At 33.7% G+C, this 70299-nt stretch overlaps 2 protein-coding genes and 1 pseudogene across 2 annotated transcripts; all 3 read right to left on the reverse strand.

The window, feature by feature from the left end:
* The window catches only part of LOC113503540, a 4532-nt pseudogene extending 4481 nt beyond the window's left edge, over positions 1 to 51 (reverse strand).
* Positions 52 to 7197: 7146 nt separating this feature from the next.
* On the reverse strand, positions 7198 to 11774 carry LOC113503366 (uncharacterized protein K02A2.6-like). Its single transcript, XM_026885263.1, has one exon. The coding sequence runs from the start codon at positions 11604 to 11606 to the stop codon at positions 7350 to 7352; it is 4257 nt and encodes a 1418-aa protein (XP_026741064.1). The 5' UTR covers positions 11607 to 11774; the 3' UTR covers positions 7198 to 7349.
* A 20974-nt stretch (positions 11775 to 32748) lies between these two features.
* LOC113503462 (gonadotropin-releasing hormone receptor) lies at positions 32749 to 58040 on the reverse strand. Its single transcript, XM_026885443.1, has 6 exons — positions 57685 to 58040; positions 53737 to 54444; positions 47257 to 47440; positions 45282 to 45481; positions 40762 to 40886; positions 32749 to 33209 (listed from the first exon to the last, which is right to left on the reverse strand). Exons 2-6 carry the CDS (start codon positions 54406 to 54408, stop codon positions 33074 to 33076), a joined length of 1317 nt encoding a protein of 438 aa, XP_026741244.1. The 5' UTR covers positions 54409 to 54444; positions 57685 to 58040; the 3' UTR covers positions 32749 to 33073.
* Between the last annotated feature and the right edge of the window lie 12259 nt (positions 58041 to 70299).

Raw genomic sequence — 70299 nt, forward strand, 5'->3', positions numbered from 1 at the left:
AGCACGTGCTACGTTGCCGCTCCGCTCGCACCGCGCTCGCGACGGGAACATAATAGTGGTAAAATATAATAAAATAATTAAAATAACATTATTACTTACTTAACTTATAGTTTAATGTAACTCAGTAAAATGGAGTGTCAAAAATGTAAAAAAGTATTGGCTAAGAAAGGATCCCACTTTCTATGTCAAGGTCAGTGCCAAGGAACATTTCATCGAAGCTGCGTTAAAGGGCTATCTGCGGATTTGAAAGCGGGCAAAAAAAGAATATACTGCAACAACTGCGAAGAGGATGAATCAGAATCTGAGGACCAGGAAGAGAATGGACGAGAACCTGACGAATCCTGAAAGATATCCAAAAAAATGTCCGGGCAATCCCTGGTCTTATGAAGCAGCTCGAGTCAATAAACAAGTATGTCTATGCTATCTGATAAGTATGATAGTCTTCTGAACGAACATGAAAAGTCAAAAGACAGAATACATAAATTAGAAAAAACGGTTGAACATATGAACAATAAGTGTACATATTTGGAAAAATGCAACGTGGCGCTAGAGCAACGTATGCACGATTATGAACAAACCGCACGTAAACATAACATTGAAATTGTGGGTGTGGAAACAGATGCCGGAGGAAAAAGTGAAGAAGTCGTAGAAAACATTGCAAAGATAATTGACGCCAGCTGTGAAGATATTGAGTGGGTAAGAAGAAATAAACCACGAAAACAAGGTGTTAAAGTGCTTCAATAATTGTTGGATTTAAAACCTCCGGAACCGACTCCCGAGACGGATGGTTGTCACAACGTCGAAAACTTCAAATGTTACGAGCGACCAAATAACGGCGGCACCAACAACAGCAAGATATATATAAATGAAGATCTGACTAAGGACACACGGACACTGCTATGGAAAAACAAAGAAAGAACTAAATAAATATTACAAATATATCTGGGTGTCTAAAGGCAAAATACTAGTCAAGAAACTGAAGATGATAACTCCAAGTGGGTGAGATGTGACAACGATATCTGCGAACTTCTCAAACTACATCCTAGGTATTTCACTACTTTCATTTCTTTATAAAATAAACGTTTTAAGTGTTTAAAATATTATTAAAATTCACACCATTAGACAATATCGAATTAATTACGGATAATACAATTGTAACAGTTGAAAACAGAAAACTTACACATGTGGCTGTCATCCATTAAATATAAAAATGATCTTTGTATATTACACTTAAATATTAGGTCCATTAAAAAGAATTTTCAAGAATTAACCGCTATATTACACAATAATTTAAAATACATAGACATACTCATAATTACGGAACCAAATATAAGCTTTCTATGATCAATCTCTTTAAGATAAAAGGGTATAACATTCACAGTGTAACCAGAACGGGGCGAACCGGGGGAGAGTGCTAGTTTATACGCGCGAAATATTGCGGGCCAGGCTGAACGAAACCGAGTACACACGAAAATGCAAACAGCGGAGTGCGTTTCCATTGCACTCGACAATTGTGGGAGTGAACCGATATATTTAGTATGTATTTACCGACCTCCAAAAATTAATAAGAGAGATAAAGCGAAACAATTTTTAGAAGAACTACGTGAAGTTTTAAGAGGAGTGCCCTTAAACAATAATTTAATAATATGTGGAGATATAAACATAAATTTGTTAAAAAATCAAGATTGCCGGGTCATGGAATATGAAACTTTACTAGCTGAATTCGGATTAATTAAATGCATAAATAAAATAACGCGTAAGGAAATTGTGAAAGGCGTTACCGTTGAATCATGTATAGACCACATTTACATTCGAGCACTAAGCGCAAATATTAATGCCGCGGTAATCCAGCAAAAAGTATCGGATCACTTTCTCGTGTCGGCTGCAGTGCAGTGGAAACGCGCTCCGTTTCCCGCGCTCGCGAATAGTGGTCGAGCTGGCAACGGAGCGGGCGCATCGCGCGCGGGCGAGCCACGCGCGCGCGGGCCCGCGCCGCGGTCAGCTGACCAACGGAGTGGGAGAACTATGCCTACCGCGCTTCGCCGCCGCGTCCTTGACAATCGATTGGTCCGTGAGCGATTATTGAACACTGATTTTAAAACATTGCTATCTATTGAATGTCCTGTTGGATTATATAATGCTTTAAAGCTACTTTTTAATAATATTTATAACGACTGCTATAAAATTGTACCTGTTAGTGTAAGCACTAGAAATAATAAAAGTTGGGTCACCGACTATTTAAAGAAAATAATAAAAGAGAGAGATAGACTGTTTAAAGTGTGGTGTAGTGATCCAAAGAACATGATTAAAAGACTAGAATATACTAAATATAGAAACAAATGTTATAAAACCATAAACAAATGTAGCAATGAATATGATAGACAGAGTATAATTAATTGTAATAAAAATATAAAAAAGATTTGGGATAGAATAAATATATTATTAGGAAATAGTAAACAATCACTAGATGCTACGATATTATCTAATATGAACTCGCTAGGAAATACGAAATGTATAACTGATAGATTTGCGACTACTTTTGACGAAGAGATACAACAAATTAAACATAGGTGTGACTGTAAGTGGCTAAGTAGAGATAGTTATGTGTATAAATCTGACAGAAATATGAGATGGCAACCAGTAAGTGATAACGATGTAAAGAAAATAATAAAAAATATGAACGCCAACAAATCACCTGGAAGCGATCTCATACGTATGTCAGACCTAAAAATGGTAGTTAACGAAGTAAGTCCTGTAATAGCAAAATTAATTAATTTGTCTGTCGAAAAACATAATTTTCCTAAAACCCTAAAAGAAGCCATAATACGGCCAATTTTTAAAAAAGGCGACCATAAGGTATGTTCTAACTACAGACCGATTGCAATTTTATCTAGCATTGATAAAATAATTGAAAAGTGTATTATATCGCAGCTTGGTGTCTATTTACGCAGTAACAACATAATAAACAAATCTCAGCACGGATTTCAAAAGGAAAGAGCACCAGTACGTTATTGTCTAATTTTACTAACGAGATAAACAGCCATCTAAATGAAAAGAAATTTGTAGTTGCTATGTTCTTCGATTATAAAAAAGCTTTTGATACGCTAGAAACTGACACGCTAATTACTTCTCTAGAAGAATGTGGTGTGGAGAAGCCTCTGAAAGACTGGTTCAGAGACTACCTCACAGCACGTTCCTACAGAGTCAAGATAGGCGACACATTGAGTGACGAAAAAATGGTTCGATGTGGGGTACCGCAGGGCTCGGGAACCGGTCCCGTATGTTACTTAATGCATGTAAATAGCCTCTGTAATGTGCTACAACATTGTTCAGCGCACATGTACGCGGACGACCTGTGTGCCTTGCCGAGCCGGTACGGACCTCGCCGAAACCTGCAGAGTTGTTCAGCAAGATGTGGACGCCGTAATTAAATGGTCCCATGACAACGGCATAATAATAAACGCAGATAAAACACAATACATCATAATACATTCACCATATTTACCAGTAAAAGAAAACCCGATAACCATTATATGCTCACACTTACGACTGCTTCCACGGTAACTTTGTCAATTGTAGCTGCAAACCTATTCAGAGAGTTAAATGTGTAACTTACCTAGGGGTAAAAGTAGACGAACATTTCTCATGGATAGAACATATAAACTTTTTGTGCAATAAGCTAAGAACTATTTTAAGTAAATTTTATCACCTAAGTTTTAGAGTTCCTAGTAGTACCCTAAAAATACTATACCACTGTATGGTGGAATCTGTAGTTGATTATGCCCTTGATTGCTATGGACTTACATTCAAATCCTACATCGAAAAAATAGAAAAATATCCAAATAAGATTCCTAAAGCTATTAGTAGATAAAAAAACTAAAAATAATTGTAAAGACGACTATTATAAACTATTCAAAATTTGTAAAGTATTACCGGCGAGATTAAAACATAAATTTATATTAGCAACAAACGACCATGGCGATCAGGAGCATAATTCATTATTAATAACTGTTAAAAATAATTATAACACCCGAGCGATGTCGTCTGGTAAATATACTGTACCAAAAGTTAACAATGTATATGGAGACCGAACATTAAAAAAGCGAGTTCCATATACATTGAACAATTTACCAGGCGATATCAGAGAAGAAAAGATAAAAATAAGTTCAGTAAAAAATTAAAAAAATATTTAACTAACACATTACCTTAATATTATATACTATACTTAATTTACATACCTAGATATCTATGTATAAGAAATGTTTAACGAGATCCAACAGACAAACTATGTCAATAGTTTTGTTGGACATTGCATCAGATTTAATGTTTTTTATCATGTACCTGTTTAATAAATAAATAAATAAAATAAATAATAAAAAAACTGTTATCTCAAACCTTATACGTATTAATGACTAATAAATTTTATAACCAGCTAATATCCCACTGCGAAGAGTTACGGGTGGTTTAATAATTTAATTTAATATTCTGCTAGTATTCGTAGACAACGGCACCTACGAAAATTTGCATTTAAAGGGTTCACTGACCCAGTTTCTGTGTCTCTAGGATGAAGGTAATATTGTATTGTACTAGTCTCGCAATATGAGAAACTTACTGGCACATATTATCCTATATGAATAGTCATTGACGGGAGATTCGAAAAAAATTTCAAAAGGTCCTTCCAGAGTAGAAAAATTATACCTAAACTTATAATCCCATCAAAAACAATACTTGTCAAAAAAACACAGTCTCGCAACTCAGTTGTTCTGCGGTAAAAAGTTGTGAGATCCATGTAATACCAAGTCGGTTATTAATTTATTCAGTCTCTACTTAAGTGACTTTCTGTCTTAATACGTCCAGTCTCTAAGACCACGATCGTGGTCCATAACAATTGAAAATCAATTTTATTGTGTCTGGAATCTCCGTACTCGAAGCATTAAGTTGTTACGTAATAATTAACAGCATCTTATAGTGACGTATATCAATATTAAAATTCTTGAACGTTTATATAAACATATCGACACTTGGCCATCGCCTGAAAACACGTGTAAATTCAATCGCCCGAAAACACATGTAAATTCAATTATTTAGTGCGATGAACCTTGGCAATAGTCTTTTGCAACTTTTTCAACGTTTAAAGCTCTAAGAAATATCACACTTTGGTGGTTTTAATACATTATAACACTCTGTGTCAGGACATAATAAACAACCGTTTATCACTTCAAGCAAGCTTACCAGAAGATAGAGAAAGTTTAATGTTTATTCATCCTATTCACAGCACGACTGCTTGAAGATGTTGTATATTGTGATCTGAATAATAATTGGACCTAGTCTAGTTGTTTGTGCATGTGAGATTTATGACTGAAAGAACTGGAGAAACAGGAATTCTAGTAGAGAGCGTGAAACACAACCTCTCGGAAGAATATTGTTGTAGTTGTGTGAAAGAGATTACGCTCCTTGCCGTGTATTCTGTCACGCTTACACATTGCAATGATTTTCGTGTGAGAGTTGTTGGTAGGCCCCAGTTCATGATGGATGTAAAAACTGTACATAGCCAATGAACTTCAGTTTTAATATCTCTGCATCAAAAATTGAGAATTTTTCTCTTGCGAATTTAAATAAAATTGTCTCAGATTTAGTGCGTGTACGTAAGTAAGAGAAGAGTGTATAAGTAAGGGCCGGTTAGTAAGAAGATTAGGAATTTTAATTAAAAAATAATTTTACATAATAACCACCATCGCATAAGTACATAATTATTTATTTTATCGCGTAAACCAGAAATGTCGTTGTTATGGTGTCACTTTTACCGAAAAATGACCCTACATACAAAAAATAAGCATACATCTTTGATGCGAAGCGCATCTTCGTATTTTTCCCAAACTTTTTTAGAAATCCACGGTCTAATTTTATTCCGTTAGACAAATACCCTATTTATATTTCACTACATTCTAAAACTAATTTGAAATGTAATTATAATGTTTAACATTTAAATGCATTCTGAGTGGTCATATTTTATTAGCAAGTAATAGTCTAGCACCGTGCTGGTTGCATTAATAACATAAGCACTAAGCAACAGTGGCATAAATAGAGAAAACAGCAATATTCAGTGCGAAGATAAATCATTATTATGACAGCACTGCAACAGGATCATATAAGTTTAAATACTGTTGTTATGGTGGTAAAAACACTATCACAACATAACAATGAGATTATTTTATAACTAGAGAATGACTACTCTGAATATGCTAATTTGTAGCTTGTATTATCCAATACTTAATGTTGTCGGATTCCTTATTGCTGAACTACACTTTTTGACTTGTAAAAGTGGGGCGTAATTCTCTAATACGTTGATCATTGACTTTCGTTACATTATAACAGCTCTGCAAGATGTAGGTATTGTGGAAATGAGATAGGCATTTGTTTCTTGTAAGCCACAGCATTCAGGTGAATTTGTTGTGATTGAAATACGATCAACATAACTTGGATAAAATAGAGACAGGAGGTTTACTGTGATTGAGTGTTGAATATGAATTTGTTTACTTTTTTACGTAGGTATATGGATTATTATGTGGAAAATGTATTTATTTACTGATGTAGGTACACACAAGTTTACAAAGGATACGACACGCCAGTAGAAATGTATAGAGGTACTGTTAATTTCTAAATGTGTTTTTGAATTCTGTGAATTTCTTCGAGTGCTAAGAAAATAATGTTATATTTAAACAACAAATCGAATGCGACCTTTTTTTTAAAAAAAAAAACATTAGGTAGCAAAACAATAAGAGTAAGAAAATTCGTTTATGATTTCACATATTTACAAAACTTAATGTGAGATTCACAAATATTCGAGTTGGTAGGAAACATAATCAAGGGGTACAAATAGAAACGACCATCAATAATATATCCCCGAAAATAAACCCTGAGGAGATGAAATGGGGTGTAAATATTGGTACGGAAGATTGCATTCTCAGTGTAAATCAAGTTGAAAATCGGCATAAATATTCCGTTCACAACAAATAAGGTATTTTTTACTTTACAAATAAAAAACTTGCAGATCTACTTTCAACTTTATTTCTATTGAACTAGAGCTCACTTTTGAAAATATTCGTATATATGTTACTACATAGTAGGTAAATATTCTTATTTTATTATGTTATTTGGTTATGTATAAAGGTCGTAGGTACAAGTTAAACAATCGCAGGTTAGCAACGCACTCGTTTATTCACATACGGTTTGACAGATGACAGTTCGTATGACAGTTCAGAGGGCGGGAAAGGACGCGGTCACAGATACTTAACATCCCTCCCTCTATTACAAAAAGTACTTAAACTCTAAACTTAAATTAAGCAATACTAAAAATACTTCCTATAACTAATCACGGGGCGTTTTCGTAGCGATCTATTTGTCGTAATTACTTGGCTATCATGTTGTGTCTCCTGGGTGTCGGTTTCCGCTTCGTGGAACTCATCCTCGGAGTCTACAGGTCTTTCTCTTGTTTCAACATCTGCATCATTCGCTACAATTCGCTGCTCGTTCTCTGCAATCTGAGGGGAGCAATTCTCGGACTCGTCTTCCCTCACTAACAAAGAGGTACCTCCTTCGTACAATTCTGCTCTCCTCCCTCTGGCTGAGCTACCCGGAGAGAAGTTTGGTAAGTCGAGCTCGGGCTGCGGTACAGCTGTTCCTGAAGAAGCTGACGAAGGCGACGGCGGCGGCAGCGGTGTTGGAGGCGGCGACGGCGGCGGAGATGAAGATAGCCCAGACGACCCAGGTAAGTTCAACAACGCTTCTTGTTCATTATTGTTACGTGTTCCTTTATAAAGCCTCAGCTGATTTATGTGTCTTTTGTAACTTTCTGAGTTTTTAAGGTCTTTTACTAAATACAAAACTTTACCTATTCTTTTCAATATGATGCCCTTACACCATGTATAACTTGCTTTGTTAACGAATCTTTTATATAATACAATATCACTTATTTCAAAATTCTTTTCTTTATTTTTCCCTTGTTGTTTAGTTTGCATACACTGTTGATTTTTTACGTGATCGGATACAGGCGGTGACGAGGGAGCCGATGACTTCGGATTGATTAAGTCTAAACGCGACCTTAACTTGTGACCAAAAACCAACTGAGCAGGGGATAACCCAGTAGTAGTGTGAACTGAATTACGGTAATCCATCAGATATTTTAGCAATCTTACCGATGAGTCTTTCGCGTTATGGCTCGACATAAGACATGATTTTATTCCTTTTTTTACTACTTTGACAAAACTTTCGGCTTGGCCGTTACTCGGTGGGTGATACACCGGTGAAGTCATGTGAGAAATTCCATTAGTCGCGCAAAATAGTTCAAATTCACGTGAACAGAAAGCTGTGCCATTATCACTCACTATTGTTTTCGGAACTCCAAATCGTGACATAAACTCGCATAGCTTTACTATGACTGCAGCCGTAGACGTAGCCGTATTCATATTGAATACCTCCACCCACTTGGTATGCGCGTCAACCGCTACTAAATACACACAACCTTTTATCGGACCAAGAAAGTCTATATGAATTCTGTGAAAAGGACATGGTGGAAATTCCCAATGGACCAGCGGGGCTCGCGGTGGCGAAGGTCGCAGCTGAATACATACTTCGCATGAAGATATCATTGTTTCTACAGCTTGATCGATTCCCGGAAACCAAAATCTAGATCTAGCTTCGGCCTTTGTTTTAACTATCCCTAAATGTGAAGCATGTAACTCTTTAAGAATTATTTGATATAAGCTAGTAGGTATAACCACCTTGTGACCTCTCATTACGCACCCATTCTCAAAAGATAACTGTGTTCTACACATGTGATACGGCTTTAACCTTAAGTCGTTTACTTTCGGCGGCCATCCATTCGAAATAAAGTCTATCACTTGCCTTAACACTACATCACCCCTTGTTTCCTCGCGCAATTTCTCTAATGTCACGGGCATGCTTCCATCTACAACAAAACATACATAAGTCGCGCGGTCATATGCAACCTCGCAGTCGCAACACTTACATTCCTCGGTGCACGCACACGCATGCATCGCTCGCGGCAGGCTCGCGCGGGACAAATAGTCCGCACTATTATCAGCGCTGCGCACGTATTCTATTTTATAGTTATAACTACTTAAGAACAACGCGTAACGTTGCAATCTATTTGCTGACATCTCTGGAATTCCCCTATCAGCCCCAAAAATAGATAAAAGGGGCTTGTGATCCGTTCGTAAAATGAATGGTTCAGATCTGCCATACAAATATTGATGAAATCGTCGCACTCCGTAAATAATGGCGGTTGCTTCCTTTTGTATTTGCGCGTAACGCTTTTCCGCCGAATTTAAGGTACGCGACACAAATGAAATCGGTCTTTCGACACCGTCTAAGCCTACTTGTGAGAGGACTGCTCCCAACCCACTCGGAGAAGCGTCAACCGTTAATATTATCCGGGCGTTCGGGTCGAAATGAGCGAGGACTTGCTCTGATGTCATTACTTGTTTTATTGTTTTAAACGCCTTATCATGATTATCAGTCCATCCCCACTTAGAGCCCTTTTTTAATAAATCGTATAAAGGACTGAGAATAGTGGACGCATTTGGTACAAAGTTCCTGTAGTAGTTGATCAGTCCCAAGAAAGATTGTAACTGATTAATATTTGAGGGGACTGGTGCTTCTAACATGGCCTTAATTTTTTCAGGAGCTTTTTTTAACCCGTCCTTAGTAATAATATAACCTAAATAACTGACTTTGTCCTGGAAAAAACTACATTTTTCTTTTTGTAATGTCAATCCCGCGTCCTCTAAACGCTTTAAAACGGAGTTCAATTTTTGTACATGTTCCTGCTTGTCACGACCCGTTATCAAAATATCATCAAGTAGACACAACACTCCATCCAACCCAGATAGCAAGCTCTCGATCGCGCGTTGGAAAATGGACGGCGCGCTGGCTAACCCGAATACTAGACGCGTAAATCTATATAATCCACGGTTCGTATTTATACACGTCAAGTTTTTAGAATCGTTATGTAAAACGAATTGGTTATAAGCCATTGATAAATCGAGCTTACTAAACTGCTGGCCTCCATGGATTTTTGAAAATAACTCGCTAGTCGTGGGGAGTGGATATTGTTCTATTAATAATTGTTTATTTATACGTATAGAGTAATCTGCGCACAATCTGACTGTCCCATTCCGTTTTAAAACCGGAACTATCGGTGAAGCATATTCCGAATATTCTACAGGTTCAAGAATACCTAAATCGACCAATCTATTGATTTCTTTCTCGACCTTATCTCGTAAAGCAAATGCTACCGGGCGTGCCTTACAGAAAACCGGCTTAGCGTCTTTTTTTAACAATAATTTGATTTCGTATTTATTAAAAGTTCCTAATTTATCTGAAAATAACCTCGGATATTGCATTTGTAAATCCTTGATGGGCACATCTGAATCGGTGCAGTAATTAACCGGAATCAAATGTAAGCTGAACAAAGATATAAAATCTCTACCAAGTAGCGGGGGGCCTCCGTCACGAATTACGTAAATAACCAAATAGTGTGTTTGGTCCGCGTAGCTTATCGGTAACCGCATTGTACCTACACACACTATTTTGCCCCCGTTGTACGTCCTCAGCTGTTTACCAGTATTTGATAATGGCACATCTTTGAAATAACTTTTGTAAAAGCATTCCGACACTACAGTTACTGTAGATCCACTATCAACTTCGAATTTAAATGGAACATTTTTAATAAAAACAGTTTCTACCATGGGTTCTCCCCTGAATGAACGGATATAATAGACCTTACCGTCATCGTCATCCTCACCCTCGTCACCGCCATCCACCTGTACGTAATTCACTTTAGTGCACATTTTACGCAAGTGGCCTTTTACGTGACACTTTTTACACAAATAATTTGCGAACCTACAGTCTGCCGATTTGTGATTCGTATAACCACACACGCCACATTTCACTTTCGCTACACTACCACTTTTTCCAACATTTGCAATCTTGAAAAGCTGGTCCGGCGTAGACGGCGCGACTGCGCTAGCCGCGGCGCCTGCGCTGGCCACGGCGGCAGCGCGCGCGCAGCTCAGGTTCTCTGCCATCTCCACGACCTTGGCCAAGGTGAGATCGGTGAGGTCCTTCGTGTACAGCTTCTCTTTTTCACGTCCTGGCTGCAACCCCATGATAAACTTGTCACGGAGCGCCTCTTCCACGTTGAGAAAGTTGCACTTTGCCGTAAGGCCTCGTAGTCTCGCTGCCCACTGCGAGTGAGTTTCGCCTGCTTGTTGAGTGGCCGCGTAAAAGTTGTGACGCTCGCCAAACCCCACGCTTTTCGGGGTAAAATGGTCGTCCAGTCGTGTTAACAAGTCTTCGTAGGGCACATCTACCACATCTTTTGGGAGTACCAAATCCGTTACCAATTTGTAGGTACCCTCTGTGAGTGCGCTGAGGAGGATGGCTTTCCTCTTATCGCCTGTCGGATCAGAATTCTTGTTGATATCATTGGCCAAAAAATATTGAGCAATGCGACCTTTGTACGTTTTCCACGTCTGCGTATTGTGGTCAAAACTATGTAAAATCCCGAATTGAACACTAGACATTTTGATTATTTGCAATTGTAGGTAATCTCGTCGCCACTGTTATGTATAAAGGTCGTAGGTACAAGTTAAACAATCGCAGGTTAGCAACGCACTCGTTTATTCACATACGGTTTGACAGATGACAGTTCGTATGACAGTTCAGAGGGCGGGAAAGGACGCGGTCACAGATACTTAACACACTAGTACCTTAAATGTTTTTTCGTTAACGAGGATTATTGCTGAAATAAATGTTGATGCTGATACTCGCCTAGCAAAACTGCTGCAAGTGGGTAAACTAACTCCGGTCCTTTTAACTTATCTGAATGGTATCTGAGATCAGGTTCATAAAAAAATGAAATGTGCTGTTGGTAGCTATTTCTAAAAAAATACAAACTTAGTGAACTGAAAATAAATCAGTTTAACCAAAAAAAGGTTAAGCTTTCTCAAGTCGCTGGAATTATGAAAATAAACGATAAAAAGATATAATAATTTAAGAAAGAATTCTATGATTTTCGAGAAGAAAAATCTCCCTACTATTTTTTACCAGCCAAAAGCCCAAGGCAAAGTTGTTGAACACGAGCGAATATTTACAATTGGGTAAACACCGATTGAGTGTTACAAGTGAATAAACACGAAAACTGATACTTTTAAAGCTTTATAACGGTTCTTTCATACCAGGAATTGTTCTATACTAACTACTAAAGTTCGGGGCTTTTGATTAATTACTCTCTCAAAGATTCGCTTCTGTGTTATAAGTTCGTTCGTGATTTAAATTGTAATTATCCGTGATTGGTTCAGCTCCAAACTGATTGTGAATCGCAGACGTTACTTGGAGTTCTTTAGTGCTTCAATTTAAAAATAAAATCGACCTCTTTGATTGCAGCGATCACTAAAGCCGTATAAATCAAATGAAATGGTAGTTTCGCAGGAACGAACGCATAGAGTTTCAGTTTGTCTATGAAATATTTTCATTGCGATAAAATCTGAGCGTTTGCTTGCTATATAGAGCTATGGTGTGTGAAAATGTTTTTGTTCTTACCTGTATACGATATTTCGACGTAAAGTTGCAGCTGCCTGGAAAAAATGCTTTTTGAAATATGCGTTTTGGACTTTCTGCTTCGGTTACGTTTTAAACGTTTAAAATTTTGACTTAAGTAAAAAATCAAGGTATTCTAGTTATGGAATTTCACACAAATTCGAAAAATGGCGTATTGCTTTAATAAATTAGGACACAAAATTTGTCACATAGTATTAAGCGCAGATACTTCATACTAATACCCGATAGGCCTGATAGTTAATATGATAATACAGTATAATATAAATTAATTAGTAAGGGAAGAGATCTATATAATACAATATTATTTTACATAATTCATTTAGTATTAAGTAATCATATTATTATAACTGCACGGCATTAGGTACTTGACTGTTATAATAGTGGTTTGTTGTTATTTAATAAAGGAATATTTTTTTCATTAACTTAAAACAATTGATTTTATCTGAAGTATGTTTGTGATTAAAATCGTTAGTGTAATTTGCAGTAAAAAACAATATTATCTGTCTATTTTAATGACGGCTACGTTGGAATGTTGCCTGACATAGGAACATTATTATAAATACATTTATTGATATAAATCATATCACACAATTGATATTTAAATTAAAAAAAAAATGACGTATAAAAAAAGTAATTTATGTCGTCCAATAAATTATTTTGAACCGACACTTAAAATGAACACATTAATTTAGGCAGTAGTACTGTTACACTCACATGTTTAATTAACAAGTTCTGTTGCCGGTCACTTGTAGAGTTATAACAACTTACTCTTGAACCAGAATTGATATCAGGTTTCATATTTTGTATACCACCAATATATAATCCAGCAACCGTCATATACTTATGTAACTGGTCTAAACGAGTCAACTTATATAATGATTTGCCTAAATAGCATAGAACATTTCTTCAACAGTCTTCATTACCTATACTGCATTTCTCAGTTTCAAAAATGTAGATACCTATAATAAATGTACATTTTAGATCATCGCTTTCCTATAAATCGTTCATGAATATGGCTGTATGTATTCATTACAAAAGATCACTATGGAATATCAGCAAACTGTACCATGACTGTCTGTGGACGATGTAATTTCCAATAAACGAATAACACGCGTGGGATTTCCATTCAACCTACTTCCTATCATCGGAGCTATATGCTATGTCTCTCTGCAAATGTATTCAATTGTTACTCATAGTAGGTTTGGACTGATTTTCCAGTAATTCCCCAAGCACTTAATTCTAATTCGGATATGGGATTGCGTTATTCCAATAATCATTAAGTGTATTATTTTTTTATATTACCTACATGACACTGTTGTTTCTCTAGTGAAAGTAGAGAGATAATTGATTGCTGGCAATAATTTTATCAAATATCGTTGAAATAATATTGATTTTGTATAACTAATACCTACAAAACAATCTTAATTAGTTAATTAGTTCAATTGATAAATTTTATTCAGAAAACATAGCAAGGGTTACGTACTCATGAAAATATGATAATTTGATTTATATAATTTGAGACTATTGTACTACAAATTTTATGGAACAAAATCAGCTAAGAACTAGTCAAGCTTGTAGAACTTGTCACTAGTCAAACTTGCGATTCCGAATGTTCCAGTAAATTGGCTAAATTAAAACTTTTGTAAAGAAAATGGTCACCTCTAACATTAATGCCAGTACCAACCGTCGCAGCAACAGAAATACCATCATTTTTGAACATTTTCAATGTCCAATCATTCATAAAATACAGTCAGTTGTCTGTCGGACAGACAAAGGGACAAACAGCAGAGCCTTATAACAGCTTTCTGTTTTTATCCTTTAGGTACATACAGAACTCTAAAAATCTGGTGTCACCGTATATCCATTTGCGACTACTTTTACAAACTTTAAAAGTATATATATCTTCTCATTTGATACGGAGAAACTGCAGTACGTGCTGTCTTTATGTACTCAGTGCTTCGTCGGTATTCACGATGCTTTTCACACATGTGCTCAGGTTGCAGTTTCGTACGTGACCGGTTTGTATGACGTCACTAATAAGGTTTGGCAGAGAATTAGATTCGTTTTAGTCACCTACTTAAAGGAATCGATAAAAAATAAAGATTCCGTATACGAGATTTTTATTTAAATTGTAGAGTTAACTGCAAGGCAGATTTTAAGTTAAGGTAATTTAAACTAGAACTAAAATCTGATTGCAGTTATCGCTTTTTTATTTATTCAAGTTATAATTTAAACTGTATCACAAAATAATAAGAGGAAAGTTTCTCGTCCCATTAAAGACACTAAATTTCGTATGGTGTACCATGGTCAAAAAACTTCCTTTAAAAAAAACACCTGTGTGTAATCGTACAGGGGGAATCACACTATCCATCCACATTTGAGGAAAAATACTCCATATACGTACGACGGTTGACCAAAACTTCACAGCTAATGATATGGTTAAAAGAAAAATAAACTACACAATGCCAGTATTTCCCAAAGGTGTCGAGACACTTACCCACATTCCCCAAAAACAGACTCTCTTATTATACCCTAATAAGCGAAACTCTCAAACCTGAGGTTTTTTTTTTCATAATTTATTGGGTCATATACCGTTATCACTTCTTTTGACCCAATCCAACCACGTGACTAAACTACCAATGCCATCTTTGTTATATCTATCAAAGAAATGACTCTTAAGGGAATATAAATATATCATCCGTCCGTGTGAGAGTGAGAACATGTAAAATTTAACACTTGGGAAATATAGGGGGAAATAAAAAACGTGAGTTCATCATATATGACAGGCTGACAAAGTTTTGATTTAGACTCACCCCCAATGAAATAAAGCATGTTTGCATGCTAGCATGAAATGCTCGACATTTCATACTTTCTTTTAAATGGCAAGGATGGTAAAACTTGTAATTATACTAACGAGAAAAAAGAGGGACAAGTCTCATAGTAGAATAAAACTCCGTTTCAGCAACCTCTTTCGGATTACAGGGGAAGTTTCAAGGGAAGATGAGATTCGAAGTGGTTCGAAAATGTTTTGAGACAGTGCCTTTGGCATTTAGTTTTAAATGTACAACATAGATGGCTCTGTTCTTTGTCAACTTGTTTTGTATTACAGCCATCTATACAAAATGTATCTGAGGGTCTAAAACGGCAATGAGGTTCAGCGCGTTATCCCTTGTTGTATTGTCAGTAGTAGTATTGTGCTATCAGTAACTGCCAATAGATGGCGTTGTTTTGAGTAGGTCAAATGTTATAAGTTAGTTGAAGTATATTTAACTAGATGTGTGTTCATGGCATCGTAAATTTAAAACAATGAACTGATTCACAATTCTCATTAAACATGTTTTAAAAACATCAGTATTATTTATAGTTATTGCACCGAAGGAGAGTGGTGATGATATTCAATGTTTTCATATAATTAAATACACAAGTGGGGTATGAATAACAATTATTATTTTTTTAGTTATAAAAACGATCCGGCACTTAGAGATTTAATCCATGCGTCGCGAGGATTTTCACAAATATTCAAGTCATATGCACGAAGACGAGTAGACTCAGGACATGCATTCTTGGATCACACAAATGATTGTACTACGTGGGGATCGACGTCACGTCATCACGTCTCAAAATAAAATAATTATAGCCGTGGAAGCTTGACAGCGCAATACACGGGCAAGAGCGGCTTCTCTGTTCCAATAATACTTTAAGACATGGCAGTATTCCTATTGTGCGGTATAGTCTAGTGACCTCAACCACAAGTGATTTGGTCGGGGTTTCTTACAAAAACATTTTAATTAATCGTTTGTAGTGCAAAATCGTTACAGTAATTTATTAAGATTTATAAAATCTCCATGTAAAAGAGTTTAATATTTTACTTGGAATCGTACACAAAGAAAAATTAATAAAAATGCAAATGCCTAGACTTTTGACATTGAATAGGTATTCATTCAAGTCTATGAAAGAGGTCAAGTACTGGCTGTTAAATACAAAATAGTTTAAATATAAGGATTAAGTCGACAACCTCAAAACTCAAAGCTGTTGCTGATCTAAGAAGATAATCATAAGATAGCCATGTTATCGACGACTATAACACTGACTGAGAATATTGTTTCCATTTTGAGTGATCAATGCAAAAAGGTTATAAAAAATAGGAAAACTATAATTTTAATATTCAGTATTATAGCTTTTTGCTTCTGAGAATCGAGGGCTTTTTAGGACTCCACACCGAAAAGAAAAACGGAACAGTATTACTGAAGCTCAGCTGTCTGGCAGCCCTTCTATCTCACCGCCTGTCACCAGGATGTTTTCATGATTCATAGCAGCTAGAGAGTTGAAAAATCACGGATGAAGTATTTCTGTTGAAGCCGTTTAAAAACAGCAACTTCAAAAACAGTATCTAATTTATGTTCAGGTTGAATCGAAAGGCTTATAGTTTGTCAAGTAGTTAAAGCGACTATTTAGCACTGAATAATTGTTCAAGCACCGTAAGACCGACTTTCGGTACTGAAATAACAACATGGTAATTAGTTCAAAAATCTTTGAGACCTTGTTAAAGGGGTTTTCTAAACTTTTAACGACCGACTACAACTTTTAATATTGGTGTTGGGGCAATAGCAAAAAATAAGTGTTGAGATATTCTTATTAAAATTGTTATAAATTGTGAAGACATTTAACGATTCCAACCATTAAATATTCTGTATAAAAATTTAAACTTTTATTTTTTCATTTGGGACATTTTTTTTTTTTTTTATTCTTTTCTTGTACTTCAGCTTTCCTTATTAAATCGCATCCATTTTAAGCATTACAAGCAAGCCATCTTGCATTAGGATACATAGTATTAGTTAGGATTATACCTGAAGGCAGGCTAAAAATAGCATTCAACCATGAAGATCAACAAAAAATACCTGTGTTTCACCGTACCCCTGAACGTTATTGCTATAGGTCACGTAAACACTTAAAGGGATAATACCAGCTATCGGGTTAAATGAGGCCTATATCAAAAAGGTTATACAAATTAAGAGCCTTAAATTCCTTACTCTTTTCGAGTACCTCTACTTGATATACAGATACGACTCTTTGAGCAATATGATATCGTTAATAGTGTTAAATGATTGATGAGGAATTCGCGAAAGAGGTTGTAATACTCTATGATGGAGTAGAGTGAACATATGGTCCAGTTCTGCGACGTGAAATATCGCACCTGTTTAGCATTTCGAGAGCTCAATAGCACAATGCCAAATGCAAGTCAACAATCAAACAAAGTTATCGCTATGTGGTGGTAAAAATAATAAGAAAGCCTACTAGGACATCAAAGTTCGCCACAAACAGTTAATAGAAGCATGTAAATTAAACACGATGTTGGAGAAATGAAATATCGAGAATAATTAAACCACATTTTAATCAATTCGCAAAAGTAATGACGACGTTATGATGGCAAACTTTAGTTGAATGACTGTTTTTGCGAAAATGATGTAATTTGGAAAGTTTCGTAAATTACTCGTTGAGCGAGTATTAAAAGTTTCTGCCATAGGGATTATTGTGTTAATATTCTGTGAATTTAGGTGGCATATTTTGAAAACAGTGTAAGACAGCCCATTTCGAAAATATATTTCTGTTAAAATTAATCAAAGCGATTTTATTACATAGGTTCATTGGCTTGAAATTTCACTGTTTCTGTGTTAAATTAAACCGTTTTTTTACCAAACAAGATCGCCCTTCCTTTAAATAGAATTTCAAAGGAACCATAATGCGAAAAAAGGTTCCCTTCCTCAAGATTTAATCTCCCCAATACATTTCCTCTGTACAGAAAATTAATCAGGAATGATTTCCTGGACGGGGTTGCAAACCACTTCGCTGGCGTACTATTGAAGCATGCCAGTATATCGTGATACATTCGAGTATAATATATCTATGCTGAGGCATGTAGGTAATATGTCATCCCATAGACTTGCAGTGAAATATGATGGCGAACGCAATCAGGTTGCCATAATATTATATATCGTTGATAACATTGCGTGTATTGAGATATTGAATTGAAATTGAACTTTTATTTTTCATCCGATGCTAATGAGGGTCTAAAATTAAATTATCAATTTATTTTTTGGGCATTTTAGTGTTGATTTAACGACTTTTTGATAAGTATTCCCCGTACTTTTACTTTATATAATTATGCCAATCTAATGTATCGAGTGCTCATCCCAAACCCGTTAAAAAAAACCACTAAAATCGGTCCTGCATTTTTGGAACATTTTAGAGCAATACACGCGTACGTACAGTTGTTGATAATTAATTCGATAGAATGTGACGCATCTTCAGAAGCCGTCTACTGACGACATCTGAGAGAATTTTTGACTGCCGAAAAAATACACAAATTTAATCAGAAACTTTTAACTAGCTGGGTTAACGTGGCATTGCAACACAACAGGGAAAAGTTGCTTTTGTAATAAAAACCTTCATTACTTGGGGTCAAATACGAGACGGCTCTACTTTCTAAAATTTAGTCCAAGCCTTAGTTAAAAGTTGCCATGGAAACAGTGTGTTGACTTCCACGTACCTCTGTCAGTAAGCAGCTTAACATTTGCGAAACCACTTTGTTTATGGAAAGGATTTTGCCGACTCTATATTGGTCCTAACGATTTACTTGAATGGAAAATGAATGATCATATTGCCGTGTTTTCGTGTCATGTTCTTAAAGGAAAAAAGTCGGTATAAGTAACGTTTTTGCTTTTCATGCCTATTTCTGATAAAAGTTTGTGAATGGATAAAATGTAGTATATTATATTTGAAATACATTCAAATGTGTATCATAAACCAGGTTTTGAATAAAATTGGTTCCCAATTAATTCTAATAAAACACAATTAACAATAAATAAGGTATATAAAACACAACTTTATATTTTCCTCAAATAACAAAACAGGATTTCAAAAACATAAAGCAACAATCTTTTATTTAAAGCAATTATTTTGTTTAAAAATAGTCGTTTGTCACAGAAAATACCAGTGCAACGGTCTCAAGCACGTTCTCCGTTAATAACACTTATAAAATCAGTTTTATACTCTACAAGGAGAAACTACACAACGTAACGAGACAGCCAACTACTAAATGAAGAGTCATAGGAATACAAAATGGGACACGAACGTTGCAATGTACTGAAAACGGGAATGAACAATGTAACTAAGTAATGCTCTATGAATGTTGAAGGGTTCCGTGGCCCAAGGGACAAAAAAGTATAAAAAACAAGTATAAAGTGACCATTAGGTATTACTTCACTGAGGCTCCACTATCTATCTGTGTTTGTATCTGTATGTCAAGAAATGTGGTATCTAGATTAGTTTTAGTTTTTTTAACAATAAAAACAAGCGTCTTCAAATAAAAGCTACTGAGCCAAATTTTGCGAAAGCTTATGGGACTGAATGACAGCTATTTTAAGTAAATAAAAAAGAATCAACAAAATCGGTCTATTTCTGAGATCAGAATCTAAATAAAAACAAAATACACACGCAATAAATGCAATTTTGAATCATCAAATTTATTTATCACCGAAACCATTTGTTTTTCTACTTGTTATTACAAAAATACCAAAAGTGGACATTATGCAAACGATGCAACAAACAACCTGTTTGACCTGACCCACACATATACACGCTGTTACTATAGGTACCTAAATTTTATTCCATAGCTAACGCTCAACGTAATTTAATACTCTTCTAAGAGGGAAGCTATGATAAGCTTTTGTGGAATACCATTCACTCCCATTATGATCGATGACAAAGCATGTTCTTTGTCCAGCTGTCAAAAAGTATAAGGAAGGTTAGAAAATTGCCGATGAATATTGGGTAAATAAAATCCAGTCAAGTGTCAGCCGAAACGGATAAAGAAAAAAAAAGAAAATGTCTCCCAACATTTTTTCTTTGTACCACAAAATAAAACCAGTGCATTCTTAGTAACGGCTTCCGTTTTTACCAATTTTTTTATTTAAAAAAAAAATCTAATTGGTAAAATAATTGATTGATTTAAAAAATCTAAAGACCCACATTTTTAAATGTCTCCATTAAATAATTAAAATCGTTTCAGCCGTTTTTTTAGTTGTAAATTGCATTGTTTGAAGCTACCAGCTGAAAATTTCAGCCTGCTAGCTAATCGGGAAGTATCTCAAAATTGAGTTGTAAAAATCCAACTGGAACGACAAACAAACAAGAAAGTGGGAAAAAGGTAAAAAGCTGAAGAACAATAAAAGTATAAATTTAATATCAGTAATACTTTATTAAATTGAATATGTCACACTCAATATCGCGAAGAAGATAATGCTTATTACACCACACAGAAGGGTTACCTTTAAGACTTCATACATAATACATTATTCCTCGAATATATTAATATTTTTTCCCCGCAAATCGACGCATCGACCAAAAAAAGTACTTTTCATCAAAAGAATCCTCTTTGTTCTTTGTGACGTCAACTCATATACATGGTGTTATTCATTTGTTCGGTGAATAATGGAACGAATGGTTCCCACTTTTGATCTGATTTTAAAAACGCAGCAAAATTTCTCGCAATCCCCATGTAAATTTATGAAGATGAAATTTAAGACGGAATCCATTTTTGGTTGAAAGGCTAAGGACATTAAGATCAGGTGCACGGGTTTTCTTATAGCCTTTGGTATGTTTTTTGCACAAAGAATTGGTATTGCCATTTGTCATGGCAATGCTGCCAGCCTTCTGGGTACGTTTTTTGTCTGTGACAGGGATGAATATTATGTTTTTTGACGTTTGTCGATGGCATATTATTACGTTTATACATTTTTTATACGCATATATACGTAAGCTTAAATAACTATAATTGAAAGCAAGATCTGAGTTATTATTCTGTATCTAAGTAGTTTATCTAAGGAGATTGCCATAAAAATTCAAAGTGTACAAAAACTGATTTAATGCTCTTATGAAGGTTTTTCAAAGCGACCAGCGTCAGTTAATTTTCAAGTTAGCCAAGTGTAATCTCATATTATGAAGTAACATGTATAAAAATAAATTATAACCTAAGTTAGGCTTTCTATGTAGTAGCTGAATTACGGACAGTGTAATAAACATACTAAGTACCGTTGCGGAGAACCCATATAACTTTTTATGCTTTTTTTCCTTTTCTGTCTAGCTTTTTATGTTATGTTAGATCCTAAAATAACATAAATAGACGCCAGTTTTATTTGAATAGCTGAGATATTTTACAAGGAGAGTTAGGTTACAATTTATTTCAATAAACAGTTGTCATAAGATTTGTTGTATATTCTGGGATGTGATCACCAAACTAAGGACCAACAGTGCCGAGCGAGGTCTGGAATTTATGATTCATCTTATTGGCTCACACATAGGCATAATCGCCTTATGTGAAAAATTAGGACCATAAAAAGTCAACGCGGCGTAAAGTGCCGTCTTCAAGAAAGTTCCTATGAAAAACAACTATAAAAAATTACATGGTTACTTAATCATGCTGCAAAATTAGACTATATTCGTCTTTATAAATAATATTTCTTTTCACTTTTACCTTTCATATTTATTTACAGTCCATTCCATCGTTAACCTATATTTATAGTAGACGTTAAAATCAATATTGTGGGTCGCTTTTAGTTCTCTAATGGTATAATCAATCATAATATTATGAAAGAAACTGAATTTGCTTACGCCAGCTTCACCCAGATTTACTTACCTATGTCGGGAATATTTATAAAGTTCCTATTCGAGAAATGACTAAGCATTTCATAGATAGTTATACAACTCTTTTCTACTCTATTTCTTTTTGGACTTCATATTAGACAAGGTTCTGTGAATAAAAGGTAAAAATGGGACGCTAATTTAATACTTATCATCTCATGAACCGTAGTGACGAGGCAACTTAAATGTTCATACCTGAAGTGATTTTGCTATCTAACAATTAACAATCTGAGTGAAGTTGGGCTTGATAAGTCATAAATTTGATTGGTGTCGGTTTAATTTCCTTAAGCCTGTGTGTGGACCCCTCAGTGTTGTAAGTCCGATTTAAACTGAACCGAAGCGGTAATACACTGATGACATTTTCTTAGATAAGACGTGTTTTAGAGGTGATAAATTGTGGATAAAGTGACCAGAGTTACTAAGTAAGTTAATGTAAAAGTCTGCCAAACTAAAGTTAAGCGTTGAACTCGGAACGTGTTTAGTGACCTTTTCTCTGTTCGTCTTGTTTTTTTTATTCCTAATAATAATTCATCGTCCTTTCTCATGTTTCTAACTTCTACTACTTCAGTAACGGGAATTAGTCGATGAGTAGCATATAGATTCAAAATTCTTCATCCATAGTTCAGATTACCTATAGACATGACCCTCGGTTAAATTTCGTCCACAGCTCAGACATTATGTTAATATCTTATAATAATTGTCGGTACCGCTTTCATTTCTGAACTAGAAACATTGCCGATATTCATTCAAATCAATATGTTGTGTACCTGACATTAAATCGTGTCTGCGTTTGTCTCATTTTCAATAAGTTAATGTTCATGATAAAAACTTTATTTCTTTTGTATCTATAAAATATTAGTAAGACATTCCAATTTATATCTTAGGCGAAGTCGCGCGCACTAGTTACAAGACTACTTTTAAGCTAAGGCCTTCTTAATTGTTTTGCCATTTACATACCGCGGTATTTTCAGTGCACGTTTGTTTCGTATTTTGATCCTAAGTTTATTTCTGAGATACGTCACATTATCTCAGAAACTAGTGCAAACACGTTCGAGCTAATGGGGCATGTAATTATTTATAGTTGCTTGTTTTGTTTCGCTTTCTCTGTAAGTGAATGTAGTGTAACAATGTTCTCAGAATTTCGAGCCTGAAAGACAAAAATGCCTGAAACAAGAAAACATCTTCGTATTATTAGGTTCGAGGGAAGTAAAGGAGTAATTTCATTTAACATGATCTAAGGCTGTCTGTTCTTTAATGTTATAAAGAGTGTCAAATATAAAATGGAAGAGAATCTCGGAAGAAAGATTTAAGCTCTGTTTACGAAGGCTTTTTGCTTATCCTTCATCCATTGTTAAATGCACGCGCCTTTTCTTATAATAATCTCGCATTATTATTATCGGTAAAGGTTCAAAGAGGATATTACTTTTTTGGAATAACTGAATCTTTACATACAATTATCCAAAACATAATATATTCATATGAAGTTAAGGTTTTTTTTTAAATATCAAGAGAAATACCTCGTTGGAAAATGTTTGATTGTTGAAATAGTTTAATTCGACTATTTTTGGTTCAATACTCATTAGGCTGTTACTGAATAATAATTGTTTGAAATGGATAATCGAAAAATAACAGACCCTTTAGCAAATAAAGTATCATCAGGGCATATAGGTCTATAATTTGGTTTGAAATCCTAATGAAAACAAACTCAATTAATTTGGCAGAAAATAATTTACTCTAAATGATAATAAAATTAAGTCCATTTAGATTTCAAATGTAACATATTTAGATAGCAAATGAACAAACACTGAAAATCTGTTATTCATCTTCTAACGTACTGGTTTAATATTATTAAATATTTCTGAAGCTGGCTAATCAATTTTGAGCTTTATCTCTGTGATAATAAGGTACGAAGCTATACTGTTTCGATTTAGCAGCGATTTATAGAATTATACTAATAAGGGAATCATATCACGCAAAAATAAATGACTGAGCCATTTCTCACGTCACTTTCTTTTTCTTTTACACTAACGATTTTTTTTTTGTTTTAAACGTTAAGTGTATAGGTGATGTTGGAGAAAGTGTTATAGGTGTTAGTTTTGAAGTAAGCAAATGAGTAGAGAATAGTAAAAAATAAAACCGCTTCCATGTCGGTCTACCGATTTAGCAGCTACGGTGCCATAGACAGAGACACCCAGAGACAAGACAAGACGGGAACACTTATGACGTCTCTCTTTTCTTATCCGGAGTTAAATAATCAATATACATTATATTCATGGATATTAGAGTTGGCCTAATTTTAAAAGTGCACACTTTTTATATTTATTCAACAGTTAGGGTTAACAATAGGCAGAAAAACCCCGATCCGCAAAGAAAATATATCGATCGATTTTCGACCCTGGCGATTTTTGCATAAACTCGAATTTATTTTTAAAAGATTTTATTGCGTCAAAAGAAATACGGTATTTATGCAATTCTCGACTATCTAGCTACCGCGGCATACAGGCTGGTTAAAGAAGAATAGACAGACGGACCGATGACGGTTTTTACACTTTGGATAAGTAACTCCAAAAATTGGAAACCTAGATAAATTTTTCTTTTAAAATCTATCATCATGTTTGTTATGGTACTAAAATGCACAAAAACACATCCTATTTGGATTGCTCATTTAAACTATACGATGCTGTACGTAACACTAGCGTTCAAACTAATGTCATCCCCGTTTTGCGTCGGGAGAAAACATTATGTTAATGCGTGTCAACCTGATTATTAAATGTAATTTTAGGTATTCCATACCAGTCACAACGCCGCCTAGTCTTAAACTTAGCACAGCCAGTTATTAAGGACTAGACCTTTGATAAACATACTCAAATAAATGGATAAATCAAATCCAAATATAGATCAAAATTATCTTGGAGGGAATCGCACCTTCATGTAGTTTCTTGCCGGTTTTTCCATGAAAATGACAATTTTGAACTGCTCACTTAGACTCACTAGTTTTGTAATCTAACATTTCTAAAGCGCTTTTTAGGCCTTGTAAAAAAAAACCTTATTTATTTTGATTTTTGATTTCGGTAGAGCAATCACAGATATTTACCACTAAACTAAGTTGATAAAGGATAAATAACATTTATAAATCTTTATAATCTAGGAACATTAGATAGGTGTATAATATGACTCCTTTACGTTATCTAATCATGTCTGTCTCGCTCTGGGAGCTCTACCTCGCCATCAGCATGTCTGACTGAACATGTAGCAATTAGCTATGTGATGAAATAATGATAACTTAATGTCTTGATACTAATGATTCATGAAGTTCGAAAATTCTTAATGAAATTTTAAACATTTTTTCACATTTGTTGTTTTTTTCATTATTCTGTCTTATATTTAACTTTAAAAACTTCCGTACATAAGGCGATGAAAGAAATACAAATAGGTTACCCACAAATTTTAATTTAAACATAACTATGTAGCTGGTGATAGATCAATGGGCAAACGAATGATTCGATGGAGGAGGGACAGAGAGACCAACGAGAAATTTAAGCATCGTCCTTTCTTTCATGGCTTTCAGACTGAGGATGCTAAGATGTGCCACCGTTTTGATTGATAAGTATCTATATGGGCTCATTTCATGGATCGATCACATTTATATAGTAAATTTTGGAAGCACTGGAGTCATTTTTCGTTCTTCCAAACACATGGACTAATTTCTCTGCAAATTTCGTCTCAGTATTTTCATTAATACAAATGCTTTTAATTCATTTGTAACATATTTTATTACATTCTTTTAAACATGGAACAATTCGATAAGCCTTACCCACGTACTCTATTGAAATTGAATACTCTAAGAAGCTTCGTTCAGTCTTTCACGGTATTTAGTTTTACCAAGCTTCTTGTTTATTATGCCTAAGCCTCTTACAACATATAATTTTGCGTTCAATATTTGGTTGTAAGCTTAGAGAAAAACTATTTAATAATGTTTCTTAGTTTCGTTACACCATTACTAAAGTGCATTGTTATGAAATAGGTAGGCAGTTTAACATTATCCCCAACAACCCCAAGATTCGAAATTTGTTATAGTTTTTGACTAGTCTAGCTTTCTAATGATTTTTCTAATTTTTTTGTCATTTTATGGACTACTACTTTGCACAAGATGGAGCTGAAAAAAAAATGAAATTGATAATCGGTTTATCTTTTTGAGAGCTACGATGCCAAAGGTACAGACATATAAATACGTCAAACTACGTCAAACAAACAAACCATGTCGATGGAATGGCATAAAAAAGAGTCAGGTATTTTATAGTTGTACGTTTGCATTCATTGCTATCTGAGATTCTATATGAGATCAATAAATAAAAATCAATTTGCCGTCGGAAGACGGTAGTAATAATGGTAGCAAAGCTTTCGTCTGCCGAAGTCTTCTTCAAATACGTTTATTTTTTCTACTAAAAGGGTCAGAAGAGCGCTAACCCATCTCTTTCAATGTTTGTTCCGTGACGTCGTTCTAACGTTTATTGTCATTAGTGGCCAATAATAAAATTATATTTTCGTCGTCCAAAATATAATGTTAGTCAACGTACTTTAGCTTTCAACTTTTTTTTCAGTTTGTATCGTACAAACATGACTTCCATTAGACTCACATTTATCATTCATTTTCCAATAAAGACTTTGACCTTTTGGCTTCTTATCCTGGGCGAGTAAATTAGCTATATAATTAATTAATCAGAAAGGATTTCCTTTTCTAAATGATATTTTTTCGTTCGTGGCACGTTCGTGGCAACATTGAAATCTATCGATGTTGCTACGAACGTCTACGCCGTAGCCAATATGTTTCCAGTTGCAGTCTATTTTTTTTTAATTAATGCTACCTATGAAAAAATGATAAAATATTTATTGCACCCTAGAAATAAACTAATGAGTGATTAGAATAAAATAAAAGCAGTCCTACTTTAACGGAATATAATCAATACGAGCTGAGTTCGATTTGAAATAGACTGGAAAAACTTCCAGCTTTACGAGTTCTACAACAACTGTTAATGCAAAAGCTCTTTAACTTGGAAAACACTGATATATTTTCATTAGACTTGAAGGGAATTTTCCCGGAAGTCTGATACTTCATACGTTTTATTTTTGCTCTCATTAAATGAACGTCGAGAATTCATGATTTGAGGTCGCGTTTTTTAATTCCTCTATAGACACAAAGAGTTCAATTAATGGGTTAATTAATTGAATATTCAGCTAAATTGGACGAAAAGGACTTAAGAGGTTTTTGATCAAACAACTTTTATTTCCTTGTTACTATCCGAAAATATCGTACGCCGAAACAAGACCAAGACATAGCTTGCAAAAGTCATTTGCCAGATGGACTTTTTACTATCCAAACAAAGAGGTTACACATCAGTACTGACTAATTACCCTGGAAAGGCTATTGTGTAAATAACACACGAAATAAGCTAAGACTGCGCAAAGCATAGTCAGCACATTATAAGTAGTTCTCGACTTGTCATTTAGAAAATGATCCTATTATTCCCATTTTACGACATCCGGACGAAAGATGGAGTTTCTCTTCTCTTTACGTTTTATTAACATTGAACAATATTTTGTATATAAATTGATGGATAATGATGGTTTTTGTTGAAGATCAATATAAATATCAATTTTGAAAAGAGAAATTAATGTTAATAAAAAAAAAAAAGTGTCTCTGGTTTCAAGTACCTTTTCTAGTATTAAATCAGAACATAAGATAAAAGAACAGTGAAAACACATTTTTATTTCAGAATTTGTAAAGAAATAGTCCTGGTAATACGTTCCTATACACCACAACAATCTAGAAAAAAATAAATGTTATGTTGAGTGTACATAATATGTAATTTTAATATAAAAAATAAAAGTGTCACGTAGCCGTACTGTCAATTTGAAATTTGACGTCTTCATCGGATGACACGCAATTTTGTAACTGGATCACCAAAAAACCTTGACTGAATTTTCCTGCCATACTTCGCAATTCGTATCAAGAATGAATTTGAAAAATATGGGTCGAACTTTTACGTATGGGAATAAAAGCATACTTGCATGATGAACTCGTTTATTTCTTTATTGTCAATTAGGGAAATGGTTGAGTTTTCACCAAGACAAGATGTTCAATAAACTCTCCAGACGTATTACTACTTACTCTGATAATAATATGATATTTTTTATATTATGAATAAATTGCTGGTGTAAAAGTATTCCTTGCATAAAACACTTTTACTTGAAGCTGCAAGTACTGAAAGCATTTTGTTGTTAACGCTCTTTAACGCAAAGTAGCGTTTGTTATGTTAGGTGGCATTTGCATCTAATGTCCCAGAAAGCATAGGAGAATAATTAGTACCCTTATGTAAAAAGCTTTTAGGATCATTATTTTACATCACAATATTTACACGGTACGCACAACCAGCAGTAAACTTCAATCAAAGAGAATAATAAAAAATATTTACGCTTTTCAAATGGTATTTTTCATACATTCTAATGTATACAACCTTTTTTGAAGGTTTCTATTTACATATTGTGTTTATGACACATTTGGCATAAATATACAGGTTGCTTCACTTAAATTATAAATTAAATGTGAAGCATTAAAATTCAGGACATTTTTCAAGCACAAATCAAAGAGAAAATTGAATCACACTGTTTCTTGAGTATACAATTTGGTGAAACTCACATTTCAGAAGATTTGTCATAATCACAGAGTTTTATGTTACAAGACTCGGCTTTTCAGGAGGTTTATACTCGACGGTTTTCCGCGTATTTTAATGTAGATTAACCTTTATAATTATGGAAATGTTTACTAATAAATTATTCTCATATGCTTAAATATAAAATACTCAATCGTATTTGGTAGAGTCAGCAACAAAAGTTACATAACAACAAGAACTAAAAAGAAAAGAATATTTACAGCATGCCACGTATGCTGAATGAATAAATGTTGTCTTTATATACACGATAGTGCTTTTATAATTTGTCATACATTTAATTTTGTTAATTTTGGAACTATCATTAAATTGCCTTTGAATTTGTTCTGGTGTTTCACAAGAACTGTGTTCATGAAGTTTTGGTGCAGACCTTACTTAATCAGAACTAATAGCATCCCTGTTAAAATTTAATACGATCAATGTCGCAATAATATATTCTGATGTCACTGTATGATAATTACCCGAATAAGGCTATTTTCACTTATGTCACGAAAATGAGTTATTTGATACTTAAATATAATTCCAAAAAACTCATAATCTTTTATTCAACATGACACGTCGCTCACTATGGGTTTCACACATCCACATCTTTGACATTATATTTAGGTACAATAAAAATGATAATTATTATTCGACAGCAATAATATTCAATGTCTAAAAAGTTGTAGACCCAAAATAATCCCACGAAGTATGAATCCGTACTGTGGATGGAATATTTAATTTTATAGTCTGTTAAAATGTCCTCCACTTATCACACTCAGAGGTGTTTCGGTTATTAATAACACCAGACCGTTCTATTAAGAGGTAATCAGTCACTGCCGGATTAAAGGGCCCTAAACTCCGGTACCGTGTATTTCAAGTGATAAATTATTTTAATTTGTTAATGAGAGCCCATTTCGTTTAAGGTTAAAATGTTCTGGGGAAGTAAAATAATTTATGAACAAAGAAAATTTCTGGATTCCAAATATTTAAACGGTTGTATTACTTCAAGAATTCTGTTTGCCTTGCAATGTGATATTTTAAAGGTACCAATTTAAAGTCGAAAAAGACACTTACTTAAGTTTAATAAGAAACTTTTTTAAAGGAATGTACAATTTTATTTAACTTTTCCTCAATTTCCTTAAAAGTAGGTAACATTAAATTGGGACGGATTATTTGATTACGAAAACTTTTTTTTTGCGGTTGACGGGAGATTCCGTGACAAGTATCGGGAATTAAATTTATACTTCGAGCTCCGTCATTTATCAAGGGGTTGTCACTTACCGTTTATGGCCTCGTTTTTATAATGACATCAAACAATATTCTTTTAAAGCTGGTAAGTAAAACCTGCAATGAAGATAACTTGCAAAAATCTGTTCTAATCATAATAACGTTATTTGCTCAAATTTGGTATAAGATGACAGCATGCAAATTTGGTGCTTGCTAAAACAACCCAGATCAAAACCCAATCAAATATTATACCAAAGCATCCGGGACAAATTCATACTATCATTTTATACTATACAGTTGACGATCAATTGCTTAGCCTATGAGTTCCATGTTTAATTGTCAAGCTTTCGATGGCTTGAAGACGGTGATAGGTTTAACAAAATATATAAACCAGTATATTTACTTTTCGAGGTACGCCTGTTCAATATTCTGGCTAGCAAATATTTTGGCTTTAAGCTAATGAAACAACCATTTTTGGTCCTATCCGGGATCGCAACCTCGAGCTTGATCCTCGATCCCAATCCCATTTCTGATCACTTAACCAAAGCAATCAATCATATCATATGTAATGTTAAGTCAATAATAAACCCTTTGAAGAAAAATACATACCGAATGGAAAACTTGTATCCATCGGTGCGATTCTGTCAAAGTATCTACCTACCTAAGTAACTCGACCAGAATTGAACTGAAACTTTCATACAAAGGAGTTATTCATTCCTTTGTGAGTTTTTCTTTACCTGAATGTTGGTACCGAGGAAAAAATTCCATGGTACAATAGATAAAGTGAATGTGAGTTTGGAAGATTGGCTGTATGTATGGTACTGGTTGGCTGATTAACTGTTTTTTATAAGTGCTTGTTTTTCGAAAATATGTTCTTAACCATTTTGTCTTATGGACAGTTGTTTAACACGTCAGTGTCAGTGTAATATATCTTGCGGCTCCACTCTATTGATGTTGGTCCGGACGGCAAAAAAGACCCTCATCCGTTTTGTTTTTTTATTCACACTGATTTAAATACTATTTGTCCTTAGAATCTTTTATATTTTTCGTACAATTTATTTGTTTGTTCCATGTTTATCTTTTTGTCGATAGATAGTGTTACTATTTTTTGTTATAGCAATACTAAGTTTACGAATCATATAATGAATGTATGGTAAAGTAGAATATTTTGAGTGTGCTGAAGCCAGGGGGTAAATATTGAATCTGTTAGTAAGGCTCCGCTGTCTGTGTGCTTTTACTAGGCTGTACTTATGAACCGTGGTAATTTTTCAAATCATGTAATTTTGTTGCCCCTAACACATAACATATATAAATGGAAATCGAGCTCAGGGAACGGTTAGTACGATCATGAATGATAGGGGACCATGTTTTTTCATATTTTTTATTCCATAGCCTTTTTATTTGAAACCTTTGTTGTCACGAGTCCAACATCCTTTTTTTTTAATTTAGAATCCCTCTTTTATAAACAGCAATTTTCAAATTTAATTCTTCCACGTTTCTTTTATATTTGGCGTTGCATCATCATTGTTTTTAATGAACCACTGAATCAATTTCGTTAAAATTAAACCGAATTATAGGAAAGTTACTTCCGTTCCTTGCCTGATTGTTAATAAGAGCGGCTTTGAAAAGTTTTCTTTGAGACATTAATAAAGTAACTTCAATTTGAGTCCGGTTTTTCATATTTTAATTGATTTAAAGTGTAATTCAGTTATAATAATTATATTTGTAGAGTTTGCCTAGCAAGAACGAAGTACTTTATTTTTAGTCAATTGTATGCTATAAGGGTTGAAATAAGTTGAAATTGAAAACAAATAATGTGTATTGAGCCTAACATTAAAAAAACTATAAAAGTTTTAAAGTTCATAGCTCCTAATTTAGACTAACATTACTACAATGAAAGTACAAGATATCATTTTCTTCCAGGAATATAGCCTCATCCATCGAAGTTCTTTTTTGTACGATCATTTTCAAAGTCAGTTCAGTAGATTCTGAGATTACGCGCTACAGAATCACAAGCTTACAAACTTATACCTTTATAACAATTTATTTTATTTGGTAATATTAAGCCAAATTCCATTCAAAACACCCGATGACAGCAACTCAAGAATTTAGAAGCTCCTAAAAATGTATTATGTATTCCGTTGATGTTACTAAGGATAATATCATAGTCCCAGTAAATCAATATTTTAGCAAGATACTACTTATGCCGAACACGATTCCTAATAATCCTGTTTTTATGAGTCCCGCTGAATATACTCTCGGCAAAGCCTTTCCGGATTATTTCTTGTCTTTATTACTCATTCCAGATCCAAAATGAATTAGTGCCGTAGAAATTAATGAAAAAGTAATTATTTCTTCTGTTTTAGTGGTATTGTGTTGAGGCTTACTGCCTAGGATCACAAAAGACATTAATGCCAACTAATTTTACATCCTATTTTAATTGGAAGAAGGTAAGTGAAACGACGAAACGAAAGCTTCATAATAAACTTTAATAATTCTACTAATCTCAGATCACAACATCAAACGACATTACGTATTAAATACTACCTTAAATTAGTACAAAAAGTATCTATATTTACAAAATTTACACTTAACTTAAATTTACACTTATTTACAATCCACTTATTTACACTTCGCTTATATTTACACGTCATTTAAAAGTCGGTATAGTTGAAACGATTTCTCATTCTTTGTCTTTCAATGCACACTACACAAGTGATTTGTCTACTGGAGTCTATATGCACTGTCTCTTCGGGTATTGTTAAAGCCCGATTGTTAATAGTTTTACGCAATGGTTATAATAAACTGACGTTGTGTCCGTTGGAGTATTTGGTGGAGGATCTGATGGACCGGTTGTTCATGGTCAATCGGATCGATGATGTGTTGTTGTCACCGCGCCGGAGGAGCGATGCGTGGTGCCCACCGGATTCCCTGTAAAATAAAAAGAGATGTTAATTTTGAAATAACATTGTGATTTTTTCCGTTTTTGATACATACGTTCAGTAAAGGGAAAAAGAGTAGGCTGAATGAAGCTCCACTGTCTATTACTATACCCATCTGTTACTAAGCGGTGCCACAAGAACTGTTACAGCTAGACGGTAAAATTTTTCAAAGGTTATGTTTTTTTGCCGATTAAACATTAACTGAAATACTGAAAAAAAAACAACCGACCAATGTTTGGAACGATCAGGTTTTGTTGAAAATTTGTTTTTTTTAACCCCATTTGTTATTGACTCCCAGTGTCGCGAGTGCGATTCGTGTGAACCGTTTTACATTAGAGGCTTTCAAATATAATGAAAATACTGACTGCAAGAGATCTTCTTTAAGGCCAAGGTCGTTTGCCAAACAGAAATAGATCGTTTTTAGTCAACCGCAGTTACATTACTTGACACTTAATTAACTTGAGCTTGTCAACGGAAATAGGCAAGGATATTATTTAACTAGCGAAACGGTTGTGACAGCGGTTAAGTTCTCAGAAAGGACATTTGCGCGGAAACAAATGTACATTTTCGGAACGCGATGTTGCTTTACGAGAACGTATAATATTAATGCAGGAATACTTTCGTTACATACGAATAACGTAGCCTTCTTGTTAACCAATCGAATTTGTTCCACAAGGAGATTATTTACATAAACCTCTTAACGTAAAAACTTGGCACTTTCAGTAAGAGGGAATGCCAATAAACATTGAACAAAACTTTCCCAAAAAAAATCTTTATATAAAATGTCCACGTTCAAGATCCTACGTTCAATAAAAGTGTATTTAATAAGGGATCAACATTTATCACGTTCATATAATAAAAGAAAAAGTATGTGAGTGTGTTTGTATGAGTGCGTTTTTGTTTGTTACCTCCTAAAACGGCAAGACCGATTTCGATGGAATTTGGTATGGATGACATCTTGCTTATTCACATACGCTTCTTTTATTGGACTGTTTTAAAGGAGGATAAGGCTATTGCAGCTATAACCGACAGCCAGGGAGCAATAGCTAGTTTTCTAATAAAACAAAACAAATTTATACAAAACAATTCAACTAAAAAATATGTGTTGTATAAAATGTTAATGTTGAAGAAATATTTTTTCTATCTCATCATGTTTTCCATTCATTAAGAAACTTAGTTTAAAAATTAAAAATGCCTCTGCGGTGAATATCCGCATTGTTTCCAAAAGTTAAACAAACATTGATTTGTTATTCACAACAAAACATTTAATAAACATTGCAGGAAAGGATTAACATGATTTCCTTTTTGTTACAGAACCGCAAAAACCAAAAACAGGTCATATTTCGTTTGTTTCAAAGTTCACTTTTGAAATATGGTTTTATTTTTAAAAACTTCGGTAAACCAAAAACAAACAAACGTAATACTTTGTAAAAGTTAGAGCTTTGCCTTTTTGACATATGTTTGTATTTTATCAGTTAAAGTGTTTTTATCAGTAAATGTTTGTATGATCAGTCAGATCTTACTGATCATACAAACATTTGTCTTGGGTGGGAATCGAACCCACGACCTCCGTTACAACAGTCAGGTCCTCTTACCTAGAAACCAACATGTCAGTCAGCATTCTATTGTAACTCCTAAAAACATGGGGTTCACCGGTTTACTCAATCAGCTGTTGTAATTTCACGCTGAATAAAAAGCCTTCTATTGTATCATTATTTCATAAAGCTCTCAAATCTCTGTAAGAAACATTCAGTAAAAACGGTTTTAGCTTTATAAAATATATTATGATAACTTTTTTAATATTTACGCTCTACTTACAACGACATTTTAAGAATGGATTATTCCCTTGGTACAGATTACGGTACGAAAAAATGTGGAAAACATTTTCTTTTTTATAGTGGTACTTGGGATAAATTGTTTTCAATATTGAAAATTAAATCTTCTTCAGATTATTAGTGTTTAAGGTGTAGTATATTTTTGTGTAATGTGGCAAATGACAGCTTTACGCTATTTTTGGGTTGCGAGAGATGGAAATAGACGACAACATGCAACTTTGTGCGAAACTCAAAAGTTTTCAGGTACCATTAGATTTGAAGTATAAAATTTAGTACTTTTATGAAGTAAACACCGTTAAAATTTGTACGACATGCTGCAACAAGATCTTTGTAACAGATTTTAATCAACATTGTAACCGACTACCGTGCTTTAAGACCCTCATAACAACTGAAGCGCTTTGCACTTGTCGGCGTAAGGATTTCCATCTTTATTTATCCTATACCATCTCTTTTACTTTCTAACATCTTGCCATTTCTGCCTTTACCTTTTTGTGAAGAAATCTTTGTAGGTAAATTTGTCCATACATATGTCTCATATTCTCGTATATCCATTAAAATCTATTATACCTACTAAGAACATGCTTCTTACAAGTCAGAACGTTACGTAACATCAAAGAATCAAATTTGCACATCACGTCTTTGATCAATTACTCATACCACACATACATAGCATACGTATTTTAACTAACAACATGATTTTGGGAAACTTGTTTGATAAATTGAATATTATGTGACCGAATTTATAATAAACGCAATCAATTCAACTTAATTCTATAGCAAATAGCTTTTCCAGTTGCTAACGACCGGAAAACCTTATAAAAAAATATTATTTATCGTAGAATAACTGCAATATAATATTACTTAATTGACAATAAACACTATTAGATATATCTTTGTTCAAAACAATTTTTAAACTAAATTTTAAATACTATTTAAATCTATTTAATGAGTTTAACTTGCTAACGTATGTACATCAGATTTTTCCGAATCTCGCACTGAATATTATGCATTTTTTATAGTAATTACAAACTTACCCTACTTTTCGATCCCGGAAAATGCACTTACTTTCTCCTCTTTAAGCACAGAATGCTCGTAATGTATAATTTAACGCCAGCATTATCATTTAAATACCTACTTCAGCACAAATAATTTTCTCTTTTCCAAGCAAATTTCCCGAATGAAATAAGTGATTATAGATTATGCGAAAACTTATGATATCCAGCTGAAATGTCTTGAAGTATGTCCTTCTAGCAGAGACCAAAGCTGGCTTGCATTTTCAACTTATCTCTGTTTTAAATTATACTAAAATACCAAAATTGTCAGACCTCATTCCGTTTCCACGATCAATGTTTAAACCTTCCCTATACAGGAAGAGGCTTCTATCCAGTAAAATATTTTAAAGATTGCATTTGAATAACATTTGTATAAGTTACTTCAACTTAAAATCAAGGATTAGGTTCCAATGAATAGTCGGTCTTAAACAGCTTTAAAAATGTCTGGTAATAAACTGTTTCATTTGAGTAATAGGCACGCCGTCGCCGTCGAGTCCGCTCTTACTTCCAAGAAATAAAATTAGGATTACTGAATTAAGTGTCATGCCTAAAAGGACTATTCGAGGAAAAATACGACGCGATAACTGACTAGAATAGAACCTTATTACAAGTATTTTATTTATTACAATAAATTCTTCTGTTGAGGTGTTAACTTTATTACCTGTTACTTTTATAATAGCAAGTCATCAAATTGGTTTGACCTTTTAACTGTATATTACAGTGTTTTTTCACGAAACATTAAATTAGTATTCACTCCAAATATTAGTTCCTTTTGTGTAAATGATTGACAGAAATAGGTCAAAAATTAAGGGTCAGAGCAATTATAGCGTACCGTTTATTTATATATGGCACTTTACTAATTGAAGCTCGACTGTAGCTTTATTGAAGTTAGTTTCCGCACTTATATTTCAACGTAAAACAATTTACTGAACAAGTAATAGAAAGATAACAAAAACAAATCTTATCAAAAATGATTTCGGCTATGTCGCAACGTGATTTGAATTTTATCATTTTCCCATGACTACGAAATCAAAGGAGAGACATATAATCTTATATTCTACTCGCATGTGAAGGTAAAACAATGGCAGAGTGGTACCCCTCGAATCAATGCTGAATCATGGGTTTGAGATGGATTATTATTATTCAGCAAAACAAAGGAAAGTTGCATGAGGACGATATATTATAATAGCGATACACGAAATGCTTTTACAATTAAGTATGATTGGGAAATTTGTGGATCGAGCAATGTTGCTCGATAAAAACTAAAAACTAGTAAAGTACGAGTTGGACTGGACTGTTGGTGACTGAGCTTTCGTAAAAGTTTTGTATAGTTTCTATTAACTTGTGTGTGGCAAGACGAAGGAGGTTAGAAATTGTGCAAGATAGAAAAGTGTCAGGAAAATCGAGGAACCTTTGCCCAGCTGTGGGATCTAACGGAGGCTCCATACAAAACGTGGATGTAATGATTTTAATGTACCTACACAATTAATTAAATACTCCATTAAAGACTAACGATCCAATCACGCAAATATTAATTCAATGTCATTATTAAAACTGTTCCACAAATAATTTCGTAAATTCAAAGCAATATGTTTTCTTCTTAACCTGGAAATTCTTGTTGTATTAAAATGTTAATTAATGTGGCACTTTACCGCCTCAACAGAAGTGATTAATCATCAAGTAATTAAACAAAGTGCCAAGGTATTTGCTTACAAAATATTTACTGCGGACGTGTTACACATACACACATACACGTTGAACTGACATAAGTATAGTGACGTTCTAAAATTTTAGACTCTGAAATAGTAGATTGAGAGATAAAATGAAGAATTGTTCTTCAAAAATATATGTATTTATCCATCGGCAGAATCAAAAAAGCTAACTTTAGTGTAGTTTACTTCTTCTCTCTTTTCTATGTTATATATAAAATCCTTGTGTCACAGTGTATTTAATTGAAATACTCCCAAACGGTTGGACCGTAAAATTTTGTGTGCGTTTTGGGTAGGTCTGAGAATAGGACTTATCTATTTTTCAAGGCCCAATTTTGAATTCCCTACAACTCATTTGTATGGCAAAATAACGTTTGCCAGAACAGCTGATGTCACATAAAACACATACAAGAAACTACAAATTCATTGGGCACATTTTCTTCGTAAGTATCAATTTTTGGCTACTATTATAAACAAATTACCTACTAGTCAGACATGTCAGAACAAGGGTAGTGTAACCATATTTTAGACCTAAAATATGTTTGTTGACATAAAGCAAACATTGACAAATCGGCGGCGAAATACGTCGTTTATCATTTTTAGTTTATAAAAGTATAAGGTACCTAGATGAGACAGAAAAGGACGAACTCTAGAAATAGTATATTGCATCATTAAAAATCTTTCCTTGTAGTAAAGGATTTTAATGAGGAAAATGCAGTGCACAAAGGCTGCGATTCAATCCTCGCATAAGACAATCTTTTGTGTGATCCGGAAAGTATTTGTGTTAGTGAATTTAACGTTTGTAAAATTGTTGATAAGAAAGCAAAATCGACTTAATGTATCCGAAATTACACAATAACAAAAACTATTATTGATTACCGTCACATCTTATTTGTTTTGGTTTATTGGGTATTCAAAAATGCCATAAAACAATACTGAATAATGACACATCGTTTTTACATCAAAGAGACTTTGAAACTGCAATCGTTTGTCAAAAACCACTCGAAGATGAATAAAGCATTTGTTTTGTTTGTTATCTTCATGATCTTTCCTACCGATTCCGGCTACTTTATCGGTTCATTATACAAACAATGTCACAAAGAAAATAATTGTTTGCTTACACAAAAGATTTGTGGAACCCTATATTAATCATCTATTATAAATCGTTATTCATCTTGACAGCTACTTTATTCTTACAAAGAACGAACTATATGAATCTGGTGTTGAATGGGAAATTGATCACTTGTAGCTTTAGGTCAACAAATTATTAAAAAAGGTATAATCTTACTAATCCTTCTTCCATCCCACTAATATTGAAAACGTTACAATTTGTATGTATGGATTTTTCATTCTCTTTCGAACAAAAACCACTGAACGGATTTAGACGAAACTCGGTAAACAGATTGTTTATAACCAGCATTTACACAGAGGTTAGATTTTATCTCGATTTTATGTTCTATTGGGATCAATTTCGATTCGTAGCGGGCGGGAACGCAGGCAACAGCTAGTAAATTTAAATAAGATAGAAACAATCCTCATGGGTCACACCTAGATATATTTATACTACCACTTCTACTACTCTCTTATTCAATCCTTTATCGAATTTACTTTTTTAGTATTGTTGAGAACTCTATCTAAAAAGCACTGTAAGCCTTTTGGGTTTTTAGTACAAAACACATTCAAATGAGATTTTTTAAAAGCAATAGTATTCTAAACTTAGCTTACTTAACTATACAGATGAAAAAATAAGAGATGTCGTGATTGCCTCTCAGTTTAATGTTTATAAGTGCGCGAAAGCTAGCAAGTACCAATGTGTCTATACTAGTGTCAAAAAGTGAAGGATAAAATTTGGAAGAAAACTATAGCCCTAATATTGGAATCTAAAATCGCCTGCCTGCAGTGAGCCAGGATAGCGATCAATGCTCCAGATTTCTAATGTTAGTTGACTTTATATTTTAGTTAAATAAACTTTTATTATGAAGCGTGTATAACTTTTTGCAAGTTCCTGTATTTGCTTGCAACGCATACTTGTTTGTTTGACTTTGACAACTTTGCCTATAATATTCAAGGCACTTTGTAGGCGTAGTGCTTTTTCCTTCAATTTATTAATCACATGAAATTTTCAACTAGTAATAATGAACTTAAATAAGCAAGATAGTGCATTTTGGCTTTTATTAGAAAATGTCGAATACATTAATATCAAGATTAACTCTCAAATGTTTTCTTTAAGTAGTAAGTTCTAAAAAGAAATTGGCTTTAAAATATATTTTTTTTACATTCTGTGATATGTTATTAATATCACATATTTTTACTTTTTATCATCATAAAAGATTGTCTGAAATTCCATCGCACTAAAGATTTCATCAGCTCAGTTTATTTTATACTATCAGTTTTCTTTACGAGACAGTAAAATAAAACGTTAAATTAGAAAATACTACGTTCTTCCTCGGACCAATAACTTTTTATTAAAATGAAAACGAGTGTCTGATATATGGTCCTGTAATTCCATTACGCCATAACCTAAAAACGTGTACGGTTGTATTTTTGCAATTTCGTGTATTATGATGTTAAACAGAAAGTTTTATACTAAATAATGAACTAAACAATGAAATTTAAAAGTAGGTATAGTACTAATAGACCTTCTTTTTTGTTCACACCTACACCTGCACCTGTTTTGCCACCTGCTCCTTCAGGGGACTATTACTAAATCTGAACCACGTGCTACGTCATACGCGTGTTTGTGTCGATGCATAACAATGCATTACCTTCCTTCACATACTAGTATTAGTAGAGATTATGGGTACCTGGGTCATAATTAATTCCAGGGATGTTTGTATTTTCGAATGTTTGTGTAACCCTCCGGGACTCAAGGATTCTTAGATTCGCCTTTTCCTTCGAACAGAAGAACTTTACTAATAATAACACATTTAATTTGAATACCATACCTGTCACTATGTCTATGAGATCGATTCTTCTTCGGCCACAAGTGAAACGCTCCGTAAATAACAGGATTGACTAGACTGTTTGACATTCCAAAAAAGAATATCCCGTTCAGCAGCTCATCACTTTGCTGTAACAAACATGATTTAATTAGTATTTATAAAGGCAAAAATTAAATCTGCAATGATTAACAAATCTTCAACAATGTAATTTATGGTTCCGTACTGAAAAGGTAAAAACGGAACCTTATTACTTAGGTACCGCTTTTTGGTTGTCTATATTGTTCATTGGTACCAGTCAGGACGGTATCTCATGAACTGTGAAACACTGACTGTTCAATTTTTCACAAATTATGTATTCTTATTGCCGCTACAATAAAAAATGATAAGAATAAAGGCCTAACTTAAGCAACGGTTGAGGGTCATATATTTGATAATTTTTCGTCAGATATCGTGACGTCAAATGCTATTTTATTGATTGTCGAAATTATTTTTTTTGATCCTTGTTCAAGTTACTATCAAATGGTATTCTATTTACTTAGGACTCGGACTATTTGTATATCGTCAGCACATAATGAAATGAACATCCGAACTTTTTTATTACAACCTTTCCCATTTTCCAATAAACCAAAGCACTGAATAGACTCGTATTTCATTTTATTTTAATTCAGAGAAATTAATTTATTTTAGTGTTGAAAAATTTCTAATTTCTAATTCATAGTTATTTTACTAATTAATGTACACTTTATTGGCAATGAAAACGAAATTATCCAACTTGGTCTGTCCCATCATGTTAGGCTTATATTGCGTCGTCGTAAACTAGGAGAAAAGCACTTGGGCGAATAAAATTATGTAAGTAGTATACATCAGTGGTGACATTTGAAAGCTAATAGTCTTTATCTCAAAGTAGTAAGATCCATTTTTGATTTACTCGATCCCGTATGGTCCATTATCTCTATCAGGAAAAAATTGCTTGCTAAATAATTACTTGATCTGCTAGAATAGCAAAAATCATTCAAATCTTAGCCAATGCTCAATTTATTCTAAACTTTTCTCGATATTTCTGAAACAGGTTATATTTATTTGTAACAATATCATGAGCTTTGTTTCCTTATCTCGTATACCTATGTCCTTAATATTCGTTTCTTTTTCGTATCTACATCAACCATACACGGTGATTTTTTAGTCGTCTTACAAAAGTAGCCCAGTTCATGTATCCGACGTAAAATACCCCTAGTAAAGTAAAGTACGAAGAAAAATTAAACAAGAGAAATCTGAAATATGCTCTGAATATTTTTTTAAAAGGTATGAGTATGTGTATACATTATACATTTTGTGTGAAAAACATGCCTAAAAGATTTTATAGTCGCTTTCTTCATTCGTTTTAGTGGAGTCAAACTCCATAAAACGAATGTCTTAACTTAGCAGAATATTATCGTAGAACGTCGAACTTTACGATCCGATCGAAAGCTTTGTTTTAAATCAAGCAAGAAATCACTTGCAGGAAATTAGTAAAAAACTTACGCTCGTAAAGAACTGAGATTAACATTTATTAGTTTCATTGAAAGTTGTTATAGCAAAACATAAAGGACATTTAATCACTTTCTACTCAATTCATGAAAAACTGTATTAATTGAAAGAAAGGTTTTTCTCTGAAAAGAACATTTATTTGTTGGGTCGAAAATAATTGTCAAAAAGAGATTGATACTCTCAGACTTATAAGGCTTACCGTAAAGAGGGATAACGCGAATTAATTCCGTCTTTTTAATTGAATACTGTTAAGTCCTTGTTAATTCTGATCCATTGGGTGTGTATTTAGAAGTAAGTATTTATATATCGAATAAAGTATTAAAAGTATAAAAATAATGAATGAAATCCATTTACAATTTTTGGATTAATCGTGCATAAAATTATCTTGTAGTAGACTAAAAAAATCTAAATCCCACGTTTTGAAATGTCACTCCATTAAAATTTTACCAAAACTGGTCCAGCCGTTTTTATAGTAGTAAATTGCAAAGTCACCGGGTGAACCTTACAAACAAACAAGAAAAGTGAGTGTGTAAAACGTGGGAAAATACATTTGTATTGATCGCCTCCTCCATAGGAAATCCGCAAAAAAACATTCGTAATTTTACTTTTAATTTCTAGAATTGAACGATAAACTTAAACTATAGTACGCTATTAGTACATTCAAAAACGACCTTTGCAAAATAATTTCCTGTTTTAATTATCAGTCCAAACAACAATTTTCTTGATTAAACATCCACTATGGGAATTAATTTCCGGTGAACGAGTTGATACGCAATGCGCTTGTCAAGTAGTAAACCAACATGTTAGGGGTTTGAATTCAAATTAGTACAAATTGGATAAATTCTGTCCGTCTGTGTATAATGTTACAAAAGGTTCAATAACTTAAAGTTTTAGTTAAAGTTATTAAAGGTGATTATTGGAATAAAGGCTTTTTTTAATTTGTTTAAACACAATGACACTATTACTTTATTAAATGAAATAACCATGCTTTGATTTGGCCATTGCCAGAGTCACATTGAATTTCGAAAACATGATTTAAAAAACTAGATGAAGAGAATTTTCTTGCTGAAGAACATTAAAAGGTCCATAAAAAAATATTTACGAAATAAATTACTGACATCAAAATATAAAAAATAAAATAAAATAAACTACAAATAAACCAGTGTCTTTAGTTTATAGTCTTCGAACTTTTCTGTACGGAATCATTAAAATATGAAATTTCTTGCTCAATTTTTATATTATTCTGTTTTGTTTTATATTCTTCTGCTTTTTGAATCCAACGTTATATATGTCCAATAAATCAAATGTCATGAAAATCGAATCGCTCGTTCTTGATTTCTAAATGTTCAAGGTAACCTAACATTTTCATGATCACCCATTTAAAATTTTAAATGAATGTGCCGTTTCACTTTTATATTTCGGATTAATTTTGATAAACTATATAGGAAACTAACAGGTCTCATTTGTACGCAAATTCGATAGCAAGGAGTAAGTAATAATTCTAATATTCGAAGTACAGTATATATACCGGTAGGTACCAATATATGTACGTATATACTACTGGTAGGTACACAAAATGGTTGCTTCGAAAACACATAATATTATGTATGTTATACAGTATATTTCGTAACTAAAATTAATAGTTTGTAGACCCATATTACGCGTCTCCATTTACACCAATATTTACTTGATACTATTTCTAACTAAAGTTTAATTTTGAATGTAGGTTGTATGCCAGCTGTGTACACATAATATCTGCTAATGTTCAAGCAAACATCTTGGAGTAGATTTGTTTTGTGGTAACATAAGTAATAACTACAAATTAGTACGCAGAGATGAATAATAGATGGCGCTATTTTGTATGACTATGTACTTATACCTAATATTTAAAGGTGTACCGGCAGTAGGAGTAGTACGCAGACTCGATTTTTTTTTCCTTCACACTGAATACTTATACTTTAACACATTATCAAAGATTAACGAGGCAAACTAGTTGGAGCTTGTATTTTTATGGATGTCAGATATATTGACTGACATGCCTTAATACACCTTTAACAAAAATTAACAACAAAGTTTCAGTATTTAAAGAAACGTAAATTCAAAGCTATTTGTACATAAAATGCCACCTTTTTCATGACCAGTGGTATACACTATGTCAATAACAATAAAAATATGAACACAGAGTCCCAAATCTGTCAGTTTATTTATACGAACACATTATTTCAATAAAATACCTTTCCGATGTGTCATGGTTGTGAATAAACAGGTAGACAGTAGTGGTAAAACGAGGTCACAATTCATTGGAAAATAAAAGGTTTTTATAACAGACCGAATTCCAATAATTCCGATTTATTTACATTGTTTCGGTACCGATGAAGCCTTATCTTTACATCACTTGAGTTCTTCAAGGAAAATGTATAAAAGAAAACGAATCAATGTAGGATTAATTATGTTAAGATGAAAGTTTTTTTTTACTTTGAAGGACTACTAAATACAAAATCCATTGTCAATTCCCGTTTTGGGTACAAACTCACAATGTCATGTCCAAAGGTTACATGACTTTGTTAGTTTATACCTAGAACATGCTGACAATAGTCAAATTAGAACTGATAGAGGTCGGATTCGGATGGTAAAGGAAACGACATTCGTTTTGAGTTTTGACGAAATCTAAAAATATTAATAATTAGTAACTGCTCAAAATGGATTGAAAATGCAACAATGAATCTAAATTTGGTGCTTTGTAAAGCGAGGATTTTGTTCTACAGCGCCATGGGCAGAGTTAGGTGATAAATTGATTTCCAATTTTCAGGTTTTGCAAAATAAACCAAAAATTAATGAAAATAATATTAATCGTTTATACTTTTCCTTATTATATACCAATTTACTTCACTCTTGTCTTGTCACAATACAAAGAAACGACTCTCAAAACTAACCTACCTAAATACTACCAACTCACACATACAAAAATAGTTAAAACAAATGAATAAACTACTTACGTCTTTATTTGGGTTTAGGAATGTGAATATCACCATCATCACGTAGTAAGGTGTCCACCAGATGAGGAAAGCAGCTACTATGACGACCGACATCCTCAAAGATTTCATCTTCGCTCTGTCAATCAACCTTCTTCGATTCATGTCAGGAGTAAAGTATTTCTCTTGCTTCCTCACTTCTGGTTTGAATACTTTTTCGCTCTCTGAAAAAGAGAATTTATAAGTATCGTGTTGAGTTATAACGTAGAAACTTTTTCAAAGGTTTTTAGAAGTTTTAATTTTTTTGAAACTCTTGTCGTGGTATACTTTTGATGAATAATACATTTCTGTATCAGATAATGAGTGAATATTTGAAATGTGTATTTGAAAAATTGAATACACTTAGAAAAATTGCATTTTGTAGCTTCTTAGTATTCTATTTAATTAATACTATTGTGAATGAAGCACAACATTTGATAAACACGCACATTTTTCTCCTGGATTTCTTTAAATTCTTTAGTTAAATCGACAACTCATAGAAGTGAGTATAAAATTATTTTGTCATAATATCTTAAAACTTTTCTGTAATACTTAAATCATGAACTGGAAAGTAAAATAAACTACAACAAAAAAAAGTTAATTTTATTACCAAAGAAAGTACACCTAAATTGATAGCACAAAAATATTCTATCAATAAAATATTAAACATTTTACGAGTACCAAACAGCAAGGCGAGAAGGTAACGAAAATTAAATTTCCTGCTTCACACTCTCAAAGGAAGTCAAAATTCACAAGTCAAATATTTACCATACGACAATCTTTCTCCAAGTTCGCGACCCAAATCAAACAGTAATGTTTTGTTGACATAACCATAATTTATCAACCTTCCAGTTATTATTAATGGGTTTTGAACTTAACATTGTTTTATAACGTGAAGTGCGGTAAGACCATGAAAGTTTGTTGTGAAATTCACTTACTGCGGCGTAATTGATTCAAGTTGAATTTGGGTGACGTTTTATTTTTATTCGATCATATTTCATTATTTACTCTTGAACGAGCATTTTGTTAAAAATAAAATCAAATCTACACTCTATACAAATATATAAAGCTGAAGAGTTTGTTTGTTTGAACGCGCTAATTTCAGGAACTGCTGGTTCAAATTAAAAAATTATACATTATAACCAAATTATAAACCATCACGCTGCGACCAATAGGAGCGAAGATACGATGGGAAATGTGGAAAAATCAGGGCAGATATAAATCATAACTTATATCTACTAAACAAGCGGACAAAGTCGCGGGGAACAGCTAGTTGTAAATATAGTAAATTTGATATACATGAACATCTCTTTTTCAACGATGAGACCAAAACCCTTTTTATTCTAGAACAAACGTATGATATTCAAAGCTCATTTTTTTCGACGAAGTATTTATCCGTGCCTAAATAATGATTATTTATTATTTATTTTACCAATAACATTTATAGTCCTTGTAAGCATCAGAAATCTATATTCACCTTTACACAAAAGTTTCCAGACATTAGTCAGGGAATCTTAAAGTGACTTAGACCTTGAAGACGACATATCGATCTGAGTCCGCACTTATCCTTTCAGTTATTACTGCTTCAATAATATAATTGTTATTAATTTAATAATACATTTATTGTAATGTTTATTCTTGTATGTCAGAATAATTTATACCTCTAATACAAATATTTGTGAATAAATTATTATGGAATGAATTAATTGACGTCATAAAACAAACAAAAGACGAACGCAGGAATCACCTATAAATAAAAGTTTTTTTCATTATTATCCCATTGTTGGGCACGTATTCACCTTTTCACGCTCCATTATCTACGATTCCGGTACTGTCTCATCCAGATTCCACCCAAAACTTTTATAATACATATTGGTCAAGGAAAAAACAAAAGAAACGTCAATCGCTGTAGCAGCTTCAACAATATAACACAAAAATGTATAGAAAAATAAATACTTACTCGCAATAGTCCTAACAGTCGATACATACGTAGAAACCAATATAACTAGAGGTAATATAAACATGAAGATTAAAGAAAGCGTAGTATATGCTTGTTCTTGCCATCGCTCAGTATAAAATCCGTGAGTTACGCACTGATGGAACTCCTCAACAAATGGTCCTTTAGCCACTCTGAACACCACAGCCTGGAACAATGATAAAGTACATAAAGTTTATGACCTATAAAAGTTGTATACGGAAGATGAAGGTTTATCCGATGTGTAAACAACAATAATTTCTTGTCACACCAAAAGTTTGATTGCAGATGTTTTAGCGCTGTTCTTGATGACGTGACGTGACGTTTATTGTGTGTGAATATGGATGTTACATGGAACTGTTTTAAGTAAATTTGGCGAACAATAAAATATTCTGAATTTTAACTTATTTTTGAATAGTTTAGATGATTGTGTAATTTTAATATGCTTGCTTTTAAGATGGAAAAATATGACGACTGATGTGACACTAGAACACGGTTAAACTATCTATGAGTAGGTATATATATATAATTTTCTAAAGACAATTTGTATTAAGCGCAAGTAACCCAAGCACTGAAAACTTTCCCGACGAGGTATTCTGAAGATGACAAAACAAAACTTGAACTCCTTCGTTTGTCTGGGCATAATATCAACTATTTAAGGAGCCAGTAACCCAGCCCACCTGCGCCTAGTCTAGCAGCCCCAAATTCTATACAATAGGATCCCGCAAGCTGCCTTACATTCAAAGCAGTTAAGTTTACGCGAGATTTCTATTTCATCAATGTTGGACAAAGTTATATTCATGCTTTATAACTTTGAATGACGTAATCTATTTGGGTCTGAAGTTGGATTTATTAGAGCGCCGGAAATTTACCAATAGAGTCTGTGTTACAAAGGGAAGCATGATTTACGATAGAAGGTATTTATTCAATTAAATAAATGTCCGTTGACGTCCTCTTGTAGTCAAAGATCTATTGTTGATATAAAAATGTACTGAGATTGGAACGTCGTTTAGATTTATTCTCGGATTTTCGGACAAAAGAATATGAGAAACCAGCATTACGTAATGGACAATGTTATGATTGATTGATAACTATTACAATTGTGATTAAAAACAATGAGACAAATTTCATAGCCGAACCATGTAAAATGTGTAATTTATATACCTAAATATTTGCTCGAACTATCGACATCAACGAAAACTAAAGCTTACACTGTTCTGTCTCTTTTCGTTCTATAATTTGAATGAAAATAATGTCGATCGCACGAAAATATATTACAAATTGTTTTGGACCGCGAAAATTCGCTGTGACAGCAAAAACTTAATATTGAAACCCCCCAGATTAACATTCTCGGCATTCCAATCCCAAAGGGCACGGGGTCACCGCTCTGTGTAAATTTATTGTTCCATATCATGATTTATGAATTTATTTTTGGTTAAAGATTTTATCTTTACACTTTGATGTTACATTAAGCTTATCATAAACAGGAAACATTGGCAAATAGACTCTTATAATCGCAGCTTTGCCTTCGAGAAAGTTGGTTGTTGCCTTAAAACATTTCCGCAATGGGATAAAAGAATAAAAGCCCACTCAGAGTTGGAACTGACTTCTTACGAAATTTGAATGAGAATTGATCTGGCTTGATCAATTGAGGTCGAAAAGTCAATACACGGATTAACAAACATGTTATTTGATGTACGCGTTATAACGAATCAAATTGTATCACCTGACTACTATATCATGTTACAATACCAAATAGAATGTAGTAAGCAGTTTTAATACTACTGATTACAATAGCTGATCTCATCTGCGTGTGTACCAAATCGTAAGAAGGAAGAATGCTGCCGTTGTGTGAGCGAGATGCCGCTATGCGTAGTGTCTAGCACCTTCTCCCTTCCTCATTAACAAATCTGTTCCGGGGGGACATTTTCTGTACCGGAAAAACCCCAAAATAAAATAAGCTACAAAAAACCCTGTTGCAAGTCTTGACAGTAAAGGTTTATCTATGCTAATATATGTATAAAGCTGAAGAGTTGAGAGCTGAGAGTTGTTTGTTTGTTTGTTTGGCAGCGCTAATCTCAAGAACTACTGGTTCAAATCGAAAAATTCTTTATATCATCGCGCTGCGACTAATAGGAGCGAAGATACAATGGAAAATGTGAAAAAAATAGGGCAGGTATAAATCATAACTTATATCTTCTAACCACGCGAACGAAGCCGCGGGCAACAGCGAGTTACGAATAAAACCGGTACTATAAATAACCAAAGCAACAGAACTAGAACTAGTTAAAATAAAAGAGGTTTATTACAATGCTAAGCAACCTTCTTACATGTTTGTTTCCCCCTTTACTCAAGTCGAAATTTCATTTAAAAGGAGTCTGATCTATTATTATTTACATAAAGCTATTACGACTATTGTTCAAGTCAACCCCGATAAAACTTTTCTCATTTAGTTTTTAGACTCGAGAAGGCTAAGATAAGTTTCTTAGGAAAACAATGACTAGGCTTAAGCTAAGGCTTGGTAAAAAAACCTGACGCCACTGAGTTTGGTTTATTTTCTTGGAGATTATAAAGGATTTTAGAATAATAAAAGTTTACGTGCAAATCGACTTATAAAAATAAAAATCATACTATTAGATAAATATATTTTTGTACTCAATTAAATAATGGATTTTTTTACGTTCGCGATTGAGTGCTTTTTCCATTCATTATGGACATGTAATTATGTTTATTTGACGTAGTCTCGTCAATAAGTAAGTGTAAGCACTGACTTATTGACGAGAATTTAAAAGCCTCTAGCCAGAATTGTTATCCTTGGAATCAGATTTCTTGACACACAAATTCATTTAACGCGAATCATTAGAATTCCTCTCAAAATGAAAAGGATATTTTGTAATACGGAAAGCTTAATTTGTTCAAATGGAAATACAGAAAACAACCTACACCTTTTCATTGCTGCTTTGCATTGCTAAGATCATGTGACGTCACATATGTAATCTTGTGACGTCATTCGTATGTAATTTGAACATTGCAAAGATTCTTAAGGGATCTTGAAGCGAACGTATTTGTTGGAAGTTTGGAGTTCTTTCAAAACAACTCTTCAAGCAACCGACGAAATGTTGTACTTCTTCAATTTTTGAAATAACTCATTCAGTTTCTTCCTGTTTTTTTTTCATAATAATGATATTTAGAAAGAGCTTTTAAACTTGACATAAAAATAGTTTTGATATTGACTTGGAATTTTGTAATTGCAGAAAATGAAACATACAAAAAAAACAATTTCTCTTTGTTTATTTACCTTTACAGATAAACTACAGAATATCAAAATAATTTAATAGCATAACAACACAAGGGAAATAAAGTTTCCCTGTAATTGGCAAAATAATAAGTTGTCGTTTCATGTATCCTATTGAAGAACAAAAGTTGTTGTTACTTAATAAGGCCGGTAAAGAAGACGCATTGTTTACATTTAAGTAAATCATGAAAGTAATGGGTTTGTGTAATGCTTGTCAAATTGCCTTGTTCTATTGTTTTGTTATTGACTGTTTTTTTGCCTATTAGATATAAACGATTCCGATCACAGGTTTGCTGTTAAAGATTCCTTGTGAATACATAGCATCCTTACAATTAAGTCTTTTCTTCTTTGTCCTGCTTCGTTGGATCATGTTCCCGAGAGACCAAAGCAGTATATTAGTGAGGCAACGATGTCTGTTCACCTGTTACTGTTGTCGTTTTGCAGATGATGTAACTATATTGCCGCTATAATAGCAAATACTAAAACGCTCATAGTCATAAATTCGATGGATCCCTAATTTTGTTTGCAATTTTCTTTTTCCTAACTATTTAAACGCGTTGCATGTGTATATAAAATTACTCATACAGGTAGTCTGCGTGTGACAGCAGAAAGTGCAACCTGTTCAGAATATCAAGCGCTCAAAAGAAAATAAATATTCGCGTTCATTGCTCATTTACGTAAATCCTTTATTCTAATTGTACGGAACCTTTCGCAAGTTTGGTTCCCATTTTACTGGGTTTTCGTTGCTTTGATAGCATCTCACTTTGAATTATATATAAAATTTTCCTAAGCCAGAGGATACCTGAAAAATAATACTCTTTATGGTTACAAAAGATTCTATTAGGACCCATCTATCACATTACACTACTTTTTACAAGTATACATCATTTCAGCCTTTGTGCAAACAAATAAATCACAACTACAATAATACAACCAAAGAAACTTGTACATAAAATGCCTTCAAGTACGAAATTGTTCTGACTTGAGCTCTGTTGATCGCCCGAAGCTATTGAAAGACTGACTTTTCTTTACAAGTCAAGTAGGTAGATGATTTTCATTGTGTGAGTCGAGTTGACGAGTTGACAATTTGTCCCACAACTGTAAATCCATCAAAATACGAATTCACAATTCAAAGATTTTTGGCAAGTAGAGTAGAGTAGATGGTTAGAAACTTGGAATAGCTTAATGTAAAGCACTACCTACTAACGAACAAGGCACAGGATTTCAAGAAAATGTACACTCATTTACCGCTATATCACTCATTTAAAAGTCACTCCTTTGGGTCCCTATATAATTTTGTCTCTCTTGCTGTACAGTGGAAGAGACTGATACACATTTTAATAAAAAGCGTCATAGTAAAGTGTTGCTTGTAAATGCGAGTGTCAGTGTCCTTAATTATATCTTTACGTATTCTAGATTTTTGTATCAAAAACATAGCATTACTTATTTAATAAATAAATATATAAATTATCAGCAATTTCTTCTCAAGAAAGAAATGATAAACTACCCAATAATAAGAAAAGAGATCGTTACTCTTTAGATCAAACAAATAAAAGTAATGAGATTTTTACTCGTGTTGTTATTTTATTTCCTTGTACTCTTTCCCTATTGGACTATACAATCGTACTAATATTATAAAAAATATTAAATCTAATCGAATTTCGATATGAATTCGGAGCGAAGCTGGATAACAAAACGTCATAAGGTCGAATGTCATAAAACTATTTGGACAAGGATATTTGCCGAAATTACAGCTATACACACGGGAAAAGCCGCGGGCCAAAGTATATTAGTTTTTACGTGACGTAACAAAAATGAAAGTGGTTAGTGTGTTACATTGACAAATAACTGGCTGAAAATTCTAGCAATAGTGTCACATAAAAAAAAACAAAACAATCCGAGCTTCGTTCACATTATTTTAAAAAGGCGTATTCTTTTGTTTTTTTCTTATCCCAATTACACGCTACTTAGACACGATGTTACGTATCGACAAAAATATTTGCAAATCTTCACGCAACGTGTATTTCTCATGCCTATATAAAGAATCCGTTGTTCCAAGGTTATTTTTATTCTCGAAGCGCGTGTAAATTCCGTGGCTTAAATTGAACAAAATGCGTGCCGATTTGTTGTGGACATTGCTCAACGTCGAAAAACAATGTACCAACTGTGTGTACAAATTTCGAACACACACAGATGTTCGGTTGTTATTGTCAAATAATTTAATCTTGTTACTTAATGAGTGAGTCAACGATATACGTCATTAATTTGCGTCTTAAAAGTACCTTGTTTAATTTAATTGAAATCTAAACCAAATATTTATGAAAATCGTTGGTAATAAGTCAAAGGTAGATTTACCTCCGTGGTCGAGTGGCGTACGCACCGGTTTCAAGGCGTTGCTAGCTCTGAGGTCCCGGGTTCGATCCCCGGTCGGGTCAATGTACAAATTAACATTTCTACATAGTCTCGGGTCTGGGTGTTTGTGGTACCTTCGTTGTATCTGAATTCCATAACACAAGTGCTTTAAGCAACTTACTTTGGGTTCAGAACAATGTATGTGATGTTGTCCGCATTTATTATTTATTTTATTTATCATTATTATGAAGTGTCGTGTTGGCCTTGCGGTTCTATGCATAGATTTGTATGCAGGTGCAGGTTATATGTACTTCCTTTATTATTTTAAGACAGAACTAACTAAGCAAGCTAGCGTGGTGATAAATGCCGAAAACCTTCCTTGCTCGGGAAGAGGCATGTGCCCACCAGTGGGACGCATCATACGTAGTTACAATACGTATAGTTCATTGCCAGCAAAAATGTGTTTCCATGGGATCATGTTTATCTCTTCGATACATCAAAATTATTCCCCGACCGGCCTCAACACAAACTATATTTGGAACAATACCTACAAATTGCGTTCTATTGTATTAACTGATACACTCGTAAATTACATGTATACAATATAGCTTGATTTACGTAATATTAAGTCTCGTAGGTGACGCTTTAATCTTGTCTGCTACCGTAATTATGTGTCAGACAAGTTTTAATTGCACGCAACCAGCAAACGAACTACTTTCTTACTCCGCTCTGAATCTTACCTGAACTCTTTAACCGAACATTTACCTTATAAAATATGATAAAAGAAAAGAAACTTTATAAATGCTTTGGTTACTGACCTGTGGTAAACTCAGTACTCCGCTCAACACCCACGCGATAATTACGAGCCTTCCACTCCGGGTCGCCGTCGCCATACTTCGCATCGGATACTTTACTGCCAGCCATCTATCCACTCCAATAAGCACGAGAACAAAAGTGCTGAGATACAAAGCAAACATCTGTAGGAACTTGAATAATTTGCAAGCTATATTCCCGGCGTACCACTGCACTGTGAAGGACCACGCCGCTTCGCCGGCTATGCAAAACACGGTTACCAATAAATCAGCAATACTCAATTGGAATATCAAACTATAGATTGCCGTCCACGAAGGTCGCGCTCTCCCACGACCTCTTTTGCCTCTCTGGATACTTATAATCGTTGCCAAATTTCCGAAGAATGATAAAATGGCCATAGCTGAGAGTACGCTGGCTCGTATTAAAGTGCTTTTAGTTAAGACTGGGGCATGGTCGAGACACATGACTTGGGTGCCGTTGTACTGGAAAATGTTGTTCGTGATGTTTTCTATTTGAGTTGCGTTGTAGAGGAACGTGTCGAAACATTTTTCTATGGGCCAGATGACGCAGCTGCTAGGGGTGCTGTCAACTGGATTGAATTCCCTGTGAAGAGCCTGCTCGCTTGGATATAACGCTCCATCGTCATATAATGTGGTATTGTTGCCGGCGTTGTCCATGTTTCGTCATGCGTGTTTTACAGTTTCTGTGATTCTCTGTAACAAAAAAAAAACTTATTAGTCAAAAATAATAACAACACAAATTTAAATTATTTGACATTTGTAATATTAATGTTGCTTTATTAAATTGTTTTATACGAAACATGCCGCATCGTATAGAACTTCTGTTCCATTAAAGCAATAAAGATAGCTCAATTGGCACTGGTACAGAAACTGTCTCGACCAGAATACGTAAATTATGATACACTTGTATTTTAAAGAAAGCATTCAGCTAGAGTCTTTACAAAACTTAAGCTTCGTTTAGACAAGGCGGCAACTTTCAAGCCAGTTCAAACACACTGCTGGATATTGAACACTAATATCATTTCTGTTATCAGGCGTAGCTTCGTAATGTACTACAACTGGCTCGATATTACTCATCATCATCATCAGCCTTTAGTAGCCCACTGCTGGTCATAGACCTCCCCCAATGTGCGCCATAGCGGCCTGCCTTTATTTATATAAAGACAGGGACAGACTGTCTATATTACTCGCCTCATCTAAATGAGTCTTAAGACTTGCATTCACTTTACTAGAGTCCAGTAATAAATGATCAACGGACGTCTCCCTCCCATTTATAGCAAAGCTGCTGAAGTGGTCGTTTAATGCCTCAGTTAACTACAGCCCTAGGGGTAAGTGTATTTGTCTCGAGGTTCCACAAATTAAATCGGTGCTTAGGGTTTCGATGTATTGTTCAAGTCGAACTGGCTGATTTGTAATAGAGTTTACGCGTATACGCGTTTATTGAAAAAAGGCTTTGTTAAGTAGGCTGAGATTTAATAAGTGTCGTTTTGTAAGTGGTAGTGCATTGCGGCGCCGAGAAGCTTTGATAGCAAAAGTATCATATAATTGCCGGCAATGAAAAACAACTCTCACGATTTTCATCGCATTGCCTGTATACTGTGTAATGATAATCATGTTACGAGTAAAGTAACTTAAATGTATACAAAACCAACCAACCATAATTTTGTATGTAAAACAAGTTAGTTACAAGTACTTTAAAGCAAACATGTGCTTCAATTGTACTCTAAGTTAATTGTGTGGACCACAAAGTTTTAGCATAAGTGGTAACTTAATGGAATATGAAAACAAAGTTTAAATTATGGTTTTGTCGACCTTTTAGCTAGTAGTCAAAATAAGTTTTCGAGGACCCACTTCATATTAGCGTTTCTAAAATATGAATGATTATAGTACAGCCAGACACAAAAGTCCTTATAACTATTAAAATTTACAAAACAGAACGCAATTAAATGTCAAGTTGTTGTTTCGACTAAAATACTATACAGCTTCGATATCGAAATACTACAGAAAACTCGCTGAGAGTCAATAGTCAGATAACCTTTGAGCATTTTTGCATCGGTTTTTCTTTGTGACTGCACCACAGTCAACTACAGAGATAAAATAAATGCATTATTTTTAGATTTTTTTATTTATTTTCGCATATTTTGTCCTCAATAAAGGACCCAAAAAGTTCGTGCGATCGGTGACTTTTCATAAAAAATCAACGTGTTCGGATTCCATACACAAGTAGATTTAAATTTTATGCCGCGTTTTTCACGCTTCGGATTGTCGAGTATGCATTTCATTTGTATGGTAAATTGGCTTTTCATTCCTCTGGGTGTCACACAAAAAGTGCATTAAATTCTATAATGCGCTCACTTTAAATACGTTACCATGGCAACCTAAAAATAAAAGTAAGAAAACAGTTTTCTTTTTTTATTACTATTTTTTGATGATTTGGGGGTTCTGGATATGATACAAAAATATAATATTCAAGGACGAGTTGCAACACCAAGTATTTCGTAAAAATAACGAATCGGATAGGTGGCCAGTAAATTCGATTCAGTAAATTTATGACTGTGAAACCGTTGCCTTTTTTGTAATCGCAACAACCGACATCCTCTGTAAAAAAAATCAGCTGTCCAGCTATCGTGGTTTATGAGATAGAGCCTGGCGACAGATGTACGGATAAGCAAGCCCTGGTAATAGGGTTCCTCTCTTTTCCTTTATACGCGGTACCCAAAAGAGATTCCTTGTTTGAGACAAAGATTTCTTTACCTTTCATCCGAATCTAGTTAAGTGGATTATGGACAAAACCCATTTCGATGTCTCGTATTTATCTGAACCTTTTGATGGGTTTGATTTCATTGAAGGATGTGGTAGGATATTGTACCTACGTAATAAATTATGGACGGGACTGTTTTGAAGTAAGATTGAATGTACTCTTGAATATCTTTAATAACTACTTAAATAAGCCTATCAAGGCTTATTTGAGTAAAATCAATGTCGTAAGGTTAGTTTTGGAGAGAATAGCTGTTTTTGTCTTCGTGTCAAAAAAAATGGTAGTATATCGGACTATTGGTCTCTAGCAATTCACTGGTATAGACGTGATTCGGGATTTTGTACATTTTCTTTAACTAATTAGAAACTGTGGATACTATACTATGGCAAAAGGACCAACACTGAGCTGAAATAGCACAACTCCGCTTGTTAAAACAGCGTTTTAAATCGTCACACGCGTTATCGTGTAAAAAAATATTCTAAAATTAAAATTTTCTATATCAATGCTTTTTTAGCTCGTCAACCAACTATCGAACTGGGTTATTTGATAACATACCATGTAAAATTACACAATATTCTATCTAAAGGTGTAGTATATTTTTTGACCTTTGCTTTCATAATACGTTCACCAGAGACGTGTGACAATAAAGTGATTAAATTCAAAAACCTAGATTGATAGTTTGGTTGGTTCGTTGATATAGCAACAGCGAGTAAATATAGATGCTGCAGTTTCGAAGTTTGTCAAAAATTTGAATTATTTAATTGTAATCATGATAATTATCATCTTGATATATCGATTTCTTTGAAATGAGATGGCTTTGAGTTGCTTGATGCTAAACTAATCAGCGACATTGTTGTCAATTAATTGAATGGGCATAATTGACGGGCAATTATACGGTACTACGATTATATTATATAGGAGGAATAATGCGTGATTGGATCCAGTATAGCGTTATCGTGCTGGTAAAAAAAAAACATATTTTTCCTTCTCAAAAGACTATCAGAAAATAATAATCTTAGTGTCAATCATCATCGAAAGAGTTTTGGCCGGCAGCATAATTTATTGTAAACCTTTCAATCATGTGGATAGGATTGAAAATCATTTGCAATTTAAAATCCTAGCTGGCCACAGCTCCTTCAGGAACTTTACTATATAACTGTGAACTCTTTACTCACTTAGATAAGTTTCAATATTGTTTCGGCAATGTACTAAATAAACCGCATAGGTTTTAATCCAGAAAACGAATGCACAACATCTGTTCACTTCACTGCACCAACGACGTCGTAGCCACACGAAATCACTTATATTGATATTAATTTCAAATTCAAAACATAAATCCCGTAGTACATCTGGCTAAGTGCCAACACATTTATGACTTCACTCACTCTTGAAACGCTACCCACGTCACATTCACTTTACAAATCCCTGTAATCCTTTAATCATGTCTATAGTAAATGTATCAATGTTTACAAGTAACTTTACTTGAGAGCCTACTGCCACGTCTTAAAGTAATATTATTGCATATGTAAAAGCGTGACAGCGCATTACACGGTGTAGAGCGTCATCTCTTTTTAACAACTGCAACTATATTTCTTTAAAACGTTGTTGTAGGCCTTCGTAATATTGAAACAAAACTGATCTTAAAGAAGTTTTGTAACTCTTATCTGCATACTTTACAATGTTTTCTAACTGAATGACTACTTATGACTACTCATACAACGTGTATCTATAGTACCTATACTTTGATCTCGCTCTAACAATCAATTATCTCTCTTTCCAACGGCCAGGTTCGTCGGCCGCATTGTTCTTGGACATTATTAATTGTCTTACACACTCTTAATACAATAGTGACTTATATTCCTTTTCAGTGACTTTATGAGAAGACTTTTTAACCTTACCAACATACTAAGGCCTACTTTTGATGCATCTATTTACTGTCTGACAGACTACTAAAAACAGCATCAACAACAAAGACACCACAATTTTAATTCATGACTCAGGAAGCGAAATAACCATGAAAATCGCTCTGTTTTCACACAAATATTTGTTCCCAAACCAACGCTGGGGGCCATCAAAATATTTAGCGAACAGGGTAATGGACGTTTATGTAAAGTGTTAGGATACGTTTTGTTTTCATACCTTGACTTATTTAAATATGCAGGCACATACGGATAAACTTGAAAACGGGTTGTTTTGGTAAAACCATAAGCTGTATATTAACTCCAAACAAGGGCTCGATACAAATACTTTTTAAATGACAGAACAGGTCAGAACTTTACAATTCAGTAAATATAATAGTTTACGGAAAATCCAATCAATCAACTATTCCAGTCCAGCTTTGGACAGCAATAGGTATTACTACAGTCTATTGCTAGACATGGACCCTTAAATTCCTCAAATTGCGCCACAGCTCCTAGTCATCATCCTTACTAATTAAGTCCAAAACGATAATTCAATATGAAGACCAATTTTGTCGCCCGATACGACTTGGTATTAATTTTACTTTTATATCCGTTTTAATTATGGTCGACAAAGCGGCAGTCTACAAAGACTCGATTATGCCAAAACTGCATGAGTTGAAAACTCCAGTCTCAGTTTATTCCGAACCTTTCAATACTGAGTATCTGTGATAATCTGCGAAACGAAATAGGATTATAATATACACCAGCAGTGAATTAGCCGTACAGTCAGCTACAAAAGTCGTATAACAGTGCCTCATCATCAGTCTAGCTCTTTCCCAACCATTTTGGATAGGTTGGTTTCCAATTTAACTGAGTACTGAGCTAAGTTCTAGTGTTTTACAAGGAGTGACTTCCTGTTTGACCTAATCAACCCAGTTACCTGAGCAACACGATATCCCTTAGAAAGATTGGTTGTCTCTTGAACATATTGTATGCACGCACTTCTGAAACACAGAGGAACTCGTTATAACATAGATGGTCATCCACCCACTGTCAAGTGAAGCTTAACCAGTAATTGATCAACTTGTACAGGTCTAGCTTAGCCACAGCTGTGTCTCAACGCCTGAGATATATTTTTGAGTTGCAGAAGCGTGGCAGTGCACTTACCACTTTAAGTGGCGTTTTATTTCCACAACTGCAGAGGCATTACTTCAAGACGTGACGGAAGATCCTCTGTTTTTTTTTTCAATTTATTCATATATAGTATCTTTTAACTGTAGGTACTATTTAAGTGCCAAGGATATTTTATTAATTAATAAAAATTAGGAAATAATTCCTTCTATTGTGTCCGAATTAAACATACTTACCGTTAAACCTTTTTATGTTTGTTTTTAGTTACTATCTAGATGGAATTATTAGTTGATTTTGAAAATCCGTTCCTGAATAACATTATCGTTTGGTTACACAAAAAAAAAAATACATGACTCATTTTCGCCATAAGTACCGGAGAATAGAAACATTTTGCTAGTGCTGATCGACTTTTGTTGCTGACGGTATATTGTCGGCTTTGGCAAGATTAAATTCAATTTAGTACCTCTTGTTTACATATACTTTATTACTATACGTGTGTTTGCATCAATAGTGTATAGATTCATAGCTAAACTTGCTTTACAGATCATATTATTACTATGCAATATTGACTAGAACAATTCAATACGTATTTTATTTCCGTTTGAGCGCATCCTTGAAGATGTTTGCTGTGATCTTTCTATTGTTTACGTATTTTACATTTTTCTATTGTTTATTTTATGAAAGTGATATGATTGCTCTCTTGTATATATTTATTCGACGACGACCATGCATTGAACGGGGGTTAAGTTCTGGGGGCACGGCAGCGCCACCGCCAAGACGAGCCCAGCGAAGCGCACGGGCACTACCTACCTTTTCTCGAAGCGTTTAATCTTCTAGCTAACTAACACTTTCGTGGCCAAGAGCTCCTTACAAAAATACAAAATGTACAATAACATCAAATATTAATAATAATATGACACAATATTATTACATACCTACAGCAAACGTATTTAGACGATAGTTAATGACATCATAACAATTAAGACCAGTAGTCTACTGTTTGGTGTGGTCTTAATAGTTTTCTTAATGTTATTTCTACGATACATGGCAGAGACAGTATGGACGCAATGTACCGTAAATGTACTGGATCGGTTTTAGCATTGGAACTCTTAGTAAAATTGCACTTGCTTTTATAGCTTTACTTTCTCTTGCTCTAATTGAAATGGTTCGCAATAAATACATACTCACTTAAGCTCTTATCATGCGTGCTAGGAGATTAACAGTTAAAATAAGACGATATGGTTTTGCAAGCCAGATAGTGCTTTACAAAGCGAAGAAGTTCGTTTTATTTACAAGTCTGCAACAGTCATACGGCCATTATGTAGTTCCTTGAGAAAAATGATGGAATTTTGTGATATTCCGGGTTTTTCACTGTCAATTCTCCACAACGCCATCTAGTGTCAAACTAAGGATAGCTAGTATTTTGCATAGTAGATAATACTGATAAACGTACTTTTATATTTCGAAATACATATTAAATATTATAGATCCACTAGCTGTTGCCCGCGACTTCGTCCCCGTGGGTAGAAGATATAAGTTTTGATTTAGGTATACCTGCCCGGTTTTTTTCACAATTTCCATTGTATCTTAGCTCCTATTAGTCACAGCGTTATGGTTTATAGCCTAAAACCTTCCTCGATTAATGGTTTATTCAACACAACAAACAAACAAACAATCAAACAAACTCTTCAGCTTTATATATTAGTATAGAGTATAGATATAGATAGAAGATTAAGTCTAATTCAAATGATTGTGGTCGTCTCGCAAACATTTGTCCAGGATGGGAATCAGGGCCAGGGCTACTAACAACTAGACCAACATGTCTTCTTCTTCCATAGCTTTCTATCTGACGACATTTTACAAGATATTCTTGAATATATTTTTAAATTATAACCAATATTGTTGCTATTGTATAAATATTTTAAATTTCGTAACTGTCTTTTGTATCTTTATTCGGTGTAAGTTAATAAAAAAGTGGGTTGGTTTTAAATTTACTTTGGATAAAATACGTTATACCCATTCAGAATTTGGTCTAAGGGTCAAATAGATATTGCATGAGATAAATTTAATCAGGAAAAAACATGACATTTCTTTCAAAGTAAAGTAGATTTGGTTCTTAGTTCTTTGGTTTAGTGCGAGTAACTTTCGCGACCATGTGGGTTCCGTTCAAAAAGCATGAAAAAAAAAGGAATTGCAATAAAATCCCCTACACCCGTCAAATTTATGACTGGACCAACCGTCACTTAACCCAATTCGCCCCACCAAATGCCAAGCTATTACGGTTTATAATATACTGGCTATTGACTGATGGAGTTAATAAAAGTTGAATAGATAGTGGAGCCTAAGTAAAAAGGTTCCAGTTAGACCTCTACATACATAAGTAACATCTATAAGGAACAAAAACCTGCCTTAAAATTGAAATTTTTCAAACTATAAAACAGAACTTAAAAATAATAGTCTTACAAAGAAAAAAGCAATTGTATAGAAAAGCTATTGTAAAAAAAGTTTCAATTATTTTTAAAGTCCAAGTAAATAGCATTAGAATTTTCAGTACCTCTGAATAGAATATTCTTTATTCTAATTCAATTTGAGACCATAGTTACTCCTTTGTTCAGAGATGACCTTTCAACATTATGATTGTATGAGATTGCTTTAAATTTCAGTTTTAAATTAATATCAATCTTAAAAACATTACTTTAAGAGCTACATTACACTAAAATTGACAATCAGACTAAAAATTCATTGTCACCACTTTATGATACCCCTGAGAATGAGTTGGTGAGAGCTGTAAACTTTTTAGATTACTTCGCCATAATCCTTTGAGGTCAACCAACTTACAAGCAAAAAACTACTACTAAAAGTACCTATCGGCCACAAGCTTTTTTTCGTTGTTATCCATATATAGAGATAAATATTTAGGATGCTGTCATTTCGTTGAGGCCACCTCGCATCGACTTTTATAAAACATAGATTGTTAAGAATAACCCTGTCGGGTCCAATATTAAAAACAATTAAGAACAAATTCGAGAGTTACGACGTCACAGACATGCAAACACGATGAACTTAAAAGACATCCTTTCTGAAAACAGTACTTTTCAACAAAAAATACATTGTTGATGTTGGTCAGCGTACGATTTAAAATTCCTTGAAGTACTACAACATTTTCTTTTTTTAATTTTGTCTCACTCAAGACTAGTATGGAACCCATTTGGTACTATAGAAGCATAAGATCAGTAATAATTTAAACAACTTCGTAATATCAACATATTTTGCAAAGCTGGACAAAGGCCCAACTCTTTCAAAAAGTCCGATATCAGAAGTGGGATGCCAGTGTAGTCTCTCACTTGCAAGAGTATTACAGTAAGCAAATTTGTCGCGGATTATATATACTCGGCCGTGTAACGAAACCATTGCGACTTCTTATTTAACGTCCAGCGCCATCTAGCTAGTCTACCACAAACTAAATTATGTGATGATTATTTTTTTACCGGCTTATTTTAAGATGATCGTTTCTTTAGCATTTTGCACATATTTTTATCGATTGTTTAGACTTAAATATAATGATTTTCTCGCATAAAAAAGTATTTCCAAGTGCATTATATATTGTCTCTATATTTATTTACTAGCTGTTGCCCGCGACTTCGTCTGCGTGATTTTCAAGATGTGAAAAACTATGAAGCTTAATAATAACGATCATCGCAAAAATGTAATGCAATATTGAAAATGAAACACTTTTTTACATTTTAAGCTTGCTTTTTTATTTCTAAATTATAATGAATCTTGAGCGGCCCAAACACTATCAAATTTCATCGTTTACGATACTATCCTGGTGTCAAATATTTCACAGCTGTTTTAATGACTTTTTCTTATTTAATCCCAAAAAGAGGGGCTAATAACTTTGACATATCTGCCTGCCTGCCTGTCTGTCTGTGACATCATAGCTGCCGAACGAATTGTACAATTTTAATTTAAACGTGAATTATGTGCGAGTGTTCGTTAAGACATGTTTGACAAATCGAGTGGTTTAAAAATGGGGGGGGGGGATGCAAGTATGAAAAAATAACAGAAGGTATAACTCAGTCTTAGCACTTCTGCTAAAAATGTTTTACTTTCGAGGGTTTCCATTTTCTAATTGGGTGGGTTATGATTTTCGAGCACGTCTGATTTTTGGTCGGCCTACATCTGAAATTGTTAGACGGATTATGATAGTGATTATGAGGTCTCATAAAATTATTATTGTACTGTAACCAAAGAGGTAAACCAGAACCATATTACTGAGGCCCCGGTGTCCGTTCGTCAGTTGTTATTTTCACACACGATGTTTTCTGACGATATAAAGAAGATGTCAAATTATTTTTGTGGACGGAGCTGGTGAAGTGAGAGTCGGGCTCGGTAACTGTGGATGTTACATAGTGTCATAAGATATAAGATTTTTCAAAATTGCGCCCAGATAAACGGTTTCCAGAAACACGTTATGTTTGATTGTCCTCTTAATATTAAAACTGATCTTCCTCACAAACATTTGGAATAATTCCAAAATAAAAAAGTTGGTAAACGTGTTATCTTGGCCCCCTGGTGTTTTGATCATGATTTGCCTTTAAATTTCTGATAAATAAATAGCGTGAAAAAAAATATATCAGACACCCCTTTTTTTAAATTGACAATGACAAAAATCTAAAGTATAGGATATGTGTAATTTGTGATGTTACGACAAAGAAAAATATGAACATAAAAGTGACTTCATGCGCATGAGTTCTATTTACTGTACCAATTTACAAAGAAAAATTACGTATTTTATTCGTTAACCTACCTGACGATCATTGAAGTAAAATACCGTCTTCCCTACTGCATAAATAGAACTTTAATAAAGACTACATGAGGTTGGTTATGAGGTTACGCTGTCGATGCAGACAGCCAAAATGAATTTTCAGACATTGTGTGACGAATGTAAGTGCTGATAGCTACACGCTATTATCAGCCTTATTGGGGAAATTTCCAAAAATATGTTCTTAATCCTCGTCGGCTTAGCTTTGGGATCTCAGAAATTCATTCAGTCTTGTTCCTTCCCCTGTTTTTAAAAGGGTACGAAAGAAGAAAATTTTAAATAAGTAGAGATTACAATAAATTGTTACAGGAATTTTTGGAAGGGCCACGTGTACGGTCTCTGTAATGGCGCATGTAGATCAATCAAATCGTTAAAATATTGAAAAATCCCAGGTATCAGTAGACATTGACATTCTATCAATAGATACGTAATGTCAAAAACCGTCTAGCGTACGCTCTTATTAATTGATAGCTTTGGTCTTATAGATCTTTCACATTGCATACCTATTATGAAGTTTTTATGCAAGTTTTCTGGGCTTTTCTATCCGAAATACTTTTGGCCTATGTAATGTTGCAAATTTAAGAAAACATTATTTCATTGTTTGAAAGGCTTATTTTTGGTTGAAAGTTTATATTTTTGTTGCTAGTTGTTACAGATGAACCAAGGTAATATAATTAACTGTGTCGTTCAGTAATTTATTGTTATGCATAATTATAGATGAGATCAATGTGAACTACATGCAACTTTGGGTTGAGTGTCACTACGAATTCTTTTATCTTGAAGTAGCATCGCCAACATTACCGAGCTAAAAACATAGGTATCCTACACCTATCGTAAATAAACACAAAATCATATTACGGCATTCCACATTTGAACTTGAGTAATTTTAGTACACCAATAAAAATAATTTAAGTTCCTTTGTTTAAAGAATGTACCGATTACGAAGTAACATATGTATCAAAAGAATAATAATAAAAGTATTAATAGTTTATGTTTCTTTTATTTTAATTATTGTCGAGCTAGGTCTACATTAGACTTGAAAGAGGATAAAATGACTGATTTTGTGAAAACGATTTACTTTCGAAAAAATATATTATTGCTCTGCCAAAAGTCTTAAGATAAATAGCGTGATGTTTTTGGAGTAAATTGATGACCGTGTTGCCTACTACTCAATGGGATGAAAATACACCTCATAATTGTATTACACGATGTTACGGGTGAGTCCAAAAATTTAAAACTTTACTGCTCATGCCCCCTGCATAGTAGCGTTATGGTTTTTGTATATTTGTTGTATCATGTGTACGATAAGGTTCATGCAAAATTTGAACGAAATATATTCAGTAGTTTATGAGATAATTGGATATTTGTGTATAGATATAAAAGGCTCCTGCTCACCCCCTGTATCGAAAAGCGAGATAATAAGTAAAAAGTATGTTGACCGGACCTCTTGTTGATATTCTCTGAAAATATGAATCAAATCTATCCAGTACTTTCCGAGATCTTTCCGGACATACATACAGACAAACAGACAAACAGACAAAAATTCTAAAAATCATATTTTCGGCATCGGAATCGTTCGTAGACCACCCTCCAATTAATAATTTTTTAAATATTCAATGTACAGTTTTCACTTTTCTACAATTTTATTATATGTATATTTATTTATTTAGCACTCCCCGTAGGTAAGTCACATGAAGTTTTTGAATTCGTTAAAACTGTTGCGGTTATAAATGCTATACAAATTTTGGCGACTGAAAAAAGGCTTCCAGATAGTAAAAAAATTTCTTAATCTAATTTGGGTATCAAATACAAGCAAGCGATAGAAAGGATTTACAAAATATAATAGTTATTGTGTGAGAAAAAACAAGGCTTTTCATAAAAATAAAATAATTTGCTAAACAAACTCATAATTAAAATAAAATTTTATTTTACTTTAAATAAAAGACGTAGTTGAAAATTTCAATTGATTTTTCAAACATTAAAAAAATTATCAGGTTTCATAAAATCCTGTATCACTGGTATACAAAAATAATGTAATAAAGGGAGAAGGAAAACAGGAAATCTAATTGAACTCATTCAGCGAACGAAAAATGTATAAAGGATATTGAAACCTTGAGATAACGAAACCTAGTTATGACAAAAAAAAGATGAATAGGAAATCTTTTTTGTTTTCATTTATGAAATAATATTCTTGTTATATTATTTTAAACACATTTGGTGTTTTTTTTGGCATGACTTACTACGTTATTGAGGAGGCCTATGCCAAATATTAGGACAAAATCCAAACCTTGTACAGCACGAATAGTCACGTGGTATCTATTGCACAAGCATTCGTGTGATTCACGAAAGTTTGTCCTGAGTCGGGGTTTCTTTAAACATGTGGATTGAATTTATATTCCACAATTATTATATTAGTGTCAAATTAAAAAAAAACAAATGACTAAATATGACTTTCCAAGTCTTTGTTACTTTCCGCTTCTACATAAAAATCTTAAAACCATCAATAAAAATAAAATGAAAATTCGCTTCTCATATTATAACAAGCAGAATATCAAAATAAATAAAATATCGATATATTTTTAATAAAATATTTCTAGAGCTCAGAAATCCTCATTTCAATCCAGACGTATGACACATGCCATAAATGGTAAATATTCATAAGGAAATTCACGTCCACGTGCCAGTGACTCTGGTATTTTTAACGGCAGACAGTTTTGGGTACGAGAAGAGTTATTAGTTCGTTAGTCAGTCATCTGTATGTCTTTAAAGGCCAGTCATGTTATTATTAATGCGTTGATTAAAAAATAACTCAATATCCCACGGAAGAGGTTGGCTCTATTTTTGGAGAGTGATTCGAATTTACTAAGTATTTTTTTCCTTAAGAATAATTTTCTGTTTGTTTTGTTGGACCCACTTTTCTTGTTTGTTTTTGCAACTCAATTTTGAAGCACTGCCCGATAAGCTGGCAGGCTTTAATTTTCAGAGTAGCTTCAAACCCATGACAATGCAATTTAACACATTGGATTGTCATCGGGTTTTGCATTTTTACGGCTGGACCGATTTTGATAAAATTTGAATGGAGTGCCTTTAAAACCGTGAGATTATAGATTTTTTTTAATTTATTAATTATGTCGTAATCGTATTTCTTACTTTCATCCCCGTATTAATATTTTGCAGTTAATATTTAAAATACTGCATAATATAATGCAAGGTAATGCACAATATTCTTCACTAAAAAGCCGTTTCACATACAAAACGTTATGAACTGACCCATATATACATGGGCAGAACATTTTTTCTATTCCTTTGCTTTTTAAATTGTTTATATCCAAGCAGAAAATATTCATAAAAAAATATCCGGGTAGAGTTAGACACGTTTTAGAATTTGTAATGAAAATGGTAGACCTAAAGAGCGGCTCGGTTGTACAAGAGCTATGCAATTTTACAGAAGGGGTTAAATGGAGTGTAAGTGGGGTTGAGGCAATTAATCGCACCTCAAACTTTGGTTCAAGCATAATATGATTAATGGGCCACTTAAGATGAAATTTTGCTCAGCATTTTCTGTTTTGATACTAAAATTAAAGAAGCTGTTTTGGTTGAAAGTTGTGTTTTGATAAGAAACAGTTTTAGAAAATAACTAACAGGAGGAATATTTCATGTTTTTACCTTACTTTTCATGATGTACCTGCCCATGCACAAAAGTGTGAAAAATTAAAGGAAAAAAACCAGTGAAATGCCGGTCGGAACGTCGCACTGGGACATAAAAAAATAGTTTAAAAAATAAATTTTGCATTTGAAATGGTCAATCAAACTTTTTTTTGACTGTAACAACCTGATTTTTTTTTTAGTAGATCTTCCGCTTTACCCTTTGAGTACAGAACTCTTAATTATGCAACCTTCGATTTTCTTTCACGAAATCCTATATTTTGAGTTTAAAACACGTGGACATCGGTACTAATTATTCAAGCCCGCATGTTTTGACGTATACGAATAGCACAGATTTTTTTACGAGCGTTTGGAATGTCCGTTGATATTACGAGTACGAATGTACTTCAAATATTTTTGCTGTTCAAAAGGATCCCTCTGTGCAGGCTTTTAGATGCACTTCACTAGGTTCATAGGAATGTGAACGTAAATATGATGTAAAATTCCGGACTTGATAAGTTTTAGAAATATTAGAAGGTGGGTTTTCTTATTTGTACATTAATAGAGTTTACAATCGATTTTATCTACTCGAAAAAAAAAACTGAGATTGCAATCTTGTGTTTAGATAATGTGTCATCATAATTATGTTTTATTTTATTTTATTAATGAAGGTAAAAGATAAATTATATTTTCATATCTATTTAAAAATACCTTCATGTAGACAAAAATCATAAATTGTGTTTTATATAACTCGAACAATAAAAAAGTTAAATGTAAATCGGAGAACGAACAAAAACCAAACTTGTTTAAAAATGGAATGGACGTCATTTTATGACCGTAGCAATCGACGCTTAACTGGGTTTTGATTACTTTAACAGAAATACCTACACCATTTTTGAAATTAGATTTAATCTTAAACTATCGCAGTTCACGAGATGCCTGCCTGCCTGGTTACAGACGGACTGACCGCGGAGCCTTCGAATTGATTACGTTACGCGGAAAACTCAAATGCTGCAACACAGCAAATAGTTCTAGGAACATTTAAAGATAGATTTCGCAACATCGATATTAACACTAACCATTATTAAAACCTGTTTGCATCAGAATTATCTCTTAATACACATGGAAAGCAATTTAGACCGATCTGTTTATGATATTACCTATAAATCCAGCCATTAAGAGGCAATCTCGCAAAATCAATTACAAATAACGTCATTGTACTGGATAATTTAGTTTCATTGCAATGTAAAACATATATTTAAGCACATTTTTGCTGAAAATTCAAAATTATATAGTAGTTTCTTAGGTTTACGCGAATGTTAGACATTGAAATGAAACGACTTTTACGGATTTTATCGCGGTTTAATTTTTGGTTTTAGTTCCCGACGACGTCTGCCCGTGACCATGATACCTGCAAAGGTGTCGAAACGTTACCGCGATAAAATCCGTAAAAGTCGTTTCATTTCAAAATTATATTTATTTTTTTAATAAAATTTTTACTCATAGCTGGTATTCTACTTTGATACTTTACAACGACCACGCAAACCGCGAGTGCAATAACGGGATTATGAGTGTCGAAAATCACGTGCAATTTAAATGTACCAACATTTTTTTTGCTCCAATAAAATTCATCCCGGATGTACGTAGTAAAAGTTGTGAACATAACAATAAAAACATCAAAAGACCATAAACTTGGAAACAGCGATAATACCTACCAATGTATAGAACCGATGAAGTACGAGTCAGATTCAGACACCGAGGGTTCCTTACAAATAAGCTTAATAAACAGGTAAAGTAGTTGCAAAAAATTAGTCTTCCATTAGTTCATGGAAAACCGTTCACCGTGAAAGTCGATTGGACAGATGGAGCGACGGACAGACAGCAAAGCTTAAGAAATAGGGCCCTTTCTTTTTGAATGCTATAAATTAATTAGGTATTTGAAAAAACGGATTGTAAGAGTAGCTTTGGGTTTCAAAAATTTCAATGAAACCAATATTCCGTATCTATCTATTTATTATATTTGCTGTCTTATAATTACTAACACAACAATATATTTTCAACTTCAATTTTTTTTGTTTAAATTTAAAATGATTCAAAGGTAGAATTTGTTCAATCATAGAATACCTGTACTATTGCAACATTAGGGCTGTTCTACCATTTTATAGAGGCAATGAGGCGAACAGCCTCTTAACACCGCTGTTTGTTAATGGAAAAGAAACGTCGCTCTTGAAATATTCTATCTCGCTTCGTGGTCGTGGTAGGTGAGTAGTATGCACTGCTGTCCAATA

The sequence above is a fragment of the Trichoplusia ni genome, chromosome 19 (genome assembly GCF_003590095.1).
Source record: "Trichoplusia ni isolate ovarian cell line Hi5 chromosome 19, tn1, whole genome shotgun sequence".
NCBI lineage: Eukaryota > Metazoa > Arthropoda > Insecta > Lepidoptera > Noctuidae > Trichoplusia > Trichoplusia ni.

Coding starts and splice junctions, on each gene's coding strand:
- LOC113503366 (XM_026885263.1), bottom strand. CDS start 11,606: ATGTCTAGTGTTCAATTCGGGATTTTACATAGTTTTGACCACAATACG.
- LOC113503462 (XM_026885443.1), bottom strand. CDS start 54,408: ATGGACAACGCCGGCAACAATACCACATTATATGACGATGGAGCGTTA. Junction 47,441..53,736: donor GAGTACTGAGTTTACCACAG/GTCAGTAACCAA, acceptor TCATTGTTCCAG/GCTGTGGTGTTCAGAGTGGC. Junction 45,482..47,256: donor GACTGTTAGGACTATTGCGA/GTAAGTATTTAT, acceptor TCTCTTTTTCAG/AGAGCGAAAAAGTATTCAAA.